This window comes from Saccopteryx leptura, chromosome 2 (genome assembly GCF_036850995.1).
Source record: "Saccopteryx leptura isolate mSacLep1 chromosome 2, mSacLep1_pri_phased_curated, whole genome shotgun sequence".
Taxonomy (NCBI): Eukaryota; Metazoa; Chordata; class Mammalia; order Chiroptera; family Emballonuridae; genus Saccopteryx; species Saccopteryx leptura.
This window is the reverse complement of record NC_089504.1, coordinates 276,918,628-276,974,291: the sequence shown is the minus strand read 5'-3', so window position 1 is coordinate 276,974,291 and position 55,664 is coordinate 276,918,628. Positions and strand designations below refer to the sequence as shown.

Genomic DNA, 55,664 nt, shown 5'->3' with positions numbered 1-55,664 from the left:
CAGTCAATATTTGTTGAATTAATGGATGTGGCTTAAGAGAGAAAGGATTCTCTTAATGAGAGCATACGAAGATAAATGGGAGACTGAAAAAGAACCTGGGAACCATACCTTTTACAGAATAATTTAAGTAACTCATTATAATTAGTTGGGAGAAATGAGGATTTAGAACAGATGTAATAGCTCCCTTCAATATTTGAAGAATTATCATGTGAAAATGAAATATATTTATTCTATTTTATCCCAGAAAGTATAAGTGAGACAACTGAAGGCAATTTACAAGGAAGCAAATTCGGGTCTAATAATAAAACTGAAAACCTGATCAGGTGGTGGCTCAGTGAATAGAGAATGAACCTGGGACTCTGAGGACCCAGATTTGAAACACTGAGGTCACCGACTTGAGCCTGAGCTCATTCAGCCTGAGCGAGAGGTTGCTGGCTTGAGTGTGGGATCATAGACATGACTCCATGGTTACTGGCTTGAGCCCAAGGTTGCTGGCTTGAGCAAGGGGTTACTGGCCCAGTTGGAGCCCCCGGTCAAGGCAAGTACAAGAAGCAATCAATGAACAACTAGAATGCTGGAACTATGAGTTGATGCTTCTCATCTTTCTCCCTTCATGTCTGTCTGTCCCTGTCTGTCTCTCTCTCTTGCTAAAACAAACAAACAAACAAACCCTGAAAGAACTTTCCAATCACGAGAGCTATCTATAAATGAAACAGGTGGCTCACAAAGCAATGAGTTCTGCTTCATTGCCAACACTGAAGTATAAGCCAGAGGTCCATTTGTTAGGATCAGTGTGGCTGGAGATTGGACTGGAGAGCCATTGAGGGTCTAACTCAAAATGCTTGTGATTTTATGACTGTAGGGGAAAGGTGTTTTTTTTTTTTTTTTTTTTTTTTTTTTTAGCTGAACTCAAGCGTTTGTTTAATGCCTCTCTCTGTGCTTGATGCTACTGGGGATCTAAGATGGCAAGGCTTGGCACTCAAAGGTGCACAGTCCAGTTTGAGAGACAATGTCAAGCTTATAGGGAACAATTAGAAGGAGAACCTTTCAGAATGTCATTAATTGTCTAAATGTGTGGGACAGTTGTTTGGTCAGTGACTAGAGATAACTGTGGGAGGGCATTTATGATGCCTTCTCAAAAGGAGGCATTTGAAAGGGGACAAAGAGGATGAAGAAGAGTTGTAAAGGAGAAGTCTGCCTCAGGAGAAAGGGGGCAGGATGCGAGGGTCCCGTGGGAAAGACAGGTGTGAGCCAGGACTTAAGTAGGAGCTCCTCAACACATTTCATTCTCAGCATCAAAGTCTGCACTTAGATCAGCATAGTTCTGGTTTCCTCAGATGCAACCAGTGAAGAAGAGGGGATGTGGGCTGGCCTGAGAAGTTGCTGCAACTGAGGAGTCCTGTCCTGTGGTGAAAGCAAATGGACTCCTTGCCTGTCCCGAACTCCCTCAAGTATTTGGAGTTCAGTGGATGAGTCAGAGGTGACTTGAATGCTCAGAAGGAGGAAAGCAGTAGGGGAAACCCCAGGATCAAAGTTGCCCTATTGTCCGAGAGTTCACATATATTTTTTTGGTACATACTTCTGGTTACAAGTAAAAACCCAAAAACCCAATTCAAAATGACTTAGACAAAAGGAACATTACTCCCTCACATATTAAAAATTCTGAAGTAGTTCTCATCCAGGATGGTTAATTTATGGGTTTAACAAAGTCATCAGGGATCAACTTCTTTCCATTATTCTGTTGGCTATTTTCTGATTTATCTTCTTAGCATGAGTCCCTTCATGGTCTCAAGAGGTTTTAGTGATTCAAAACTTTAAATGTAGACAATAACTAGAAGCAGAAAAGAGTCTACTTTTCTTGTTTTTGAGAGTCATAAAAACTTGTAGCCCCTCCGCCAACTTCTCATTTCTCATTGACCAGGTTATATCACAAACTCATTCCTAAATCAGTCACTGGACATGAGAAATGGGAGTGGCCCAGCTCCCCTGGAGCATGTGGATGCCTGGTACCTGAACAGAACCAGGGTTCTTCATCATGAATGGGGGTGGGGGAGGGATGGCAGCCAAGAGTGGCTGCTTGCTAAGTTTCTTCTTACTTAGGATGCTAAGTTCTTTAAATATGATGAAGACAAGGGGAGAGATGACCTGGTCAGTACCACTTACCTTGCCTCAACGGGGGGTCCTTATCAGGATATGTGGCCTGCGCTAAGGTGCTTGTGGTTGGTTTATTGGTGGGCCTGGAAATTCTCACTGGAGCAATAGATTATGGGTCAACCAGATGATCTTTTTTTTTCTTTATTAATTTTAATGGGGTGACATTAATAAATCAGGGTACATATGTTCAAAGAAAACATCTCCAGGTTATCTTGTCATTCAATTATGTTGCATACCCATCACCCAAAGTCAAATTGTCCTTCGTCACCTTCTATCTGGTTTTCTTTGTGTCCCTCCCCTTCCCCCTCTTCCTCCCTCTCCTCCCTCCCCCTATAACCACCACACTCTTGTCCATGTCTCTTAGTCTCATTTTTATGTCCCAACTATGTATGGAATCATGCAGTTCTTAGTTTTTTCTGATTTACTTATTTCACTCCATATAATGTTATCAAGATCATCTATTTTGTTGTACACGATTCAATGTCATCATTTCTTATGGCTGAGTAGTATTCCATAGTATATATCTACCACATCTTCTTTATCCAGTCATTTATTGAAGGGCTTTTTGGTTGTTTCCATGTCCTGGCCACTGTGAACAATGCTGCAGTGAACATGGGGCTGCATGTGTCTTTACATACCAATGTTTTTGAGTTTTGAGGGTATATACCTAGTAGAGGGATTGCTGGGTCATATGGTAGTTCTATTTTTAGTTTTCTGAGGAACAACCATATTTTCTTCCATAATGGTTGTATTACTTTACAACCAGATGATCTTTAAGGCAACTCACAATGCTTATTCTAGGCCTGCTGTTGTGGTAGGCCAGTAACACAGCATCTCATGTCACCTTCATCTCAGATCTGCAAGTCAAGGACTATTATTATCCTTACCTTCAGATAAGGAATTGAAATTAGATAATTTACCCAAAGTTAACAGTAAGTGGTCGAAGGGTGATTTGAAATTGGGTTAGTCTGAGTATAACATCTGTCTTTCTACCATTTGTATCTCACTACCTTTCTTTCAACTTAGTTTCCCTGGATCTAGGAATAAGCCACAGAGTGTGTTTAAGACCCATGTTTCTCAAACTATCGTTGTCTAAGAACCAAATTACAAAAATTCCAATCTATTATGAGTCAAAATTTTAATAAAATACAATAAAAAACTACTAAGAAAATGAAATGAGAAAAAAATAAAAGTATACAAAATACAAGCCTTATTTCTAATAATTCAATTTAACAAATAAGAAACACTGTCAAATTGCTATCAAGTTTTCTAAACGCTTACTCTTTATTTCTGTACTGCCCTGCTACGGACTGGTAACGGTTTGTGGACCAACACTGGCCTCAGGCCACACTGAGCAACACTGATTTAGATAGTTTTCTGCCTCCATCCTTCTCCCTAGACTGCGACTCAGGATATCTGATACTCTGATATGGCCACTGAAGGTGGGAGAATTACTGGTTGTAATATTGAGCCCAAACATCATGGAAAAAGGTTAGATTTTGCATTGCCAATTTTATGGGAACTTCTATTTTCTTTCTTTTATTTTTTTTTTTTTTTATTAAATGATTGAGTTTAGAGAGAAAGAAAGGAGAGAGAGAGAGAGAACCATTGATTTGTTGTTCCACTTATTTATGCATTCATTGGTTGATTTTTTTTATGTGCCCTGACTGGGGATTGAACCTGCAACTTTGGTGCGTTGGGACAATGCTCTAACCAACTGAGCTGCCTGGTCAGGGCCCAGGACTTCTATTTTCATCAACAGACTTGTATTATACCTTGGGAAACACTTTCCTGGTGATGATCTTCTTTCCTCTTGCTATGTAGGAAAGAGATGGAACACAATGGGACTAAGTGAGATAGAAGACATTTGGGGGGTAAAAAATCTGAACACAGGAGGAAAGGTCTGTGTTTAAAGATTTGCTGGAGGCGTGCTCGCTTCGGCAGCACATATACTAAAGATTTGCTGGAGGTTCCCAGTTGGATGTGTCATTGAATGATGATTCATTGTGGCAAAATTATAAGCTTCTTGATTTGAGTGATTCTGGGATTGAGTGTGATTAATGCTTGGACATTTGTTATTTTATTGACGTAAAAGTGACTTCAACTTGGTAATATATGTTTATAAATATAGAGTCATTTTATTTATTAGGAAATTCCAAGAAGTCTACATTAGGGAATTGTCCAAGAAATACAAGAAGTTGCTGCCTAGATCTGTTCTCCTCTAAGATTTAGAAAATCTAAAATGATCATTTTCGCAGTCTATGAAACTCTGAGAATTCTACATTGTGGAAATTAGAATCCACTAGAAGCTCCAGGATGCTCAGACATCTGCATCTCTCTTTCACTTACAAATGATTTGAGCACCTATCTATCTCATACTCTTCCTTGTACTGTCTTCTACTGACCTCCCTTCTAAGTGCCATGAGCCTAATGGACTTCAGTGCTCTGTGGGTAATTTATCCAAAACATGGCTTTTCAATTCTGTGACCTCCATATTTTCAATAACTTTTTCCTCTGCCTTACTTAGCCATTTACTCTAATGATTATAGCATGAACTTCCGTCATTACTCACAACTGCCCATGTCCAAAATCTCTTCATTCAGCTTTTCTACCCTCCGGCCACTGCCTCCTGTCCTTGGTGATTCAGATTCTTCCATCACATGGTTTCTTGACTTCATCAGAATCCCAATCTGCATTATTCTTTTCTGCCAGCTCTCTCTTGTCTTCACTTCCTTCATTATTCAACACTGATTCCTGGGTTTATCTTTCTAATCAGAGTCTTCCCTATATTCTCAACGCTCCCTCCCCTTTCCCCTTGTGTTACATTCATGGGGCAGAACAGTTCTGCTTTCTAGGTGTTCAGTCCAGGATCCAAAAGAATCCTGAGAAAAATTATACAGTCTGACAGACCATTTCAATTCATGGTAACCTCCCTCAACTGCACTCAGCATTGCCTGGAAATCTACCATATCGGCAAGCATCATTTCAAATCCTTTATTCTCCCCTCAAATCTCCTTGAATTATCTTCTTTGTATTCATTCCTGCCAGACTAAATAAGAAACTCTCTGAGAGAAACAACCTCAACTTCCTGCCAACAAGTCTTCAAATCAACCTGCGTCTGTACCCATTGTCCCTACTTCCTTCCTGTTATTAATCAATGAAGGTGTTTCTCCTCCTTTCAATGGCTTTCCTTTCCTCTACCTGCATGGTACCCCTTCCTGCTTTCTCAGGAAAGTCTTCATCATTTTCCCCATCTCACTCCTTGATCTTCTTTTCCTCCTCTATTGGCCCAATGTCTTAAAAGAGTCGTCCACATGTGTCATCCCACTATTCTCCATCCCATTTAATGCACAATCCAGTGGCGGGATTCAGCCGTTTCACAGCGGGTCAGCAGAACCAATACCTAATATTTTGTTGAGTTTGGTGAACAGGTTGTTAAAATCGCAAAATGACACTTGTAATCAAGGTTTTTCTGAGGTGGGCGCCCGGGCAGCCACCCACTGTGGAAATCACAAACTTACATTTCTTACTCTTTTTTAAAAATAGTTTTTTTAAAGAGATTTTATTTATTCATTTCAGAGAGAGAGGAGAGAGAGAGAGAGAAAGAAGCAGGGAGGAGCAGGAAGCATCAACTTTCATATGAGCCTTGACCAGGCAAGGCCAAGGTTTTGAACCGGCGACCTCTGCATTCCAGGTCGATGCTTTATCCACTGCGCCACCACAGGTCAGGCTCCTTCCTCTTTTTTAATGTTCATCTGCATAACATCGTGTTCTAAGCACCCGTAGTAATGTTCATTCCATCCATGGGTGGTAAAAATTGCAAGTGAGGATGCCAATCAAGAAACAATATGGCAATGTCTTAAATAATAGTTTTATTGTTTTTTGTCAGGTATTATTTAATCTTTTAATATTTTAAAATTTTCTTGTAACATAATCTAGTTTTGTGTACCTCTTCCATTGTTTTTATTTAAGTATTAAATGCATAAAATAATAAACTACCTTTCAGTATATATATTTTTTATATTTAAAATGGTCATTAGGGCAGAGAACTGGTTGTTAAATTATTTTAATTCCACCACTGGCACAATCGCACCCACCTCCCATCCCTCACCACTGCCCTGAACTCATTCTGATAGAGTCACCAGTGCACCCACCTATGTTAAGCACGTCATTAGACTTATGCAACTCTAGTGTCTGTAATTCATATTACACACACACACGTGTGTGTGTGTATGTGTGTGTGTGTGTGTGTGTATGTGTGTGTATTATTTCACCAAGTCAAGTATTTCTGAGATCATCTTCAGGCCGCCCCCACAAAAAATAAAAACAAATGAAAGGTCATTTTCCTTCTTTCCCTCCCAAGTGCAGGGTTGGTCCATTTTCTCTTTCTACCCAGAAATGGTGGGGAGGGAGGTAGGCAGAAAGCATTACAAAGAAAGGTCAAGGCCTGGTGATTGGCACACAAGGTGTATACAGCTTGTTCTCATGGTTTTAGCACCGGTTTTACCATCTGGTCCCATGTAAGCACTTTTCCAAATGTCCAAGAGAAAGAGCTGCTTTTTAAAAACTAAGTGTTAAATTGTGCTCTACATGTATCCATGACTTTATTTTTTACAACACCACCACCTTGAAGGACTGATTATTTTCTCCACGGTACTGAGATAGGTGAAGTCTCAGGATCCTGCGGCCTGGAGCCAAGGTTGGACAGAGTGCAGAGGGGAGACTCCTTAGTGCAGAGTACGCAGACTCAGCAGTGTGTCCTAGGGGAGGGCTCGAGGGAGAAGGGGCTTGGATGATTGAAGGACTCAGAGACTGCAATTAGAAACTACGCGTATGAAGGGAACTTAGAATTATCTAATTTAGTGGTTTTGAAGCTTTTGACCACAAAGCTCCTCTGCTATTAATTTCCCCCAGAGAATCTCTATTTTGAAATATTCTGGCTGGTTACAAATTTTTAAGGAAATAATTCCACTTTCTGATTTTCTTAATCGAAGATATAATAGATGACTACCAAATAGAGACTCTGATCGGCACGAGACAGCCTGTCTTTCCACACCAAGTGGCCGTTACTCCTGCCAAGCATAGAGCATTACTTTCCAATGTGCTTGTGCAGATTTATGGGAGGTGGGGCTAGAAAAGGTACAATTTTATTAGGCTTTTTCAAAATTTGAAAATTATTCCAAGATAATTCTCTTTTTGCCATGAAACCCTTCAAGAACCTGCATCAATCTAGTGGTCCCAGTTAGAAATCATTAATTCAGACCTATTTCCTTATTTTATTATTGAGGAAACTGAGCTGAGGTCCAGACAAGGTAGGGAAATTCCTAAAGTCATCAAGCGCGTTAGTGCAAAAAAAAAAAAAAAAGAGTACTGAAAAATGGGACACATGTCACTTAGAACCCATTAACTGAGATAAACAGTTGACTGGCTCATACTGTAGCCAGTTTTTTATTTTGTTTGTTTGTTTTGTATTTTTCTGAAGCTGGAAACGGGGAGAGACAGTCAGACAGACTCCCACATGCGCCGGACTGGGATCCACCCGGCACGCCCACCAGGGGCAACGCTCTGCCCACCAGGGGGCGATGCTCTGTCCCTCCGGGGCGTCGCTCTGCTGCGACCAGAGCCACTCTAGCGCCTGGGGCAGAGGCCAAGGAGCCATCCCCAGCGCGCGGGCCATCTTTGCTCCAATGGAGCCTTGGCTGCGGGAGGGGGAGAGAGAGACAGAGAGGAAGGAGAGGGGGAGGGGTGGAGAAGCAGATGGGCACTTCTCCTGTGTGCCCTGGCCGGGAATCGAACCTGGGACTTCTGCACGCCGGGCCGACGCTCTACCACTGAGCCAACCGGCCAGGGCCTGTAGCCAGTTTTGAGGCTTATCGAAGTTCAAAGGACTTGCTGCCATTTTAACTTTTGAGTACATGTGCTTATGATTCAACTCCTCTTTCCTTGGAGTTTTGTGCCTGCTTTTTCCCTACACCACCCCAAGCCTAAAGCTGGTCCCCATGTTCCACAATTAAATCCACATATACAAGTGTTTCAGGGGGAAATGCCATAGAATGGGCAGCTTCCCTTTCCTCTTTCTTTCCTCTCTGGTCTGATCCCCTTCCTTCCAGCTTGTGCCTAGCTCCCAAGGTAGAAGAACCTGTTTGCTTTTTACTTGTCTGATTTCTGTCAGTGGCCAGATAGGGTCACCATACTGTCATCACAGATTCTGGGAGCTTCTTTCAATGGTCCCACCCTCCTCACTTCTGCAGTTGACAAACAGAGATTCTTATTCTTCACTGTAATCCAAACTTCCAAACTCTGGTATAATAGGACAGAGGGACACAGAGGCAAAAAAAAAAATCCTCATCTAGACCTCATCTCTTTTCTTCTTATCCAAAATACATCTATACCTTTATAACGGACCTTCCATTGGACTCTTATATCACACCTGGCAGTCAGCTATAGATTAGATAGCTTAAACAAGAGAAATTGATTTTCTCATTAGTCTGGAGGCTTTTTGAAAGTTCAAGATCAAGGTGCTTCATTCTGAGGCCTCTTCTTTTGGCTTACAGGTGCTACCATCTTGCTGTGTACTCATCATACCTCTCTATTTTGTGCATGTGGGGAGAGAGAGAGGGAGAGAGGCTCTCTCGTGTCTCCCCTTATATGAACACTAATCCCATCATGAGGCCCCACCCCTATGCCCTTATTTGACCCTAATTACCTCTGAAAGGCCCCATCTGCAAACACCATCACATTGGGGGGGGGGGCTCAATATGTAAATTTTGAGAGGACACACATATTCAGTTTGTAATCATTGGGAAAAAAAAGGCTTTGCTAGTTTTCCTGATGAGAAACTGAGGCTCAGAAGAAGAAAATATAATTCGACTGAGCCAATGAGAGAGAACTGAAGGAGGGTAGTGTCCCTGATGATGACTCCACCATGCACACTGATGCCTACCTCACCTTCTCCTGCCCCCCACCCAGGATAGGAGCTATTTCTCCTAAATTCTCAGAAGAATGTGGTAATTTAAAAACATGTCCACAAATTCTTTGATACTTTTCCCTTAAAAATGTGGAATCTGATTCTTTTCCCCTTGAATAGGGGCTATACTTGTCAACTCACTTCTAACAAACAGAATGTAGCAGACACTATAGTATGAGATTTCTGAGATTAGGTCTAAAAGACACCTTGCTGTCTCGCAGATTATGGGCTCTGGGGAAGACAGCTGCCATGTCGTGAAGACATGCAAGCAGTCCTATGGAAAGGCCCATGTAGTGAGAAATCAAGGCCACCAGCCAATAGCAAGTGAAGAACTGAGGCTTTCTGTCAACAGCCATGTGACTGTGCTACCTTGCATATGAATTGCCCAGCCCGAGTCAAGCCTTCAAGTGATGGCAGCCATGGCTGCCATTTTGACTGTAAACTCATCAGAGACCACGAGCCAGAACCCCTGGCTGTTATTCCCAGATTCCTGACCCAGAGAGGCTATGAGATAACAAATGTTTGTTGTTTTAAGCTGCTAGATTTGGGGGGCAGCAACAGATCATTAATACAAAAGGAAAGGTTTTTTATGTTCCTCTCAGTGTCCATTCTCCACATTTCCCACAGGGCTAAGCAATATCAATACTTCTGAGTCAGTTTCCTCTTAGAGAAAATAGCAACAATGTACCATTAGTATGCCTGATACATACATGCCCGGTACTGATTAGCTCAAAATAAGCTCAGTAAATTGTAGTAGTTATCAATACCTGAATGAGCTGTGCAGCTTCCCCAGGCGAGTTTTTGTCTATTGACTTCAGATGCCCACTTCCCTCAGGTGAAGGGCCAACCTCAACCTTAAGTTAGTGTGTATTGCCTGAAAGATAACCCTCAGTGCCTAACCCTTCCTGCTGAGGGACTCGTGACTTCTCCATTTCAACACAGAGAGCCTCAGCGAAGACAGCCTCACTCCTTCTTTCCTTTTCTTCTGCTAGCTTCCATTCTTAAACCTAACCTACCTTTCATCTCAGAGTCTCAGCTTTGAGGCTCCCCTCTTCCTTCCTATGGTTACTAACCGAAGTGAGTCAGGTCTTACTGAAAGACTGACCACAGCCGGTCTGCTCCCACCGTCCCCCAGGCCAGGGCTGCCTGGGCAGAGCGTGAAGGGGATCAGTGTTTTCTTCTTCTTCTTGTTTTGTTTTTAAAATGAACTTTACTAGGGTAGTACTAGTTAAATTAGTGTTTACTTAGCTCACTCTTTCCCCTTTGCTCTTTCAGGTCCCGTGGCTTTGAGCAGGGCTTCCCCAGCCACCATGCCCCTCCCAGCAGATCAAAGTCTGGGGCCAATCTCACATTTGTCTGATGGCTCAAGGAGGAGTAGCAGCAGTTGAATCCTTGGGTGTCCTGTTGAGCGGGCTAATTTGCTTATATTCTACTCTGTTGGGTCCAGCCTGTTGCCTCAGGCCAGGGAGGGTTTGGTAGAAATTTTAGTTGTGAATACCAGTAACAGTCAGCTGTGTGCACTGGGAACATCTCCATGTGCCGGAGCCCTGACAGTGCCCTGTCTCAGTCCTGATGATAACTGGGCAAATTGGTGCTCACCCCTGGAACCTTGGTATTTGAAGAAACAAACAAACAAACAAACAAATGAACAAAATAAAAAAACAAAAAACACTAAAAAACTTCCTCTGCCTATCTTTCTAATTTTCGTATGTGCATAATTCAACCCTAGCCTTGAAAATCAGCATGGTCTTTAAGGACTTAGGGGTAATTTCTTAAAGAATTGAGTTTATGGCCTGATGAGGCAGTGGCGCAGTGGATAGAGCGTCGGACTGGGATGGCGAAGGACCCAGGTTTGAGACCCCGAGGTCGCCAGCTTGAGCACTAGCTCATCTGGCTTGAGCAAAAAGCTCACCAGCTTGGACTCAAGGTTGCTGGCTCGAGCAAGGGGTTACTCGGTCTGCTGAGGGCCCGCGGTCAAGGCACATATGAGAAAGCAATCAATGAACAACTAGAGTGTCACAAAGAAAAACTGATGATTGATGCTTCTCATCTCTCTCCGTTCCTGTCTGTTTGTCCCTATCTATCCCTCTTTCTGACTCTCTCTCTGTCCCTGTAAAATAAATAAATAAATAAATAAATAAATAAATAAATAAATAAAAAATCAAACATTCAACATTCCTATAGCTTTAAAAAAAAAAAGAATTGAGTTTATGGAGACTATGGTGATCTTCGATGTTGGCTTCTGAAGGGAGAATACTTTTTCCCCCTGCTTGTGTCTGGAGGCTTCTCTTTCTGGGAGAGTGTAGTTGGCTTTTTACTTCGTAATGTAGGATTCATTCATCTAGTCTCTTCTGTCTCAGAGACTTTGAGGGAATGATTTTCATCAGACAAAAGTCCATAGACATCAGAACATGATTTTAATAAAACCCATTTATTTATTCAAAATTAAAATCTGCTACAAAGACAGACAAACAATATAACATTCCTAGAGGAATTGAAATACTTCTGGTTAAAACTGAGTTCTATTAGAACCAATTTTAGGTTGTTATAAATAACAAGCTGACCACACAGCTTTAAAGAATGAAGTGGTTGGGGAATGAGGTCAGGGGAATCCCTCTGAGCTGCTGGGATATTAACTATCAAAGGGGCTCCCTAGTTTCTCTTCCTAAGAAGGTGAGATCTTTATAACACTCGGGGAGCCCCAGGCCTAGGAACAACAACAATAATAATAACAATAACAACAATAATAATATATATTAGAAAGAGATCAGGGAACAGCTCAACAACTATAAATTATGGTCAGGCTTAAAATGGAAGCTTCAGTTGGCTCCCCAAGAAACACTTTTTTTTTCATATAACTTACAATTTCTCTTAAAACACTCAAATACCATAGTGTTACCCTATGGAAAACAGCTTAAACGCAGGTGAAAATAATAAATATTGAAACAAGTTATAATAGTGGGCTTCTTTCTAAGTAGTTCACAGAGAAGCTCAGCAAATAAATAGAAATTGAGGTATCAGAGGCTATTCTAGAGAGAGGTACAACGGGATTGGTCCGTCTCTCCTGGAACCGTGGATCAGATTTTGGAGATATTTCATTTATGTTCTAGAGTCTAGCAGAGTCGCCGTCCCAGATGTTTTGTTCCTCAGGATGTTTCACTTTCTCATCTTCCTTGTCATGTACTCTTCTATGTAGTTGATGAAGATGTCAAACTCACTCATGGCTTTGTAGACCCCTTTATCTTGGAGCTGTGTGGGGAGATAAGAAATGTTTAGTGAAAACCCGATCTGAGCAAGTGGGGAGGTTGGTCCCTCACTTGGATGGCCATGACCTGGGCCCCAGAAGCTGCACTTGATCCTTCGAGTTTGGAGGTGAAGGACGGACCCAGGGAACCTGAGGAGCTTAGCTGCCGTGGGAAAGGCCCTGCATCCACCTGAGGCGTGGCTTGTAGCGGCACGAGAACACCCACTCCGCAAAGCACCGTTCAAAATGGTGTTTTTTTAAAACAATTTTGAAGGCCATGTGCTCACATGATGCTTATTCAGAATTTGGTGAAAAAAACATTTAGCAGAACCACTTTGAAAGCAGGACATTGAGAGTGGAGAGAAGGGAACCTCTTTTAGGTTTATTCTCCTCCATCAGAGGACTGAGCAGGCCTCACCCTGCAGTTCCGGCCTGTGTCAAGGGTTTCATGTCCCCTGATGTTGGAACCCTGCCCAGTGTCTGTCCCCGGCCCCTGAAGAGGACACCGGCCACATGGCTTCTGGGAAATGAGGGTTAAATTGTTCAAGAACAGTTGGAAGCGTGAAACCCCACTTGGTTTGAGAGTTGACATTCTCAGGCACCTTGGGAGGTGTGAGTGGCCAATGGAAAGTGCGCCTGAACCAACTCAGACAAGTGAGAATCCTGCTTCCTGCTCTGCCTGAGCTTTGGGGAACCCAGGCTGAAGCTCTGGGTATGCTTGTGTCTGCACATTCACGTGCCGGCTTCCTGCACATGTGGCTTCAGCCTGGATTTCCAACAAGCGACTTTCTGTTTCCCTTGTCAGTCTCCCCAGCACCCAGCTCACTGTGTTCACAGGCTGACTGGCTGGCTCAACCCGCAGGCCTGCAAAGGCGGGGACCAGTCATTTAGAAACCCCCAAAGAGACTTCACAGAAAACAAATATAACCGAGGCGGCCGCTCCTCACTGGCTGAGGAGGTCACACCATCTGTCAGGTTCCCACAGTCCCTCCCAGTGAAGGATGGGGCCTGCTTAGCGTCTGTCATCCTCTGCCCCTTGGGAGTGGGCAGAGGTCGGTCCCCAAACGTTCCCTGCCACCTTGCAAACTCACCTGGTTAAAGGCCTTCTTCACTTGCTCCATGGCTTTGCTCTTCTTTACACAGGGCAGATAGTGATGCTGGAGGGAAAGAGAAAGTGTTCATGACACTGGCTCCCAGCTCCTGAGCCCATAGTACTCGGGGATAAGCTGGCGGCAAGAAGGGGCCAGACTCGTCCTGAATGCCTCCCCCTGCCGTAACCCTATCTCTCATTCTCTCATTCCTCCCCACCAGACAGAGGACATAGCCCAGGAGAGAAAACATGTTCTGCCGGTAGCCACTCTGAAATGTTCAGGAGCTTCCTCCTCTGAAGCACGAGCTGAGTGGGTGCCGCGCCAGCAGTTCTGTCCTTTCCTGCTCCTCGGCCCAGCCCCTCCCTTTCAGTCCAGACATGACACTGAGAACTATTTCTAAGTCCCTGAGGAACAGAGGCACAGTCTCAACTACGGGGACCGAACCCTTTGCATAGTCCCATCCTACAAACAGGGACCCAAATCAGCCGATTTCCCAGGGATGAGGGTATCATTTCAGCTGAAGAAATAGGTTATCCTGGGAATTGTTCACAGACACTAGCCTCAGGGCCCTTCTACAATCCCAGGTTTAGCCCCACTTAGAGCTCTGCCTTCAAAACGTTCAGAATAAGAGGAAAGTGGAGGGTTCCTCTCCCAGCGACCTTAACCCCTTGGCCCCTCCTGCTGGGCACAAGGCATAGGTCCTAAAGGACCAGGGAGCCCTGATTGTAGCTCTGGGCCCATTTCATACAGAGACAGGGGAATAGTTAATAACCCACAAATGACTCACAAATAACAGGAAAGCTGTTTGCAAATCTTCACATGTAAATGCCTAGCAGCCACCCCACCCCCTGCTTAGAGAGAAACAAGTGGGCTCTGCCACTCTGTGTCTGTGTGCCCAGTGGGTGGGGGTGAGTGCTGTCAGGAGCTGAGAGGGTGTTCGGGACAAGCCACTAGGGGAGGAGTGGCCGCTACTCACACAGTGCCACAGCTGCCTCTGGAGTGTCTTAAGCCTCTCCCCGAGGGAGTTCACTTGTGCCTTGATCTCCAGGTTCTGGCTCTCAGCCTGCGGCATCACCTCTTCCAGGTAGAAGCGGATCATCTCTGACAAGGCTTGGCAACCCAGGTAACCCTAAGGGCAGAAGCACGGGCGTGGTGACCGGGAGGAAAGACTGCTGCCACTAGCTTGAGAGAATGGCTTTGTCCCCAGAGACCTTCCTTCACCAGACGCCTCCTCCCCACACCCAGGAATGAGCCCTTTGTAACTCTCTGTCTGGCTGTGTGCTGAGTTAAGATCTTCCTACTTCTCCTTTTCAAGTGAAGGAAGCAGACCCTTGTGCCGGCTCCTGCAGGCACGAAGCAGAGAGCCCCTGTCTCTTAGTCACAGGCACACTCACCCTCCCTCCTTCCCAGCTCTCACCTTCAAGTCCTCCTTCAGGGACCCGTTCAACAACATGCTGTCCAGCTTGTCTTCACTTTGCTACAAGAACGACAAAATGAGAATAAACCTGAGGTTGGGGGAAATACCTGAAATGAATGTTTTTTATGTATAGAGCTTTTGATCTTTAATCAACGGCAGCCCTGGCTCAAAAATGGAAAGGACAGTTCTTGACACAAACCGCTGGAACCCTTAGCTATATCAGGCACTCCCCCTTGTGATCAAGTTACTTAAAACATTCTGCCTGATTGCAAAGCCAAGGCAGAAACTTGACTCGGTCCTGGTCCTCTTCCTGCAAAGACACATCAGGTTCAAAGAGGCTGCTCTCTGCCTGTCTCCCCGCTCCTCCCCACTCCTCCCTGCAGCTTGGAAGGCTCTCTGGGAATGGGAAGCAGCTCTTCATGCAGGTTTCCCCCTGCATGGCGCTTCCCTAAACATCAGTCTTAGGGTTCTGGATTGCCTCTTAGCAGAGGCAATTTATATTTCCCTGACGCAAGGTGTGGGAAGCATCTTCGCCTTCAGTCACACCCGTCATGATTTCTCCTAGCCAATGAAGCATTGAGCTCCAGCAGAATTTCACAAAATGTTTCTGAGCATAGGAGACAATGCTTTTACCTCTTAGGCAGCTTTTCCTGCATTTCTGATGCATCATCCAGGCTTAGCTTAACTCATTTAACCCATAGCTTGATGGGGGAAGTCTCTTAAGAATTTAACTTTGGGGGCAAATGGGTGCTGGGGTTGGAGGTAAACAAGCAGGGTTCTTGGGGCTCTAGCAGGATGCCTCGTTCAAGCAGTCTCAGGGAGGAAGGACGGGAGGGCATCATACTCACAAAGAAAATCCTCACTTGGTCGAAGGCAGCTCGGATCTCCTGAAGCATATTGGGCAGGTCGTCCGGGAAGTGGATGCAACTGTTCTCAGATGGGGTATTATGGCTTTGGCTGGCCCCTACTCCAGCCAGGAAGACCAGGCAACAGAGCAGTGCTGAGCTGAGCATGGTAGTACTCTGCCTTTTCTGCGAGTTAACCTTGTGGTTTGGTTTTGCAAGAGCAAAGGCCCTGCTGTGTAGACAGACCTTCACCTTGTCCCCCTTTTATATTGTGGGTTCAGTAGGGCCTCCCCATTGATGAAAAAAAGCCACTTACAAATTTCCAGGCAAAGGTTCTTTCTGATTAAAGCTCCTCCCTTCCTTAGACCTCTTCAGCTTTGCATTTGATGAACTTGTTTAAGTGTTAATTTTTTGCATTGTAAGCAAAAAAGGATGGTTGAAACAAACTTCTGCATTATGGCTATTTTTAGGAGAAGCTACCTCTCTCTTGCTTTTAAAATACTTTTTCAGCTTCTCTTAATAAAAAAAAAAAAGTTGATTTCCTGGGGTGAACAGCTGTTCTGTGCGCAGAGGCCCAGAGTTGTGGGTTCCATTCACGTGTTCCTAGGTCACAGTGACGTGAACACATCGGTCATTCCAGAGTACGCTGAGATTGAGAAATAATTGGATCTTTTCCCTAACCTGGCTGAATATGCAAGGCTTTTCCTTGTTGAATTGAGAAGTCACTTCAATTCTCTGGGCCTCAGTCTCTCCAAGTAGAAACACGAGGGTGAGCTAAATATCCTCAAAGCTGCCTTCTGGTTCTTTAATTTTCTGTCCCAACATTTCCCACAGGAGGGGAAGGGGCATGGGATGTGCCCCAGGCTTCTTCTCTGGCTCTGGGCTCACCGAGACACTCGGGTCCGTGTCTCCACCTCCCCGGCTGTCCCAGTACTTGGGAGAAGTTAGTAAGAGGCATCCACACATGTCAAAAGTTTGGTACCTGCCAGTCACCAGGACCCTTATCTCCCTTTTATAGTGAGCATACCGAGGCACAGGGATGCTGAGCAACCTGCACAGGGTGACACAGGTGCTGAACGAGGGAACCAGACTTTGCACCCAGGCTGGCCTGACGCTGACAGCGTGCCCCTTCCTCTGCTTTGCACTGCTCCCGGTGTGTGGAATTAAAAGATTGGGTTAAAAAGACCTTCAGGTTTCTTTCAGGTGAAAGCTGCTAGGCCCGGCCACTTAAGCTTGAGAGAACAAGGAGGAGTAGAAATGCCGCAGGAAGTAAGTCAGGGAGCCCTGACGCCAGGCAGCAGGCCCCCTCCTTCACTCTCGCCTATTTCTTCTCCCCTTTCCAAAGAAGCCTTGTTTTTTTATTTTTTAAAAGACTTTATTTATTTATTTTTTTTTGGGGGGGGAGTGGGAGAGAGAGAGAGAGAGAGAGAGAGAGAGAGAGAGAGAGAGAGAAGTGAGGGAGGAGCAGGAAGCATCAACTCCCATATGTGCCTTGACTGGGCAAGCCCAGGGCTTCAAACCAGCGATCTCAGCATTCCAGGTTGATGCTTTATCTGCTGTGCCACCAGGGGTCACGCCCAGAGAAGCCATGTTATCTTGTCTTGCATTTGGACATGTGAATGTGTGTATGTGTGAATGTGAGGGTGCTTGTGTGTGTAAATGGGCATGTAAATGTGTGTACATGTGGGTAAGTGTGTGAGTGTGCCAGTGTTTGAGCATATGTAAGGGTGTGTGTAAATGTGTGTGTGTGTGTGTGTGTGTGTGTGTGAGAGAGAGAGAGAGAGAGAGAGAGAGAGAAAGAGAGAGAGAGAGAGAGAGAAAGAGAGAGAGAGAGAGTGGGGGGGGGCAGAGCAGCTAGATGTGGTGAGGTGTGTTACCCTCCCCTTAGTTAGGAAGGATGGCAGTGGTGGCATGACTTCTTCAGATCTCTGGCAAGTCTCTGGGGTTCTCTGTGTCTTGATCTCCCCCCTTCCACAGGGGCTCCACCCACCAGTGAAGACAGTGATGGGGAGAACACTGACCTGGGATTGGGGGCAGAAGGCCGGGGCTCTGCCCTGGCTCTGTCACTCTTTAAACCCAGGCCCCTTGCCCTCTCCGTGTTTGTTTTTCATCTATCCCACGGAGACAACAGTACCTGTGTCCTGCCTGTCTGGGGCCTTGGGCATCCAGTGGGATGGGGCTTGGGAAATTAACAAGTGGAACCAGATGTAGGACATCTGACATCTGCTTTCTGTTATTTCCTTGCCATCCTGCATTGGCACCTGGACACTGGGTGCCAATGAATGGCACTGGGTTCAGTGATATTATTTTTTGGAGAAGGTCGCTGTGCCAGAGCAAGTGAGGTGGCCGGGAAGCCTGGAGTGAGTAGGAGGGAGGAGAGAAGGGTCCAGGCCCACCTGTGGATGTACCTTGTGGGTCAGAATCAGGGGACTGTGGCCTGCCCTCCCAACCCTCGGGAGGGTTAATACAGAAACCTAAGAATCACGAAGGGAGAAAGAGGCTTTGGTAAACAGGAGTGGCTCTAGAGAGGAATTGCTTCTCCTGCCAGATTTGCACTGCGCTTAGGAGCACTGCGTTTCATGGCCAGGAAACAGACAGGAGCCGGGAGCTGGGTGTTGCGTCCTTTCCACCCTTCTCCTTCGCTCTTGGCTCCTGGATTTTCTGGACTGGGTCTTCTTCAGCCCACAGGGCTGACCCCTCTCGGAGCTGGGTGTGGCCGAGCAGTTATCCAGAGGGCCCGAAGCAGGGCAAGGCTCTGCGGAGCTGCTTCCCAACCCAGCAGCATGGACCCCTCCTTCCTTTGTTTGCCACCGTGGCCTGTGCTTTCCTCCTCTACTAACCCTACAAACATCCGTGCTCTGTCTCTCCCAGACAGCAGCGGGGTCCCTGATGGTGTTTTATTATCCTGTGTGTATCGGGCACTGAGCACGGGGTCTGGCCCATGGTAGGTGCCAGGTACACAGCTTCCCATTACTACACTGCTCACAAAAATTAGAAGATATTTTATCGCTTCACATTCATTTTGTGAGCAGTATATTAGGATGGGAAGAGCAGAGTGCTCTGGGAAACTTGGCTGGGGCTGGAGGAAGCAATGCTACGTACGGAGGCTGGTCTGTCCACAAGTAAGGACTCAGAGGGAGAGGGGGAGCAACTCAGGGAGGCAGGAAGCATGTTTTCCACTTTCTTATAATTTGAGATAAATATGTATACACACATGTACAAGAGCATGCATGTAAGCACAAGATGGCATGGAGGAGGGAGATGGGCAAAAACTATTTCTATCTTTCTTTAACCCATAAGCCACTTGTTGGATAGGTGATCCGTCTCCTATTGATTTGAAATCACTGTCTTCTCATCTCAAAATTTCAGGAATCTAAACTGCCAAGAGAAAACCATAGGTAAATTTCTTGATGCAATTTCTTGATTAACAAATAGAGATAGCAATATGTTTCCTATCAACATATTTCATAGAATTGTTGTCAAGATGATACAAGAGAATGAGGATGAACCTTTTGGGGAAAAGTAAGACCTTCTACTTTTATATTGACAAAACAATGACATCAGCAAAAACAGGAGTCATCCTATTTCTCAAGGCTGAGAAGATCATCTCTTTATTGGAAAAGTCATTAGGGTCCATTAGGAAGAGTCCCAAATTCACCAGTCACATCTGAGCCATAAATATCGACAATCTGTGCATTAGGACATTTGAGTTTGTATTTCAGGACAATGGAAGGACTGAAGGGAAGAGTCCACGTAAGGAAGGAAGTGAGAGAGCTGGACCTGTGGATGGAAGGAATGTCAGTCTGGGCACCATTTGGTCCTGAAGATTTGAAGAGGACACAAATGCCACATGGCAGGTTGTGAGCTCTTTGAGGTTAAATGGCCTGAGTCCAATTTTCCCTCAAGTCTGGATGCACGGAGGATTTCTAATAAATGCTTATTAAATTGAATTGAAGTAGAATTTTCAATGGGGACTCACTGGACAATCAGAGGAAGGTTGTGGGAAGGGAAATACTTCTTCTCTTCCATCCCTACTCTAAAATATTCCCTGATTTCAAGATTCAGCTGCAAACAAAAGAAAATCTGACTAAGTAAACATGCTTAAAAAACAAGTGATATTATTATTTTTTTGTCTCACCCAATAAAAGGTCCAGAGGCAGGTAGTCTGAGGCTGTGACAACTCTCCTATGTCATCTACATGCTGCTTTTCCTGCCTTCCTGCTCTGCTCTCCTATTCGTTACTGCAGGAGGTCAGGGAGGATCATGGGTCAAGTCCAGAGGTCCAAACGCATGTCAGCCTGAGGAGATCAAAACAATCTTTCTGAAAGGTTCTATTCAGTAAGTTTCACCTTTTTAGCTGCAGAGGAGTCTAAGTAGATAAGAACTTCAGGGGTGAGGGTGTGTGAATAGATTTTAGAGGGTATTTATTATTTATAGCGCACTACGTCTTATAAGGAGTCACCTCATGCTCAACATAATGGCAGCCTTTTTGGTATAGTTGCCCTGTGCTTTGCAGCAATTCCTCAACTCAGTCCCAAGAGTGGGGACAGTCCTGCAGGGCTGCACTGGAGCTTCGAAAGGAGGGCTAGGAATCGGGGCTTGGTGGACTCAGGGTTCAGCCAGTTTACCGGCTAATTGGGCCACAGGCAGGCTTGTGATGTACGTAGAGAAGGTGGGATGGTGGCTGCCTGAGGCGAGGGGGATGACTGTTCTGATGAAGAATCCTCTTTAGGACTGGTTGTGACTTGCCCATTAGTATACTGCTCACATAAATTAGGAGATATTTCAAAATAAATATGAAGTGATAAAATATCCCCTAGTTTTTGTGAGCAGTATAGTTCTTATTACAAGGCTGATAACGGGAGTTTCATTTCTTCTTATCCAGAACATGTAGTGTGTATAATAGTTTCCCCAGCTTGAAATTTCTAGTATTTCCTTGAATAACCTTTCCAGCTCCCTGGTCAGAGATTTCCCTGGTGACTGTGCTGGGACAGGCCCAGTCAGCACAGAGTGTGGAATTGTATGTACCCCCCCAACTGTGGCTGGGTGGGGGCCCAAAGGGACAAGGGTCTGTGTCCCTGTCCTCTTCTGGGCTCCTCTGACTTTGGGCTTGTGCCTGGGGTGCTTTAGAATAAAGGGTTAGTGGGTCAAAGGAGCCAAGCTGGGGCTGGCCCCTCGGCCAATTCAAGCAAAGTTTATGCAAAGCCGATTGGGTGCTCTTCCGAGGATGGTGGCAGGCAGACGCTGCAAACCACAGCGGAAGGGCTGATCTCTGGACAGCCGATGTGGAATTCCCCTTTGTGCAATGGGGCACCAAAGCAAGCAATTTGGATTTTCCTTAAGGGACACTGTGATCTTTAACATGTCATATGAGACATTTGGCTTACAGGAGCCAGGCGGACACCAGGTGTTGGCGACCCTGTTAACCGGAAGATAGATCGGTTTCTGCTCTGTCTGCATGACTACCTAGAATATCTAGTGGTCCTGTGCCTGGGGCACAAATGGATTCTTGAAACTTTAGTGCTGTCACTCTGATGGGATTTAGTTTTCTCAGATCTCCTCTGGGTGGCTGACACCGCAAACCCAGCATTTCTGAATAGGGCTGGCTTTGTGGTCCTGTGATTTGTGTGGTCACATAGGGTCCCATGCTTGGAAAAGTCCTGCCCTTGTACTGCTGTCACTGTCCTGAAATTCTCTTTTTAGATTTTATTTATTGACTCTTTTAGAAATAGAGAGAGATAGAGAAAGGGGGGAGGAGCGGGAAACATCAACTCGTAGTTGCTTCTCTCATGTGCCTTGACTGGGCAAGCCCAGGATTTTGAACCAGCGACTTCAGCATTCCAGGTCAATGCTTTATCCACAGTGCCTCCTCAGGTCAGGCCTGTCCTAAAATTCTTAATAATTGTTGAATAAGAGGCCTCACATTTTCATTTTGCACTGGGCCTGCCCCAGTTTATGGAGTTGATTCTGAATATGAGACTAAACTCATCTTCTTTCTCTGGTCTTACCTTCCTCCAATCCTCTCTAACCAATGAATGGCACCACCATCTAACCCATCATATAAGCCAGAAACCTAGAAATAGCTTGTTGGTTTCTTCTACTCCCTTGCCAACTATGTCCAATCTATTTCCACGTCTTCCAGATTTTTCTTCACAAACATCTTTCTAATCTGCTTATTCTTCTCCATTTCCATCGTCATCAACAACTATCTGGTTCAAGCTACCATCCTATCTTTTTTGGGGTCCAAAATAAATGTCTAACTGATATTCTAATATCCATTCTCCAAACTGCTCTCCACTTTGTAGCCAGAGTGATTGTTTCCAAACACCAACCCCCTGCTTAAGCCCTTCAGTGGCTGCTACATGCCCTTTCTGCATAAGGTTCTCTTTCAAGCCTTAGTTCTGTGCAGACAGAAAAGAGTTTCTACTGTATTCATCTCTGAGACATGACTGAAGTGGTGTTAAAAGGTATTGTTCAGCATTCCTTCCCACCACAGTACCCCTAAAGCACCATCTCCTTCAAGAGACTTTGAAAGAGAGAATTGAGTACTTCATCTTGTCTGTTCTGATCTTTATCTCTAGAATGTGCCTCTGACTCTACCTCCCATATTCTTTTTTTTTTCCCTTGAGAGAGAGAGACAGGAAGGAAAAGAGATAAAAAGCATCAACTCGTAGGTGTGTCACTTTAGTTATTCATTGATTACTTCTCATATGTACCTTGACCTGGGGGGGGAAGGCTCAAGCCCAGCCAGTGACCCTTTGCTCAAGCCAGCAACCCTGGGATCATGTTGATGATCCCATGCTCAAGCTGGCAACCTCGAGGCCTTGAACCTGGGTCCTCAGCATCCCAGGGTGACGTTCTATACATTGCACCACCACCGATCAGGCAAATCCCATATTTTTAATACTGTCTGTATTATCTGACTGTTTCTTCTGCCTTGACTTTCAGCACTTTCTCCTGTTCTCTAGCCTCATTGACTTTCATCTTTTTTTTCTTTTTAATGATCCATGTTCTTTCTCCTACCTCAGGGCCTTTGCACATGTAGTTCCTCTTTTCTGGATTTTTCTTCCTTTGTCCTTATCCTTCATTTTTCAGCTAAGATGTTACTTCTTCAAATAAATTTTTTTCTATCTTCCAGTGTAGGTCAGGTTTTCTGGGTATATTTTCTGAGAATATTTTGCTCCTTTCTTTTCTAGTACTTATTATACATATGGGCATGTGGTCATTTGACTGGTGTCCATCTCTTCCATTAAATTGCCTTCCACAGGGGTGGGGCCCATAAAAGTTTTTGATAATCATTGTTTGCCTTGTACTTAGCACAATTTTAAGCACATCCAGGGTTCTCACTAAATATTTGGTGACTGTGTGCTTTTCAAACTTTTTGTAGCTGTAATTGGCTACATGTTTTATCTTCTATCTAATATAGGTAAAGGATAGAGTCACTTGGGGAAACAGCTACCCGAAAAAAATACAGTTTTTGGGTTTTTTTTTAAAAAACAATAAAACAATCTAATTACAAACCAAAACTCTTTCAGGCATATGTTAACAAATCTTCCATGGTTGTTGGTATGTTAAAAATATCTTGTGTCATAGGATGTGAGAAGAAAGATCTTTGACATTATTAAATTCACACCTCCCATTTTACAGATGGGCAAACTGAGGCCCAAAGGAGAAAATGACTTTCCCAGGCAGGAGAGAGAGTTAATGGCAAAGGCGGAATCTGAAATCAGTTGTTTATGCATTTTTCTTCTCAAATCAGTACTTAATTCCTTGACTCAGGGGAGTGTTAAGTTGCTCTGAATTCTCATGGCCAGCACCAACAACTGGGGAAGTTGTTAAGATGTGTGTAGCATATAGGGTTGCAGTGGTACGAAGTTGAAAGTCTGTGAAAATAAGTTTCTATATGTAAAATAATTATTAATCTATTGTGCATGTGTAAGGTGCATAGCCCTGTGTTTGGGAGGTAGAGACTGGGTGGGGGCTGCTTAGAATTTTTATCTTAGGAAAGTATTTCAAGCCTTATAATACATGCAGATAGAAAAGGGTTCCTGCTGGATTTGTCTCTGAGAGACAAAATTAGTGTTAAAAGGCATAGTTTGGTGTGCCCTAAAGCACCATCACCTTCAAGAAACCTTATTTAAGGGAGCAAAGAATTGAGTACTCATCTTGTCTATTCTGATCTTTAGCTCTAAAATGTATCCTTGACCCCAAATCTGCAACCACACTCGTGTTTTTAATGTGTGCTTTAGACACACATCTGTATTACATGGGAATAGCCAGGTGTTCTCCCCATCCTGGACTCGTGCCACTTCTACTGTGACTGTGTCATTTACATGCTAGCCTTAGGTCATAAACTCTCCCAGGGAGGAACTGGGAGTCTGTATTCATGGCCATTGTGGTCCTAAATTCTCCAAGTCATTAGGGTTCAGGACCCTTTACATTCTTAAAAACTGTTGGAGACCCCAAAGAGCTTTTACTGCCATGAGTTATATCTATCAGTAGTTACCATACTAGAAACTGAAAGTAAAAAATAGAAGATTCATTTTAAAGTAACAATAATAAAAAGCTCATTCCATGTTAACACAAATAACATAATTTTTTGTGAAATAGCTGTATTTTCCAAGTCGGAACACATTTAGTGAGAGGAGTGGCACTGTTTGACATTTGTTTCAAATCTCTAAATATCTGCTTTAATAGAAGACTTTGTCTTCTAACATCTACTGCTACATTCAGTCTGTTGTGATACGTTGATTTGGTTGACATATCTAAAGAAAATCCAACATCACGTAAATATAGAGTTGGAAAACAGAAAACCTCTCCGGGGTCCTTGGACCACCCTTTGAGAAGTTCTGGCCTAAATGTTTAACAAAAATCTCTGGCTAAAGATGTGTAGGAGGAGGTGATCAAAGTTCGGTCTCAGAGGAAGGGGCAAGGGATATTTACCCACGGGGTGCCTAGCCTGGATGGGGGAGGGGGAACCCACTGCCTCACTACTGCCTTCTTTATTCAGAGTTTCCAAATACCTAATGTGGCCCTGCCATGCAGCAGATCTATGAGCGTCACGTATGTCATGGAAGTTGAAGTGCCTCCTCACACCCAGTGTTTGTGGTTTCAAGTCAGAAACCATGGGATTTTGGGGGCTGATATGGTGTCCCACCTCGTACCGTAAACCCCCTTCTCCAAGGGGCCCGGGCCTAGGACCGGGTTGTAGGGCTGGCTGTGTGCGATCAGGCGGCACAGGGATATTAGAGGGACTGTACTGCAGGCTTATTTTGGGTTCTACTTTTCACTTCCACTTTTAATTCTTCTATTTCTCTCTCTCTCTCCTTCAATTCTGAAAGGCTCTTAAAAGAAACCTGCTTTCTCTTTGGTTAGCCTTGTACTTTCTCGGTTTTCAGAATAACTTACAAAATAAAGCCAGACTTTTCTTCGTCCAACCGGCCAGGATTTATCCAATCAAATGAATATAATTTTCTTTCTGTTCTCTTCTCACTTCATGCAAAATTGAGTGGCATTTACAGTCAGGGGGTTGTTATTGATCTGGCTAATTTAGAAATCACTGATAAGGCGGGCACTGTTTTTGAAACTGTGTCACACATTTTGTGTTTAAATTAAAGCTTGATCCCTGGTTGCCCTCCTGAGTGTGGGAGACTTCTTCTAGAATGAGTGGAAACAGAACCTCTTTTTTTCCAGAGCTGGACTAAGAACTCCTGAGGCCCTTGGATGCTTTACCTTTAAATGTAGTTCAAAATAACACATCACAAAACCGTAAGATAAGTTTAAGGAAGTCTAGCAAAGTTTTGCTGTTTTTGATGAGTATATCAATGCTTTTAAAATACTATTTTTTTGAAAGATCGAAGAGAATCTGTTTGTGCCTCGGCTTTTGGGTGATCTGAAACTGTTCTTAGTAGTAGTAAGGTCAGAAGCCTCAAGGAGTAAGTTGGCTATATATTGGTATCAAGGAGTCAATTGATTGATTTCATGAAAAAAGTGGCTAAGAATTGTGCACTGAAGCCTCTTTTTTGTGGCAGACTTCATATACCTCTGACAGCAAGAAGCTGTTCTTTGACAGCAAAGCACCTATCTACCCACTTTGCCAACTCTCACCCCTGGGGTCCAAGTGTTCAGTTATTGCAAACCACATCATATGCCCTGCCTTCGGGCTGCCTTTGCAGCAGAGTGTGGTGGTTAAGTGTGTGGGCCTTGAAGTCAGACTAAATTTGCCGCCCAGCTCTGCCCCTCACCATTGGTATGACCTTGGGCAATTTACTGAGTTCTTCGGTGCTGCCCTATCTACAACTAGAGATGATGACGGGCACTGTCGGGTTGTTGTAGGGACCAAACAGAATGTCCACAGATGCTTAGGTGAGTGCCTGGCACATAACAAGCTGTCAGGACATCCAAGTTGTGGTTGCTGATGCTTTTCCATAGTAATGCTCAGCTGCTGTGTAGCTGGAGGTATCACTCTGTGGACCTGAAAATTTGGAAGCCAACAGGATCTCAGTTCCAATTATTGAGGATGTTACAGGGGACAGAGGTCAGTTCCATAGGAGGAGGAGCTCTGGCTGGGTGTCCAGGAGAGCACTAACCAGTCCTAGATCTTCTGCTCTGAGATCGCGGGCATGTTCCTTTCCATCCTTCAGACTTGCTTTCTGCATCTATAAGTGGGAGGCTTGACAGAGTTGTTTTTCTCAGCTACTTTCCAAATCTAATATCCTAGACTTTTGTTATTCCCTAAACTCCCCTCCCCACCCTGCCCCATCGACCGTCCTTGGTGGGAGTTAGCTGGCAAGTGTGGTTCTGATGCATGCTTTCCCTCTCTGCCAATCCACTAGGTCAGCAGGGCTGTGGGCCCTCCAGCCACTTTCAGTTCACAACTTCTGCCCAGCTCTGAAAATGCCATTCTGTAAGAGGAACAAAACCTTTCCCTCGGGCAGCGTTTTGCGTGTGTTCACCTGTATTTCCTTCTTGCAATCCTGGCCCCCTCATGTTCTTGAGGTTGCAGTTTCGTTGTGAGTCAGGCCTGCTGAGAGCAGTGGAAATCAGAGGGCCTCCGCTTGACAGGGAGGACGTGATGCTGCCTTTTCCTCAAGAGCACGGCCTGGGGGATGGTGCGGGTGGGAGGGATACGATCACTTTCCGGAAGTGAATTTCTCACATTGACTGTCTCTGGGAGGAAAGAATATTACTGGAAAGCCCTAGAGATCGCTTCACATCTTTCAGAAGGGCCTTCATGTTCTTAAGAGATTATCTACATCGTGTGGTGAAATGTTTGTGTTGTTTTGATGTCTGCTGCGAGGTAGACCAGTGGCCAGGTGTGGTTGGCTCATGACAAGAGATTTAGGTAATAGGTTCTATTGATGGTGGTGACCATCGGGTGCTGGGTTTCCATGGCAAAGCACGGTGGGGCCAGTTAGAGGGTTGCTTTAGTCCCAGGAATGTCAGCTGCCACAGGCTCTGAAGCAATAAATGGAGTCCCTTTGCCCTCGGCTGTATCCCACAAGGAAAAGAGGAGAAGGCAGGGAGAAATGACCAGTGCTGGAAGTGGCATCTCTGACCATGATGGTGAACTCATTGCGGTGAACGCTCCTCATGCCGGCTCCAAAGAAGCAGAGTCACAGATCCCCGAAGAAAGCTCCACGGGGCAAGTAGATGGAAGACCCCGAGGACAGAAGCATGCAGATAGTGCAGAAGAATATATCGGCCACCCCCAGTTTGGAAATGCCTCTTTTCTATAGATGCGAGTGGCATCTATAAAGTGGTACAAAACCCTTTGCCTCAGGATTCTGCTTCTGTAGATTCTGAAGTAACCAGTACCTTCTAGAGAGCCATTGAGCTCCAGTTCAAAGTTGTGGAAGAAGCAATGAGAAAGAAATTGCAGCCCCTTAGTTGTGCTGACCCCAGAGGCTGAGTTCTGTCAAGGGCTGGTAGTGAGCTGAGACCGGTGGGAAGGACAGAAAATCAAGCCAGGCAGAAAACACGGTTTCAACAGGGGTTTCCAGGTAAGGGTTGCCTTAGTGGACAAGAACCTCCCAGAGAGGGGTCTTAGGGAGAGGGAGTAGAGTGTGATAGGTGGTGATCCAAGACAACTTTGTCTATTTTAAACATTGCCTGTGGCAGGTCACATGCCCAGAAAGAGAAAGAAACCCTCTTTTGTAAATTTTGTAGACCACAGCTCCCATGAACCTGAGCTGTGTTTGGTGTTATTTATAACATAACTCAGTTGCATCATAAGATAGGAACAAATCAACATTTATAAAATAAATTTCTATAAAGACATTGTTCCATGTTCCAAAGAAAGTAACTAGCACACATCTGTGTAAATCTAAGGCGAACTGCACTGAAGTGTACAGACATGTATGTGGTCAAAGGGGCTTCAAGATTGGGCTGTTTTGGGAAGGGGTGGTGATAGGGACTTGGGGCTGGGGAGTGGGAGGGCAGGGAGAGCAGGGCGTCCTTAGCAGGTGTCATGGGCACACTGGCCTTATTGTAGCTCTGCCACTGGAACCCAGAACCTTATATGCACGCCCCCCCCCCCAAAGAAACCCTATTATATCTGTAAGATGAGAGAAGTATTAATACCCGTTTCCTGGTTATGAGAAGAAAGGGGGATTAAGTGCTTGTCACAGTGCCTGGCACATGATGAGTACTCAGTGACTATTACCTGGCAATCTGTTTCTTCCTTTATGACTACTATAGAACTACGCTACAACTATTGCAACTACCACGGCCACTGCTATCAGAACAGCTATGACTGTTGATACTACTACAATTTCGCTTTCCCTTATGTGCCTCTTGAAATGATTTTGAACATCCAAAGGGTGCAAATGCAAGTGGAGGAAGAGTTGATTTCCCCGCTGAGTCCTTCCTGGGGGGGTGGGACTGCAGGGGACCAATAAGGCAGGGCCCTTGATGAAGGCAGATGAAATGCAGAGCAGCACACAGGAGATTCTGGTCACTATGACTACAGCTGATGCTTCTGTTTCATTTCAGGTAAAATCAGAAGGCTTTAGAGTAAACTGGAGGTGAGGAGGAGGAGCTGACTTGCAGCAGGAGACCACATAGAACCAGAGCTTGCTCCTCAATGGGCTGTAGTGATGAGAAAGTTGCGGTTGAGTCTGCTGGGGTCACTGCAACAGAGATCTAGGTCTGAAGAAATGGTGTGAAGGACAATGTCAAGTTCTTCACATCGACTCCACCCTAGATCTCTGATATTCTCATCCTAGCCAAGCTAAGGGTCACTGGAGGTTCAGCTGCAGCTGGTAGTCATTACCATTACCATTCTTGGAACAATAAAGTTAATTCTTTAGGTGGGTTGTTCCCCTCAACGCCAGGCAGCCAGATAACAGAAGGCACTTTTTAAGCCATTCTAGATTTCTCCAGACCATAGGCTTATTTTCTTAATGCACCAGTTTCTTTTTTATTTTATTTTATTTTTTTACAGAAACAGAGAGAGAGAGAGAGAGTCAGAGAGAGGCATAGATAGGGACAGACAAACAGGAATGGAGAGAGATGAGAAGCATCAAACATTAGTTTTTCGTTGCGACACCTCAGTTGTTCATTGATTGCTTTCTCATATGTGCCTTGACCGGGGGGGCTACAGCAGATTGAGTGACCCCTTGCTCAAGCCAGTGACCTTGGGTCCAAGCTGGTGAGCTTTGCTCAAACCAGATGAACCCGCGCTCAAGCTGGCGACCTCGGGGTCTCGAACCCAGGTTCTCCACATCCCAGTCTGACGCTTTATCTACTGTGCCACTGCCTGGTCAGGCTTAATGCACTAGTTTCATTACTAGCCCCCCATGTGCACATAAGTAGCTGCCCGGTGCCTTCAACAGAACCCGGCCATCTTGAGCATGGCATTTATATTCCCAAAGGCTTTTGCAACCTTCTTTCTCACAAATTTCCTGCACAGGTCTCTGGCCAAAACGAGGGCTCTCACCTGTTGTCAATGATGCCCTGTTCCCTTTCAACTTCTTGCCTCCACTTGGCTTCATCGGCCTGAAATGACCACATCTGTCCCGCCCCATCTGGCCAACAGAATCTTTCAGCACCACCTCTTTCTTGAGCTTTTCTTTCCCAATCTGATATCACTGAGTTCCGTTTCTCTCTTTTTAAAAATCCTCCAGTGTTTACGGCCATACTTGGCTGCACATGGTGTACACGACCTAGAGCTGTAAAGCAGTTTTCTGGTTATGTAGTTGTGTGTGTGAATGTTGTGCATGTGTGTATGTGCGCATTTTGTCCTTAGGGCCTGGACCCATGCTTCACACATGCCAGGGAGAGAGAGGAGACACATTCTAGCTTGGTGTGAACATTTTATTCATTTTGGCTAGCATATGGGTTTAAAATTCTCCAATGGTAGAGACGTAGGCCCCTGAAAAGGAGACCTGTTTTAGTTTTAGTCTTTTTTCTGTGTGACTATGAAGATGTCTGCCAACTTCAGTGAGCCTCAGTGTTCCATCTCTGTGAAAAGGGCAGACTTCTCATTTCTTTTTCCTTCCTTGCAGAGGATCAAAGAGACTAGACAATAGGTTGAAATACATCAACACTAAGAAATAGCCAATGGCATGAAAGAGTTACCATATTTCCCCATGTATAAAACACACCCTTTCCTGAAAAATTTGGGGTCTAAAAACTGGGTGCATCTTGTGGTTGTAGATTTTTTACTTGCATTTCCCGCTTGTTTTCACGCTCATCGTTTAAGACAGTGATTCGTCAACAGACAGAGATGAGGATAAGCTAATGGATGAGAGTTTTGACAGAGATGAGAAGTTATACAAATTTTATGATGAATAAAACTTGAGTTCAATAACTTTACGTAATACATTTTTCCCCCCAAATTTTGGGCCCCAGAATTAAGGTGCGTCTTATACATAGGAGTGTCCTATACATGGGCAAATATGGTAGTTCCTCTAGTCTTCTCCTTGACTTGGGGAGGGAGGCCCTGAGGGCTTTTCCTAGAACCAGACGTAGCAGTAGGATCCAGGACTTTCGGCTTACTAGCCACGCCACAGACCACTAAGCCACACTTTCCCCCTGGCCTCTTCCTCCCTCTGTCTCATGTGGTGCAGTCTGTCAGGCTTCAGACAGACTTTCCTTTCTAGCAATCATGTTAGCCATGGGCTTCTGAGTTTTTCAGAAAGCTTCCTTCTAAAATCCCCCTCTGCCCGGGGTTTATGGGATCCTGCAGACGTTCCTTCCTGTGACAGGGCTGGGAAAACACACTGGTCTGCAGACCTCTTATTCATCTTCTCGATCTGGAGATGGCAAGCTTAAGCAATGATCTGTTGTGAGTGTATGTGCTTGTGTCTGTGGGGAGGTATGTGACTCTGCAGCTCTTTTATGACTAGCTGATGCCAGCTGTCTGCTCCCATATAGTGTGTACCTACCATGTGTCATGGATTTGGCACAGTCAGACCCAAGGCTAGAGTCCATGAACCCCTGCTGATGCCTATACCCAGCTACTACCTGACTCAGTTGGTTTCCTTTACCACTCTGATCTCTCACTATGTGCCAGGCACTTTATTTATATTATTTTACTTTAAGTTTTACAACAACTGCAAGAATCTATCCAATTATTAATCCTAATTTACAGAAGAGTACAATGAAGTTCAAGTAACTCACCCTAGGTTATATAGTTATTAGTGGTGGAAGCAGAAATATGAACCCAGATTTATCCCCAAAACTTAGACCTTAAAAAAAAACTGTATGGGGACCTGGCTGGTTGGTTCAGTGGTAGAGTGTTGGTCCTATGTGTGGAAGTCCCAGGTTCGATTCCCTGTAGGACACACAGGAGTAGCTTCTTCTTCCCTCCTTCTCCCTCTTCTCTCTCTCTTTTTCTCCCACAGCCATGGCTTGATTGGTTCAAGAGCATTGGCCCTGGCTGCTGAAGATGGCTCTGTGGAGCCTCTGCCTCAGGCACTAAAAATAGCTTTGTTGTGAACATGAGCCCCAGATAGACAGATCATTGACCCCAGACAGGGGTCACCAGGTGGATCCCAGTGGGGCACATGTGGGAGTCTCTCTATCTTTCCTCTTCTCACTTAAATAATAATAATAATCCCCCCCCCCAAAAAAAACCCCTAATATGTGTAGCTTCTTATAAGAGCAAGATTTTTCTCAAAGCAACCATACCTGCTCACTGGAACTTATTTTTTTGGAAACTACAAAACTATTTCTTTACATCTCTTCCAAATCTCATTTGCTACCCACTCCACCCATTCTCCCAATCTCTTGCTTCAGAAAACATGGTCCATATATTCACATCCTTTAAAAGCATCTTTCAGGAAGCCACCACTAGTAAGCCTTAGACATCAGAAACGGTCCAGTTTAAATCCAAAGGGCTGTTGATCAAGTATTTTTCCAAACTAACTCTTACATTGGAGGTTTTTAAATATTTTAATACTGGAAGTATGGTAGGAATCATTTGACCTAGGTCCTTGCTTTTAAAACTAAATAAACTGGGACCAATCCTTGTCTAATCTTTTCCTGAAGCATTTTAGAAAAGATTCCACAGTGTCTAATAATCCTGGTGATCAGAACATTTCTTAATCCAACAAAAACCATCTCCTGCTTTATTATAAGCCTATTGTTAGCTTCATAGAACACCAGGAGTTCTAAATAATCAAAACCTTTTTCCATTGAACTTAGTAGAAATTATACAAATTTCTCCTAGAAATTGTTAGTAAAAATTATAGAAATGCTTTTCATGTGCCCAAGGTGTCAAAGTTTACAAAGTACCCTTGCATGTGTTGTTTCATTCAGTCCTGCCAGCTGGCCTAAGAGGGAGGCAAGGCCGGAGTTGTGAGTGTGGTTTTGTAGGTGAAGTCACTGAGTCTTAGAGAGGTTGGCTGACAGACAACAGGGTGCATGGGGTAAAGACTTCACTCCAAAAACTTAGAGCTATTAGAGTTGGGAGGAATTTTGGGGTTTATTTTTCAGTTTAATTCTATATTAACCTCCTTTTTTTTTTCATCAATGCAGAAACTGACGCCCAGAGCCTTTAAAGAACTCGTCTGAGTGGCAGACTAGAAATGGGAATTCTGTTCTCTTGCTAATCAGTTCATTTCTTTACACAAAGCATCATACCAAGATGAATAATATGACTTCAATAATTTTTAAAAGGTTAAAACATGTCATTACACCTGAAACTGATATAATGTTATATGTCAATTATATCTCAAATATTAATGTCAGAAGGGTGTGGTCCTCCCCACTCCCTTTTCCAGAAGAAAACCTGAGCCCCATGAAATTCCATCACTGCTAATATTCATTCAGCCTCTTTCTCTGATTGTGGCATGCCTAAGGACAGGCAACAACAGCCCCTCCATTTCAGTGAAATGAAAATACTGGGTATCTACTCACAAAACTCTAAAACATTGGTATGTAAAGACACATGCACCCCTATGTTCACTGTAGCATTATTCATGGTGGCCAAGCCATGGAAACAACCAAAGTGCCCCTGGATAGAGGATTGAATAAAGCAGATGTGATACATATATACAATAGAATAGTACTCAGCCATAAGAAATGATGGCAGCCCTGGCCGGTTGGCTCAGCGGTAGAGCGTCGGCCTAGCATGCGGAGGACCCGTGTTCGATTCCGGCCAGGGCACACAGGAGAAGCGCCCATTTGCTTCTCCACCCCTCCGCCGCGCTTTCCTCTCTGTCTCTCTCTTCCCCTCCCGCAGCCAAGGCTCCATTGGAGCAAAAATGGCCCGGGCGCTGGGGATGGCTCTGTGGCCTCTGCCTCAGGCGCTAGAGTGGCTCTGGTCGCAACATGGCGACGCCCAGGATGGGCAGAGCATCGCCCCCTGGTGGGCAGAGCATCGCCCCCTGGTGGGCGTGCCGGGTGGATCCCGGTCGGGCGCATGTGGGAGTCTGTCAGACTGTCTCTCCCTGTTTCCAGCTTCAGAAAAATGAAAAGGAAAAAAAAAAAAAAAAAAAGAAATGATGGCATGGTGAAATTTATGACAACATGGATGGACCTTGAGAACATTCTACTGAGTGAAATAAGTAAATCAGAAAAGGCTAAGAACTGTACGATTTCACATATAATCAATAGTTCTAATGCTACAGAAATGTCTATGTGCTCTTATTGATCAATGTCACCCTGTTAAAGTTAATTTTTTAAATAAAATTGAAAAGATAAAAAAAAAATGAAAATACGTACCACCTCCCAAATAAAAAAAGAGGGAAAAAGAAAGAAAAGAAACCCAAGCTTGACAGCCGCAGAAGATAAACAATGTGTGTCTCAATATGGCTCATCAGCAGAATTTTCCCCAGAGCCAACGGCCCGTGGCAGAGCTGTATTTTCCACTCTGGCTACTCTGGTGATCTGGTTATGGCACACTTGCTTTATTTCCTTTCGTTGGAGACAAACTCTGACGCAGGTTTAAGACTCTGGCAGGTGTCTGGTGTTTCACTCTGGCCTCTGACACCTCATCCCCTCCTCTACCTTCTCTCCCTCCCTGATGCTACCAGACCAGCGGGGCCAGAAGTTGGAGGTGTTGGCTGGAAAGGAGTTAAGGTTTTGCCATCTTGAGAATCCCCTTAGCATGTGCCTGCAGCCTGAAGGTGGAGCAGGCAGGACAGAGGCAAGCATCTAGATTCCACAGGGGTTGCTCTTGAAACACGTTCCAGAAAGTTTAGGATGATTTGATATTTTCCTTCATTCCTTCTTGCTAAGTTGGTCTCTCTTGTGCTTGAGACATATGTGGGCCGGAGGGCTTTCCCAAGGCTGGTCAGGTTTATGTCTCATCTGCTGATCACCACAGGAAAGATAAACAGTGCCTGTCTACCATCCATCAGGTTCCAATTAAAGGGCCACAGTGACCTCCCCCACTTCTTTCTTAGGAAGAGGAGATTGTTTCCTGGGACGCCTATAGCACCGAGGAGAAAGAACTAATCAATAAACATGATTTGTTCATTATTAGTATAATGCTGGGCATATTCCCCAGTGGCCCTGCTGCTGGCCCTGTCCAAGGTGTCCTCAGGTTTTGACTTAAGTCCTCTACACACTGTGCACAGCCTCATCTCTTCTTGTGCCCTCTGCCCAGCCCTCCAGTGACCTCTCATCATCTCTCTTGGTTTCCAAAGCTTTAATGTGGTTTCCTTCACCAACAGCTTCACCCTTACCAGGTGCTCACTCCCCCACCCCGCAAAACCCCCATTTTCTTAAAGGTAACTGGTCAACTGAACACTAAAAATGGGTTATAACTGTATTTTCTCACCCTTCCAGGAAAACTATGGTTTTCACTGGTAATATTGAAAATAAGGTGTCTAACTTGAAGTGGTCCTCTGTGTGTCTGTCTGTGCACATTTGAAAGCAAGGTTGGGGGCAGGCCTGGGCTTCCCATATTGGTTGGATGTATCACCCCATTATGAAAGATGAATCGTGACAGTCACAAGCACTTGCCCACTTCTCTGGAATTGCCCCATCCTGGTAATATCTGTGGCTTTTGTTGATCTAATCTTCTGAGAAAACCTGGAAAAGAGCAGACAGAGTCTACCCTGGAAATAATACACAAGCAAACCAACCTCCCACCCACTTCCCAAGGAAATGTGGCCGGGCATTCCTGAGTCTGGGGGCAGGTCTGAGTTTCTTAGACCATCTCCTCTTCCCCCAATCCAAGCCTGACTATGGCCTTGGCCCCTCGCTATCGTGCTGAAGGCTGTATGCAGTCAGCAGTGGCTATGCTATCAGACGGGGCCACCCCAGGAAGAATTGGGTAATGATGAAAACATGATTGCCCTGGTTGCCCCTTTAGAGTTTGGCACATTCACATTCCCTCCCCTTTTTATGAGATGTTTTCAGGACTGAGCCTGCTATAAATATCATGTATCCTTTAAAAGAAATAATAGAAACAAAACAAGAGCTATCCCTTGGAGTGTATCAGGCACTGTTCCAAGTGGTGTACATATATTAACCCCTACAACCTTTGCACCAATCTTAATATTGATCCATGTAATTGATGTCGCTTCTTCCATTAGCCCAATTTACTGTTGGGGAACTGAGTGTCAGAGAGGCGAGGCACCTAATCTGAGCTCACACAATTTAGTAAGTGGTAGAACCAGGATTTGAACCTCTGCCGCGTGGCTGCAGAGGCCACACTCGACTGTCCCTTAATAAACAGACTTATGAGGCAGCCAATGGCATATCAGAAAAACCATGGGGTTTGGAATCCAAGACATCTCAGTCCTAGCTCCAGTCCTGAAAGTTTTTGATGAGAGGCCTTGGGCAAATGAGAACTGCTGGGCTTCAGTTTTTTCTCCAATTAAGAGTCACAATAGTACATATCTTATTTATTTATTTATTTATTTTTATTTTTATTTTAAATGAGAGGAGGGGAGACAGTGAGACAGACTCCCACATGTGCCCCAACCAGGACCCAACTGACAACCCTCTCTGTGACCAATGCTTAAATCAATTGAGCTATTTTTAGCACCTGAGGCTGATGTGCTTGGCCCAATGGAGCTATTCTCAGTTTCTGGGCCATCGAGCCACTGGCTGCAGGAGGAGAAGAGGGAGAGAAGAGGGAGAGGGAGGGGAAGAGAATCAGATGGTCACTTCTCTTGTGTGCCTTGACTAGGGATCAAACCTGAGATGACCATACACTAGGCCTAAGCCAACCAACCAGGGCCTAGCCCTAGTACATTTCATAGGGCTGTGTGACAATGAGCTCAAATTAAGAACTTAATGTTCACCAGATGGTGCCTACCACATAAAAAGTACTCCATTGATGTTAGGTTCCTTGTCCCTTTTTCTGTCCCTCTGTCGTGAATGGTTAGCATTCTGATAACAATGAAACGAAGGCTTTCAAGGTTCATTACAGAGTGGATTGGAAGGGCTGGTGTTATAGAATACCCAAGCAGGCCACTGGCAGTCAGTCACTACTGGTGGTCCTGGAGTCAGATCCTGACCAGAAAAGTCTGCAGGTGACTTTGAAGTGCAGGTGTCTGACACTTCAGTATCTCCATCTCAGGTAGAGTTTGCTGCCTGAGGCATTTGGTGGGATGTCTATTTTAAAAATAATGTGAGGCAGCTGGTGAAGGCTGCTTCAGGACAGCACATGAGCCAAGTTCCAGGATGGGAAAGCCATGAATCAGGCATGTAGCAAGACAGGGTTTTCCTTGGGCCAGCTTTGGTCAGCATGGTCCCGGTTCCTTTGAGGGATTCCCCGACTGCACGCCTCAGAGCCATGTTCTGGTAGAATGCCACTAATTCTGCCATCTGGCCTGACTCACCCCAATCTCCAGATTGCTCAGTGATGTTCAGATCTCTGTTGGTCAAATAAGTTTGTAAATATGATATATAGGTTTGCTCGCTTATAGTTTGCACTAGGTGTGGGGGACAGACTGTAAGCAGGCAGGGTTGTTATACCCTAAGGCTTAGTTTTAAGACTCAGCCTTTCCCACCCTAAGTGACTTTGTATCAGAAACTTCCTTGTTTGTATATTGGATTAAAGGTTTTGATTTCTACACTATAAAATGGGGCAGACCGGGAGCTTGCTCTCTCTCGGTTTCTGAGATTAGCATTAGAGAGGAGAGCAGAGAAAGGCCATGTGGAAGAGAGGAGAATCAGCCAAGATGGCGGAGTGTTGAAGGAGAAGTCAGTTTGTGCAGAGTTTGTGCAGGGTGAAGGAGATGGGGAACAGAGGTGAATAAGGCTGGTGAGGTAGAAAACTTTGATTCTGGGAAACTCGGATAAGTCAGTGGCTTTGGGAGCCCTGAATGGAAAAGGAAGTATTTTCCCACTGTGTATATTTCTTGCCTGCCAGGTGCAAGCTAGGATAAAGATAAAGATAATGGCCCACCAGTTCTTGGCTCTTTTGTTTCATTACCGTCTGTCTGAATCAAATGTGAACCTGCATGGGCCAGGCGGCTGTGATGGTGGCCATGGCTACTGGCTTTACAACCTCCATTAAGATGTTGCTTGGAGAGTCCACTAGGACCCTGGTGGGCACTCCCCTCACCCCCCACAAAGCTGGGCAGGAGACTGAACAACACAACACATCCTCTCAGTTCTGGGAAAGGAAGAGCCTTCCTTTCTCTCTTCATCTTGTGCCTAGAACCTCAAAAATAGGAAAAAGGAAAACAAAGGCTGGAAAAAATAATTATAATAATTATTAATGCTTTCTGAATCTCTGACACTGCTTGATTAGTCATAGCCGCAGTTTGGGTACAGCTGAGATTATAACGCCTCGTTGGCCTCCTGAACATTTGGTGGTGATGAATGACTTCATCCAATCATCCGGCCAGGAAGGAGCGTTCCTGCTGACAAGACGGAGAAGCTGAGCACCGGGGAACAGAGAGTGGGACAGGGCTGACGCCAGGTGTGGGTAAACACCCTGGGGCAAAGGCTAATTTTAGTGCACCTGAGTCATGAGGGTGAATCCCCAGTTAAGAAAGCATCCCTTAATCTCCCAAAAACATCTAGTGGGCTCCTGGGTCATCTTTCCTCTTCTCCCCTTCAGCGGCGTGTGACCAGTGTTCTCCAGCAGCCTGGATGTCACAGCCAGATCACTCTGACCCCATCATCATTTCCATCAAGCTACTCCCCATTTTGGCCACTGACTGACAGAGACTTCTTATTGGCCACCAAGTCAAGTCTAAATTCATAGAAACACTTCAGTTTCCCCACAGGCAAAATGAAAATAAAGATATTTCCACTCCTGTTGTGATGATAAAATGAAATAATAGAGAGTGACTGGCACCGTAGGTGCTCAACAAAAGGTGGTTTATTTCACTCCAGTTTCCCTCTATGGTCTGTTCCATTATACACCTCGATTTCTTCATCTGCTCTCTGAACTACTCGCCCTGCCTTCCTGCCCTCCCTGCCTCACGATCGCCATGCCACTGTGCTCTGAGTGACCCTCTTCGTGAAGCCTGCTCCCACAGCTCCAGCTCTCAGCAGCTGCCCGTCTCTGAGCTGCTTACATTTTCAGTTTGGCCCTTGGGTATTGCTTCCTTCTTGGGTCCTCCCTATGTGTGTGCCATGTACATAAGTTTTGTCTTACGTGAAGACTATAGTTTCTCAAGTTCAGGAGCCAGGTTCATTGCTTCTTTGGTTCCCATATTCAACACTCAGTGAGCAATAGGTTCATTAGAAGAGACCTGGGGTGTGGGTGTGGGTGTGTGGCAATGGAAAGTTACCCAAAATGATGGGGAAACCAGCTGGGGCACTTGTGTTTGGGGATTTCCCTGGACCTTGTTTCACGACCTGTACCAAGCCCCTTGCTTTGTCAAACTGTAATCCTGCCGCACTCCCTACTTTCTATACCTATTTCTGCCATGGCACCCATCTGAATCGGCAAAGGCGCTATAGGATGGAACATGTCAGGAATCTTAAGGCAAAGGCCAGTGAGTGCATCCTTCAGGACAGGATGAGAATCCCCAAACCTTGTGCTCTGCAGATCACACCAGGCCTCCCAAACCCTACCCCATCACCCTGTGCCTATTGAAGCAATGCTGGCTGTCCTGACCAGGCCTCTCTCTTAGGGGCTCTCTTTTCTTTGTGCAAACACCTATGACACAGGGGCCAGTCTAGATCCAGACACCTGGGTCAACTGACTAATTTGAGCCTAGAGTAACACCTGGAAGCTAAGGCTAGAACTGTTTGGCTGGCAACAGTCTGTGAGCAGTGGTCTGTTGTTAGAGGGGATGGATGAGTCATCTTAAAGCTGTTGTATCTTTCTAGACCCAGCTCCACCTTCTTGACATAATTCAGTTTCTTACTATCCTGCTGGGTTTATCCAGTCATGTACACAGGTTACCTTTGTTCTGGGGGTGCTTTATAGGGACCAGTCCTAAATGGTGCTAGGTCGGGGCTGGGCTTTGAGTTTGCTTAGCCCAAGCTGATATACCTGGATTATTCTCAGAGTAGATGCCTAAAGAGCCTGGCCTGTCCCCTTTTATTTATCACCTATTTCCTACTCTACCCAAGCCCACCTTTAAATTCTTCCTTGTATGTCAGGATTATACAATGTAGAATGTTGGAGCTGGAAGGGGCTGTAAGAACTAGCTAGTTTAGCTTCTTCCTCATTTTATGGATGAGGAGACAGCCCCAGGGTTTGGGAGTAACTTGCTGCGAACTCATATGAGCTCTGCACATGAGTAGCTGTGTACTTATCTACCCCAGCATTGGAGCTTGCCCTCATGTTATTCCCCAGAAGCCATTCTTGTTCTATCAGTTGTGTCTGAATCGATAACCCTTTTCTTATTTCTTCTACTCACCTTATTCCTTCAACTCAGTCTTAAAGCTTACCTTCTCCAAGAAACCTTCTCTGATTAATTTAGTTTATTCTTGATCTTATATTGAGATATCTTAATTTTTTTTCTTTGAAGGGAGAGAGGTGAGAAGCATCAACTCATAGTTATGGCACTTTTAGTTGTTCATTGATTGCTTTCTTATACGTGCCTTGACTGGAGGGCCCAGCTGAGCCAGTGACCCCTTGCTCAAACCAGGAACCTTAGGTTCAAGCCAGCGACCTTTGGGCTCAAGCCAGCAACCATGAGGTCATGTCTATGATTCCATGCTCAAGCTGGTGACTCTGCTCTCAAGCTGGTGAACCTGTGCTCAAGCCGGCGACCTTGGGGTTTCAAACCTAGATCCTCAGTGTCCCAGGTCAATGCTCTATCCACTGTGCTACTGCCTAGTCAGGCAAGCTATCTCAATTTTCACTTAGTATTTTTTTTTCTTCCTGAGATCCTATAGGATTATTTCAATGTGTCCTTTTTAATCCCTATTTGTCTGAAAGCTCCAGGGGGTAGAGTCCATAGACTTGCTTCCCCCATAATTCTAGGAGCTAGTGAAAGCTATCATCTTCTTCCTCTGCATCTTTACCCTTCATCCAGCTCAAGGCTACAAACTCAGGGATGCTCCCAGTCCAGGAGGTACGTAGCATTGCCTGATGACCCAGGTCACAAAGTCTCTTTGTGCTGAGGGCAAAGCTGGGGTAAGACTTTGAGGAAGAAGAAACTTCCCTGGCTCACATGCCAGGGTCAACCTCTAAGGGTCAAGGCTCAACCCCTACAGTGCAGAAGACTTGTTGCTGAACAGGATGTGAACATCCTTGATTTTTTACATGGTCAAGTTAAGTAACTTGTCTGGGGTCATACTGTGACACATTCATTGCCAAACCTATTCCTTTTGACAAGTCAGTTTTCCTTTGTATTTTCTTGCTCAATTATGCAGAATTCTTGGGCAGAAAGAAAATTCATGGTAGGGGTAGGTGGGGTGGGGGTCATGCTATATATTCTCTTGAGTAGAACACATGGATATAGAAGCACCAGGGGTTTCCACATTTACCTGTGGTCATGCATTTCATCATCCTATGCCTCAGAAAGTTCAGCCATTCTTGCAAATGTCTAAATATCTGTAAACTATAACTTGATACTGAGCTCCTCACTGTTTTACCTGCCAGTATAAGAATAGACAGGTGTCTATGCTTATTTGCTTAACATAGCTCTCTAATTTGGAGCACCTCAGTCCCTTAATTTTGTTTCTTGCTCAAGCAAGGTCTGATGAAGATTCTACTGCTACCACCAGACCCACTCTTCTTACACACACTCTGATGAAGATTCTACTGCTACCACCAGACACACTCTTCTTACACACACTGAGATATGAAGGGAATCCAAAGAAAGAGTATTTTGGAAAGTGTAACATTCTGGGCTCTCGCTGTTTCTCCATGTGACTGAGATGAAGCGATTTCTGAAGAAGTTAAGATAAGAACCTTGGATGCTATCAAACTCAGTCTCTGATTTTAGAGATACAAGAACAGAATCTATGATTTTACAGACAAAAGTACAGGATCTCAGAGCTAGCTAGGGCAGAACAATTGATTAGGGCCACAGGCCTCCTGATGGCTCAGGGAACCTGGAACCCTCTGTGTTTGGTTGTGTTGAGTTGGAGTTGAAGGAGGAAGCAGAACACCCCTGCTGTAGGCTGTGAGAACAGGTGACTTCCTCTGGACCTATTGCTGCCCGCTCCTTCCTCCCCACAGATCCCTGGAAGGGTAAAAGCTTCCATAGGGACAGCCCTACTCTCCTCCCTGTTCCAAGGACAGTACTGAGAGGCCATAAGGCTTTGCTTCCTCTTGTAGATAGGACTTTGCTTCTTCTGGAGCTTTGGCCCTGCCTTTAACAGCACTCAGCCATACCCTGCTCAGCTGTAAAATGGGAACAATCACCCCTCGTTTCTTCTCTACTGCTCCAAATGCTTTGAATTCCTTAGCCAGAAGAATGAGTGAAGAAACTTCAACAAGAAAAGGGCATGATCTTTATGAAGCCCAGAGTGTTAAATCCAACAGCTGCTGGCCTGCAGTGCTGACCAGTTAGGATGCATGGGAGTCAACCTTATAAACACTTGCTATGTTAAACAGTTTTCTTGAATTCTTTGTACAATCACGAGGTGAGTTCATATTTTATTTCAGTTTTGCAGAGAGGAAACTGAAAGTCCGAGAGAAAGCTGAAATAAGTTGCTTAGAGACATTTAGCTAAGAAGTGGAAGGACTGGAGTTCGATCCAGATTCCAAGCTTACACCCTTCGTCATATTCTCTCCTGCGACTGTGCGTGGTGAGTCTCCCTCAAAGAAGGAATTGTGGGGCCAGGGGACTTGAGAAAGGGGAATGGCGGTAGACGTAAAGGGATCAAGATTAAAAAGTTTGGGAACTGCCAGGTTAGAGGAGGGGCAACAATGAGAAAAACTGCTCATTTCTCACCCCCTCAAGCTGCCAAGTTCATGTTCTTCACCTAGGCGGGCGTTTCAGCCTGTTTGCCTTCCCTCATTTGCAGGAGGCTTATAGAAGTTCACACTGTATCACCTGCAGGAGAAAAGCAGTGCTTTTGTGGCAGCACAAATCCTCTGGGGACTTCAGCTGGTGTGGAAATGACAAGGACAGGAGAAGGAAAGTGAAGTTTAAGTTCAAACTCTCTTCCTCCAACCGTAAGTCGATTTCTTGTGAAGCTAATAAGCCTAAAGCTTCAGGGTTTCTCACTTGCACCAGCCCTTTCCAAAGTCCTGCATCTAGTATCATGTTAGTAATTATATATATATTTAAAGAGAGCTCTCCCTCCAATGGAATGGGCCTCCAGGCCCATCAAACTTGGTAGAGCCCCTCCCCCACCCAATCAGCCAAATGTCAGAATCCCACAACCCCTTGAGAAACACTAACGACCCCTCTTCCTCAACCTTCCCACACAGTCTGAGCCTTGATTGAAGGTGTGACTTGGCTCAGAGTAGCTGGGTTAAATTTTTGTAAAGAGGTTCCTGTGTATGCACTTTTTGAGACCTCAAAGCCACCAGAAAGTGTGACCTTAGTGATGACTCTCTTTGTAATGATGACTCTCTATGATTTTTCTGCACAGCTAGATGCTTGCATGCACCAACGTGATTCCAAGAAGATACAGAGAGGAAATATTTATGTATGAATTCATGTGTTCTTCACCATCCACGTGTGTGGATATACATAAGCATGTGTGTGTGCAAACACTTCTAAACTCTCTCCCTTGGGGTGAATTGCTTCTGTTACAGGGAACTTGGCTATAGAGTTATTCTCTGGACCAGGGATACCCAGTTTATTCTAGAGGTCCGTAAGACTGGGCTTCCAGACTCCCATGAATCTGCAAGACTATCTTTGCCTAAGCCATGCAGGTCCCTTGCTGCTAGGCTGCTGGCCAGGCTTAGAGGGGCCCCTGGACTGGATATACTAAAGGGGACTGAGGGAATGTGGAGTGGAAATGAAGACCATATACCCTCCTACTCCTTCCTCATTGGCCCCTTTCTGGCCATGGCCCATTTCTTCACACCTCCACAACCTTCACCACGATTTGCTGGCTGTAATGATACTGTCCAATTCTCTGAGGTAAAAAGGGGGTATTTATAGTCAGAAGCCTGGGACTGTCCGAGAACCACAGGTAGAAGTTGCCGCTGCGGATCACTGAGGGGCTGGAGGGAGGAACAGAAGCCGTCAGAGAGCCCAGCCTCCGCCTCTTGCCTGCTGAGGTCCCATGGCTGCTCGCTTCTGCTCACTTGGTACCCCATACATTCTGTTCTCTCCTCAGACCAGCGTTTTCTGCATCTCTGAGAAGTTTGCAAAAGACCACAACTACACAGCTTTGGAGGCCACTTGTTTTTCATGTAAGGACCAGCAAAAGCTGATTAGTCTCTAATCCCAGTTATTGAGAGACAAAGAGTAACAGCTCAGCTCAGGCCAGGTGTCCTCCATCCAATCTGCTTTATCCAGGGGACCAGGGTTATGGGGCTGCCAGGGTCAGACGGGTAGAACATCATAAGTGACTTGTTCTCCATGAAGACACCCATCAATTGTAAGAAGACTTCAGAAGAAGTCCCTCTCTTCTCAGTTTCCATAGCACTTTGTCTACCCCTCCCCTGTGACATTATTGCTTCCTAACTTGTGTTAAATATTTTACTCCCCCTACCCCAGATATCTATATGCTTCTTGTTTGTTTACCTTCATATATCTTATGGCTTGTGCAACAAATATTAGATATGTGCTCAATAAATAGTTGAAGTCATGATAATCGCCAGATAAATCAATGTTCAGAAAACTTGGCCAAATCTTTCATTTCATCACCCTTGTCTTGAATGGGTTAAATTCAATAAATTCAACCAATATATTAATTCAGCCAATTTTTATTGAGTGCCTTTGAAATACCAGGTGCTGTGCAGAAGCTACAGCACTAAACAAGACAAAGAAAATCCTTACCCTATTGAGCTTCCAACTCAGTGGTGGAGACCCTCAATAAACACTGTTCACTATGAATTAGACTTTGTGTTGGGTGCTAAGACTAGAGACATGTAAACCTCTAGCACTGCCCCAAAGGAGTCCAGTTTTCTGTAAAGCCACAGATACATCATCAGATATGTTACGGCACAACAGGACAGGTATTATAGAAGGAGGGGGGAGAAGTGCAGTAGACTTTGAAGAGAAAGTGACTGACCACCTGGGGGAGAAGGGGGCGGCTGAAGGGGGTTTCACGGAGAACTGAAACATGACACGTGACAAAACCTGAAGTATAAGTAGAAGTTTGCCAGAGAGAGTGTGAGGGGTACGTGTGTTTGGGGGTTGGGGCAGGGGAAAGGAGCTAAGCGTGCCAGTGATCAGACCCTTCCAGGCAAGCTCATACAAAGGAGATTTCAGGCATTGTGAAGGGGCTGCTGTATCTGGAGCATGGTGAAACCTTCAGCGTGCCTGAAGCAAATGCAAGGAACATGGAAGCAAAGAATGGTGATGTTGGCCAGGCCGTTGCCTGGCTTTGTGTAGCTTAGCTTCGGAAGTGATGAGTAAGTATTGACAGCCAGCTGCCCTGGTATCTAGAAGGCAATGTTGGCTGCTTCAGGCAAAGCCTGGAGACCAGCGGTAACATATAGCCAGCAACATTTCTGAGAAGGTCCTAGGATGAGCCATTGTGTGGCACCAGCTCTGTGGTTGACCTTTGACCTCTGGTTCACACAGAGAGATGGCTGGGCGGTGAGATGAAATTTGCACTTCCAAATTGCAACCTTCTTCAGAAAGTACTGAGTCTTCCAACTTTCACTCCCTCGTGAGTGGAGTGGGATTTTCTAAATTTTGCAACTTAATTTAAGAAATCAAAAGGAAAGTTATATTTAGTTAAAAAAAAAAAAAGGTCAGCAGAAGGGGTCCTCCCTCATGTCCTTTCGAGGCAGGCTAGTAAGACAAAACAAGTGGAATGGGGAAACTGAGACAGCTGGTTAAATGGCTAGGCAGTTTACAGCTATCTAGCAAAATCCTATCTCCCTAACCAAGGACACTTAAGAGTATACAGTTTACAGCCCTGGCCAGATAGCTCGGTTGGTTGGAGCATCGGCCCAAAGCGCGGAGCTTGCCAGTTCAATTTCTGGTCAGGGCACATACAAGAACAGATCTATGTTCCTGTCTCTCTCTCATTCTCTCTATTCCTTCCTCTCTCACTAGAATTAAAAAAAAAAAAGAGTAAACGGTTTATACTTCTCCTCCTCATCTAGAGGGTAAAGAGCTTAAATCACTCACTCAGGGAAAGACAGCAGAAACCCAGTTAGTGCCTTTTGTGCCAGCCACACGCAAGGATGATGAAGTCAAGGGAATAAAACCCACTTTGGCTCATCAGCATAAACCTGATGAATATTCTATTGAGACTTTCCTCTATGATCTCCCCTAAACTTCCAACCTTTAAAACCCTCAAGACAAAAGACCCAACCTGGACTCTCCCTTTTGGGAGCACAGCCACGCTTTTCCCTTCCCCTCTCTTGTTTCCCCCAAGGTATGTTACCTTTGCCTTTCTCTCTCCTAAACTCTAAGGGCCTTTCTTCTTATTCTTTTTAAAAAATTATTTATTATTTGATTTTAGAGAGAGAGAGAGAAACATCAATTTGTTGTTCCACTTACTTATGCATTCACTGGTTGATTCTTGTATGTGCCCTGACCATGGATCAAACCTGCAACCTTAGTGTACTGGGATGACACTCGAACTGACTGAACTACCTGGCCAGCACCAAGAGCCCTTCTTTTGCCTCTGTAGCTTGCATCCTGAGCCTAAGCAGCCCAGATGGCTCACTTCTACTACCTTTGTAACTTTCTAAATAAACTTTCTGTTATAATTTGAGTTCTTGGTTCTGAATTCTTTGCCAAACTCAAGAACCAAGGTCCAATTTTGCTGCCAATACTGCCAGTTACAATTTGCATTGCAATCCTACAGCTCATGCCCCCTTAGCTAACAGCAGGATGAGGGCTAGAGATAAGTGATTTCTAGAGACTGCTCCTGCCCTGGGATGGTGTTCCTCACAGGACTCCGGGTCTCCTGTCCTCTGTCCCAACACTATTCATACTCAGGTCCCCTCTCTTCTTTCCAGCTCTATCTCCATCCCTTTTCTACTCCAGCTTAGCCTCCATCCATGCTGATCTTCCTGTTTGGCTCAGATGTTTGGGTCCAGGTCCTTGGCCCTGTGAAGGCTTCCCCAACCCATTTGACTCAAGAGCTCCCTCTTCTGTATTCTCCCAGCTCTTTAGACTTTTGTTGCTACTCTCACCTCATTGCATTACAGTTACTTGTTCTTATGTTAAGTCAACTGAACGTTTTGAGCTCAGGGACTAGACCTCAGTCATCTCTGTATCTCCAGGCACTAGCAATAGTGCCTGACATATAATAGAATCTCAATAAACACTCTATTTGTTAATGAAGGATAGTTTATCTGGTCATTTGTCTGCTGAGTTTGGGTAATATGAAGACAGATTTGGGAAGAATTCCAACTAGCAGAAAATGGGGAAAATGCATTCCAGGTGAAAGAGGCAGTATGAGCAAAGGCACCAAGGTAGGAGATCACAGACAACGATGGGAGCCTGGAGGGCAGGAGAGAAGGAAGGAAGGACAGAGCACTCTAAGTGGCAAATGTAGTGCTGGGCTTTTTCTGTGTATTGTTGCACTTGGCCTTTACAAAGACTTGGTGAGGTGGCTCTTATTCCCAGAGAAGACTGAGGCCCAGGAAGGTCATACAGTGCTCGTGAGTTGGTGATAGAGTCAGGGTTAAACCAATTCTGTTAGACTCTAAAGCCTATGGTCATCAGGGCCTTGAGAACAATAAGTAATTCAGGTTGGCTGGAGCTGAGAGTAAGTGAAGAGGAACAGGAAGAGGGAAGTGCAGAAAGCTGTACATTAGAGTTGTATTACTAATAATATCTAGTAATTCTGACTGCCTATCATGTGTCAAAACCTGTGCTAGGCATTTAAGTATCTCACATCATTAAAACTCTCAGCAACCTTACTAGGCGATCACCCTCATTTTATAGATAAAAGAACTAAATCTTAGAGACTTTCAATAATTCACCCAAGGCCCCACAGCCAATAAGTGATGGAGCCATGACTAAATCCAGATCTTTTGATTCCACAGCCCAAGTTCATGGGTAAGTCATTACTTAAAAATTCAATTCTGGCCTGACCTATGGTGGCGCAGTGGATAAAGCGTTGACCTGGAAATGCTGAGGTCGCCGATTCAAAACCCTGGGCTTGCCTGGTCAAGGCACATATGGGAGTTGATGCTTCCAGCTCCTCCCTCCTTCTCTCTCTCTGTCTTTCTCTCTGTCTCTCTCTCCTCTCTTCCCCCCCCCTCTCCTCTCTAAAAATTAATTTAAAAAAATTTTAAAAAAGTTTATTTAAAAAAAAAATTCAATTCTGGCTACTTGTCATGTTCCCTGTACCCAAGTAGACAGAACCAGAGCCCTGTAGAAGTAAACTATTAGCTTTGAAAAAAAAGGCAAGCCTCCCGGCAGATAAGGGCTTTACATTAGGAAGAGAATGGATAGAAAGATGAGAGGAATGTAAAGAAATAAAAGACCCAGCCAAGATCTCTGAAAGAGATGGTGCAATGGCCCTGGGAGACAATTGTCCCCTTTTCCATATACTTTTCCTTATAGGGATTCAGTCCTGAAAGAGTGAAGTTCAAAATTAGCCTTGCTCATAACTACCTGACACTGCTTAATCAAAAGGTGGATTTCTAGACCCCACCCTAGATATTCAGACAGTGTTTTGGTGGAGCCTGAGTCTGTCTTTCTAAACAAGCACCCCAGAGAGTCTGCAAATCAAGAACACTGCTTTCTGCAGTGCATTTTTTTTTGCCCATGGGCTTTAGCTGTTGGTGCCAAGTGAACTTGAAGTACCAGGAACTTGGGGCTGGATGCCTTCCAGGTCTCTGCCCCAAACAGAAGCATTGACTTGGAGGACGTGTGTAGGAGTCCCCATCTTTCGGAATTAGTGATGTGGTTAGAGTAACAACGTGACTCTCTGTGGACGGAAGAAGGTAGGTCGGATGTGAGAGTCTCCCTCCGTGAACTTGTGTGCGTCATCTCAATCATAGCTTGTATCTTTACTCTCAAAAACAAGTCATTTTTGTTCCTGTCAGCATCTTGGCTGGCCCGCAACAAACAGGGCATGCTGAGACGGAGAGGGCCAGACACAGCCTCAGGTGATGCTTTAGGCTGGGGCTGGGGAGCACAGGAAAGCTTTAATAGGCTTGCTGTCAGTAGTACAAAAATATGGTTACAGAAAACACTGCTGGAAGATGGAAGAGCTGTCTGCTTGCATGAGCTTCAGGGACTATAGCATTTTTGCTTCTGCTTTATATCACCAGGGGTGGGGTGATTCAAGCCAGAGCTCTTTAAGGAAGTGAATTTCAAGCTGGATGCACTTCAAAATAATCTGAAGCTTTAAAAAACAAAGATGCCCAGGCCTCCCCCCAGATCTAAGGAATTCAGAGTTTTAGGGGTGGAACTTGGGAGTCCATATAAAGCCCCCTGGGAATTCTGGAGCACCTAGCCTGGCATTGTTTAAGGGACTAGCATCTGGGAGCCATAGAGCCGTGTCAGATGACATCTGTTCAAGTTGTGGCATCGAGGGCCCCTGCACTGGAGAGCTGAGGCCAATGAACTCTGAAGTCCTTCCCAACACAAACGTTTTCTGGCCTCATTAGTAACCATTTCAATTTGTTCTTTCTTGATTTGCATCTGTTTTCTACACCTCCTTAGGTTTCCTACCTGAGGACTAACCCCAGGTTGGGTGCACTGAAATCATATGGGTAGTGAGAAGCTCTGACTAGAGAAGGAAGGAATTAGAGGATATGATGTGTCCCCCCCAAGTGTGCAACATTTGAGTCAGAGGCTACATCTTTACTCTCAATAACAAGCTTTTACTGATGCAAGTGTCTTCTTAGGCATTGTATAAGCCTAGTAAGAAAGAGATTTGGTGTTTAAAAGTGTTCCCGACCATAAATGTCTGACAGAATGACCCAGGAATCAAACACAGACACAGGAGAGCAACCTGCCACAGAAAGCGGTCTCATGGACTGTTTGTTGTCTGTGTTATTACATTCCAGGAAAGGTGGCTATGCCTTTGAAGGGTGGGGTAAGCGCTGATGCCTGTGGGTAGAATGAACTGAAGTCCAGAGGAATGCTATTTGGAAGGAGAATCTACCAGCCCCCTACCTTTCCCAACCATACCTCTTCAAAGTTCCTTTCAATCCTTAGCTCCTTCGTGGGCACTGTTCGGATCATTCAGCTACTAAGCACAGTCCCATGCCCACACTTGCTCTGACTCTAGAGAACACTGGTATCTGTACAATTTATCCAGCTCTTCATCATGATTGTATTTCTGATAGTTCTCAATTAGCTGCCTTGGGCTGTTATTTATCTTTTTGTGCTAGTCTTACCTTCTCAAGGATACCCTGAGAAAATTAATGTATTTAGAAAATTCATTTACATGTCTAACAAATACCCCTTGAGTGACAACTGTACCAGCATTGTTCTAGGTCCTGGGAGATGTCTGTCTATCTATCTATCTATCTATCTATCTATCTATCTATCTATCTATCTATCTATCTATATCTATCTATCATCCTCAGGTGGTGGGTGATATAAAGACAAAGTAGGCTAAGGAAAATTAAATAATATGGTAAGAAAAATAATAACAACTTAATTTTTTTCTTAATTTATCAAAGAGTACTAGATGGTACATGTCAAAAAGTTACATCCGAGTGGGAGAAAACTATTATTAGATGGAAAACATGGCTATTGAATTAAATTCTATAATGGAAGCCAAGACTTAGTTGTGAATAAACCCTGCACAAAACTAAGTTAGTGAGTAAAAGATAAGTAAAGATAAATTTCCTAGAACACAGAAGCGAAAGATAAAGAAATGAAAATGAAAGAATAGAGTAATTATGAAAGATATATATCAAAGAGTCAACCCCCAAATAGTAGAATTTCTAAAATAATGAACAGAGTCATTTGGAGCAGAAACCATATGTAGAACAATTGTTATTCTTAAGCAAAATCTTATTTTAAAAATTGAATGTGCTAACTGTATTAATCAGAAATCTCTGGGTTATGTCAGAGTTCCAGCTCAAACTGACTTAAAGGAAAAGGGATTTTATTGGCTCACATAATGAAGTCTACAGGTTCACCAAAAATCCTTCTTTTCAGTTCTGGCTGTTCTTGGGGTTGACTTTATTCTTGGATGAGTTGTTCCTATGAGGTGGTACCTTGTAGCTCCAGGCTTATATTCTTTTAGCTTTTCAAATCCAGTAGAAGGAAAAGGTTTCCCTTTACTAATACGTGTGGCATTAACCTTGGGTTGATCTTCACTGACTCTGATTGGCCTGGTACGGGTCATGGACTCACTCATCTTTGAATCACTCTAGGCAGCTGAGAAAGGCTGTTGCATTGGTTTCCTTGGCAGCACACTCTCTCCCTCCGTCAGCTCTATCCAGTGTCCACATGGACTCCAGCTAAGGGAGAGACAGCATCCTCTGAAGATAACAGGGGTGCTGACTGCAAAAGAAAGAGGAATGGATGCTGGTTAAGAGAAATAATATTGTGTTGGGCAGATGAAGAAGTACTCTCAGACCTACTCATGTAGAGTTTTTAAATCGAAAAAATTACCAAACCCTACAAATAAATATGCAGGAAAGGAAAAAAGTCACATTTGCACCAGGTTTTTCCTATCATAACTCTAAATGCTAGAAGACAACAGAACAGCCTTTTGAATTGTGAAGGAAGGAAAGCGACAAGTGACCCAGCGTTTATTTATTTATTTTAATTTATTGTGTTTACATAGATTCTAGTGTTGCCTCGAATGCATCCCCCCTTCCCTGTATTCCCCTCAACATCTCCTTTGCTCCCCTCCTCATAGTGCCCTCTCTCCTTCCCTTCAGGATTATCCCATCCTATCATCCCCTTTCCCTCTGTCCTCTTTTCCTCTGGTCCCTTCGATCTCTCCTCTGTCTCAATTCCATTCCTCAGTTCACATTGTTTCTTACATTCCTCAAATGAGTGATGACCCAGCAATTCTATACTTGAGCAAAGTGTCGCTCATAATATGGTTACTCAGAAAGTAGTATTTCCAGGACTCTCCTTGAACAAGCAAGTGAAAAATGTGTTTCAGAACAATACAAATAATTTAAAAGTAGGAACAAATCATCACCAGGTCCTGTGAGTCTACCTCTCAAATTTGTCCTCTTTTCACCATCATGTCCATTACTGCCTTAGTCCAAGGCACCATCCTCTCTCATGTGGGCCGTTACCACAGCCTTTTAACTAGCCTTTCTCTTCCACTCTTGAGCCTTCTGAGTCATTCTCCACATATTATCCAATGGTTTCCTACTAAACCAGATCATTTCACGTCCTTGCTTAAAGTAATTTATGGCTTTGTCTTTCATGTAAGATAAATTTAAGCCCCTTACCATCGAGAGCCACCTGATTCCACCTCTGCACATTTTCCCCAACCACGCTGTTCTTCGGTACCTTCACTACAGTCGCATAGCTGCCTGTTGGTTCTTACTGTGATTGTGCCGAGTGCCTTCCTCTGTCTGGGCCCTCGCATATGTTGTTTCCTCTACTGGAACTCTCTTCCCTCAATTCTCTCTTTGGCTGACTCCCTTCCTTTCATTACAGCTCGTATTAGTTACAGCTCTTCCTCACCTGTTCTGTGATCTCACTATCTAAAACTAGGCTTCCTTCTATTTTTCTTGGCACTCTTATCTCAAACCACTAATCACAATCTATAATTATATATTTATTGTGTTTACTTGTGCTATGTCTCTCTCGCCCTAGAGGGTGAATCTCATGAAGGCGGGGCTCATATCTATTTTGTTCAACACTGAATTCTTAGGCCTTACCACTGTGTGGTTCACAGTAATAGTGCATAGTATATGTTTTTAAGAGCGAGACAAAACATGGAAGTGAGGTGACTATATAAAAATAAATATTTATAAAAAAATTGAAGTAATCAGTTTAACTATAATTTCTAAGATGATGGCAGACATGTTTTTCCCTGTGGAAGAGATGAACTACAATGCTAAAAAGTGGAGAAGGGGGCAGATTTTGAAGTCCTAGAGTAAATGAACAGCATATAGTGCTTTCTGTTTCTGATTTTGTTCTATAAAAATTGACATGGACTGATGCGGTGCAGAAGCTCTGTGAACAGAATGAGCTGAGCATGTCGAGTGACCGTGGCCTGGAAGGAAGGCTAGCATTCAGTGAACTGGGGAGAGGGAAGGAGGCTGGTGTGTGTGTGTGTGTGTGTGTGTGTGTGTGTGTGCGTGCGCACACGCGCACGTGCGCGTGTGTGTAAGCAGAGGTCTAGAAATGAGATGGAGTGAGAGTAGTGAGCGGTGAGGAACATGGCAAGACTTCCATGTCCCAGAGGACTCACAGGAGGCTGAAACTCAGAGAAACCCGGAAAATGCTGCCAGGAGGACGAAGCTGTCTCCTCAAAGGGGCTGGTGGTCCGTCTGTGTGCCTGCAGCAGACCTAGGGTATCTGGTCTGTGGACAACAAGGACACCTTGTGGCACAATAAGGAAAGGGTGAGAAAGATGTAACAAAGAAGCCACAGGCACTAGAGCTGTTGTCCCAGATAGGAAAGCCTGACGACAGGTGTAACACAAGTAAAAGGGTGCACGAGGACCCTGGGTGACAGAGAAGAAAAGTAGAAAGCTCTGGAAACAAAATTGTATGGCTCCCCATGAACTGAGGAGTAGGACTTCTGCAGGGGGAATGAGCAAATCTGCTCTCTTTTCCTGTAAAACTGTCTGTATGCTGATAATGACGTGCCCGGAGGGGCTCCCCTGGGCATCGCTGTCAGCAGTGGGGGGTGCCCTAGGAACAGAGAAAAGAAACAGATGTAACACTCTTAGGCGGAAGATCTGGGCTGGCTTACCCGTATCTGCCATTTTGTATACACTGTGTCCGTAAAGTCATGGTGCACTTTTGAGCAGTCACAGGAAAGCAACAAAAGATGATAGAAATGTAAGATCTGCATCAAATAAAAGGAAAACCCTCCCAGTTTCTGTAGGATGATGTGCAGCATGTGCACATGTGCAGATGATAATGTAACACCGTGTATACAGTGGAGCAGCCCACGGCCATGCCAGTCAAGATGTGGATGGTACAGAGGAAAGTTCAGTGTGTTCTGCGGCTCGCTAAATTTGAATCCGTGACCAAAGTGCAACATGAATATTGGTGCGTTTATAATGAAGCGCCACCATATAGGAATAACATTACTCGGTGAAATAAGCAGTTGAAGGAAACTGGCAGTTTGGTGGAGAAACCCCGTTCTGGTAGGCCATCAGTGACGAGTCTGTAGAGGCTATATTGGATAGCTATTTAAGGAGCCCTAAAAAATCTGTGCATGAGCCCACATCAAACTGCACTGAATAAGTATGAAACTGGGAGAGTTTTCCTTTTATTTGGTGCAGATTTCACATTTCTATCGTCTTTTGTTGCTTTCCTGTGACAGGTCAAAAGTGCACCATGACTTTACGGACACACTGTACATGTAACCTCAAGCTAGTTCAAAATCTTAAGACTGTTCTCATTGAAAAGAAGGGGTAATTAAAGATCCCACACTCTGATGTGTGACCCCTATATGCGTTAGGTTTTAATCTCTATGATCAGTTATACTTAGTCCTGAACAGTGTGGGGGGTAGGTGGGGGCGAGTTTCTGGAAAGGCTGTCTGTGGGTCTGACCTCTACTGGCTCTTTCTGCCAGGGCCTCACTTTAGCTCAGGCTCAGAGACAGACTGTGCCTGGTCCTCAGCTCTGGGAGGGACTTTAAAAGATGATTTTTATCTTTCATGTAGTCTCTGAGAAAGTCTGCAACACACTCGTTCAACCTTTGGCATCTATGTATCTAGTTTTAGGGGAATGATCAGAAAAGATGTTCTTTTTTACCTGTTAAAAGTAGCATGTGAGAAAATAAAGTTGAAGAGCACTGGATGGCACCATAGCAAGCTCCATCGGTCAGGTGAGAGCTGCTTCAGACAGGACACATGGTAGCTGTAGGAGTGAGCTGCGGTCCGTGAGAGATACCTTTTCATTAAATGGCTTGCAAGATACATTCCTTCACTCCTGATGAGATTAGCAGGAATTTCCTCATATTAATAAGTGGATGGCACGTTGGGGCTCAGCAATTGCCAGGGATGGAATCATCATCCCACCTACCGTATTTCCCCAGGTACAAGACGCTCCCATGTATAAGATGCACCTTAATTTGGGGGCCCAAAATTTGAAAAAAAACATATTACATAAAGTTATTGAACTCAAGTTTTATTCATCAAAAAATTCATGCACAAACCTCATCTGCACAAAAAAGTGGAAAATGCAAGTAAAAAAGTCTACAACCAATAAGACCTGTTTTTAGGCCCCGAGTTTTTTGAAGAAAGTTGTGTCTTATACATGGCGAAATATGGTATGTGTTTAAAAACCTTACATGACTTCATGGAGGGAGCAGTTGCTTTCAAGGGGATGCCTACTTTTTCAAGACCCACCTTAACCACTCTTTGTCACCACAAGACTCATAATTTGAGTCAGGTCACAGTTTTCTCTGACTCAGGGGGAAATAGTTTGTATGGCAGAAACCTGGGAAAAAATGTAAGGGTATATTCTAGGAGTGCTACACCAAGGATGATGGAATGTAGCATGTATGAGATCATATTTATTGAGTGCATTTATTAGATATTCTGGGTCTAATGTGTTTGCTTTTACAATTGGAAGTGACTACTAAAATATCTTTATTGACTGACCAAACCTTGAACTCAATGGTGGCATATATTTAATAAGGTAAGAATACTAAAAGCTTCTCTGACATGATGTAGAGGAAGGCATTTAAAACTTAGGAAGAAAGGGTACATAAAAGGTTAATACCCAAAATGTATAAAAAACTCATATAACTCAAGAAATGGGCAAAGGACTGTAATGGACACTTCTCCAAAGAGGACATGCAGATGGCCAATAGACATATGAAAAGATGTGCAATGTCACTAGTCATCAGAAAAAAGCTAATTAAAACCACAATGAGATGCACCCTCATACCTGTCAGAAAGGCTGTCATCAATAAATCATCAAACAACAAGTGTTGGTGAGGATGTGGAGAAAAGG

General features: G+C 44.6%; 1 protein-coding gene and 1 long non-coding RNA gene across 3 annotated transcripts; one reads left to right on the top strand and one right to left on the bottom strand.

Annotated features, from left to right (window-relative positions):
• Positions 1–12,214: 12,214 nt before the first annotated feature.
• IL10 (interleukin 10) lies at positions 12,215–15,886 on the bottom strand. Its single transcript, XM_066361889.1, has 5 exons — positions 15,722–15,886; positions 14,874–14,933; positions 14,433–14,585; positions 13,457–13,522; positions 12,215–12,370 (listed from the first exon to the last, which is right to left on the bottom strand). The coding sequence occupies exons 1-5, from the start codon at positions 15,884–15,886 to the stop codon at positions 12,278–12,280; spliced, it is 537 nt and encodes a 178-aa protein (XP_066217986.1). The 3' UTR covers positions 12,215–12,277.
• On the top strand, positions 14,491–44,273 carry LOC136390850 (uncharacterized). Of its 2 annotated transcripts, none has more exons than XR_010748775.1 (4): positions 14,491–14,579; positions 42,153–42,295; positions 42,515–42,665; positions 43,784–44,273. It is a non-coding gene; the product is annotated as an uncharacterized lncRNA (long non-coding RNA). The 2 variants fall into 2 exon arrangements; XR_010748774.1 differs by having other exon boundaries at positions 43,088–44,273.
• Positions 44,274–55,664: the final 11,391 nt, after the last annotated feature.

What these genes read in the sequence shown, in the direction of transcription:
- IL10 (XM_066361889.1), bottom strand. Translation starts at nt 15,886, where the DNA reads ATGCTCAGCTCAGCACTGCTCTGTTGCCTGGTCTTCCTGGCTGGAGTA. An exon ending in AGAGGCAGCTGTGGCACTGT is followed by an intron (nt 13,523 to 14,432) that starts GTGAGTAGCGGC and finishes CTTTCCCTCCAG; the next exon opens with CATCACTATCTGCCCTGTGT. An exon ending in TGAAGAAGGCCTTTAACCAG is followed by an intron (nt 12,371 to 13,456) that starts GTGAGTTTGCAA and finishes CTCCCCACACAG; the next exon opens with CTCCAAGATAAAGGGGTCTA.